General features: G+C 37.1%; 1 protein-coding gene across 1 annotated transcript; it reads right to left on the bottom strand.

Moving 5' to 3' along the window:
* Window positions 1-23,986: 23,986 nt before the first annotated feature.
* Window positions 23,987-24,900, bottom strand: LOC115627698 (serine protease SP24D-like). The gene has a single exon (XM_030523441.1). The coding sequence runs from the start codon at window positions 24,898-24,900 to the stop codon at window positions 24,127-24,129; it is 774 nt and encodes a 257-aa protein (XP_030379301.1). The 3' UTR covers window positions 23,987-24,126.
* Between the last annotated feature and the right edge of the window lie 47,189 nt (window positions 24,901-72,089).

Here is a 72,089-nt window from a genome sequence, read left to right as displayed (position 1 = left end):
TAAAATATCGAAGATTTTTGTTTTAATTAAGAAAAATATGTTGATAAGGTGACTTATTTCGCAGGCCTTACAATGATGCGTTAAAATGTTCTACAAATTGTTTTCTGGTGCTGATATGAACGCACGATCTATTCGTTCTGTTGACAGAACATCCTTTTTGCTGTTGCTGTTGTTATTATTACCCACACATATGTATGCAGTGGCATAAAGCAGCAAGCGGCATGCGGCAGGCGGCAAGCGGCAGGTCGGCATTTCATGATACTCGTACGCTCACCTCGTCTCTGATTTTTATCACTTTAATGAAGTTTCACGCTGTTCATCGTTGCTGTTGCTGCTGCAGGAATTTTGTTAAAACTTTTTCGTCAATAGCGTCAGAGGAGTATGCCCCGAACCCGAACCCATAGCCGAACCGATTCGACTACTAGCCCCACCTCATGCAACCCGTTGACCAGGCAGCGTTATGGTAGCGACGGTGGTTATGGCAGCTTTGGCGGCGGAGCCATTGATGCACGTCTTACCAGTCTATTACTCGTCCTATCAGCACTTTTTCCACTTTCGTCGCATTTTGTTTTCCTTTTCCCCGCCTTTAGTTAACAGTTAAGTTTATTGACTTCGCTCAACTTGTCGCCGTTATAATGTCAGCAAATTGTTAAAATGCTTTGTTAGGAATTTCAAACAATTTTTAGCAACAAAAGCAGCGACAGTGCCGATGACGATGACGATGGTGATGGTGATGGCGATGGCGATGATGATGAGGATGGTAATAATTCTGTTGGCCATGATGAAGGCTGTGGTGTTGATGACGTTGGCAGTGCAGTCAGCCTTTTGTATTCTACACACACACATAAGGCAGCCAAGTGGCTTCCCCTGCTCCCCAAGTCGTCACAATATTAATGCGACGATCTCCTTTGCCCTTTTTGCTGCAGCCCAAAAATATGCTGCGGCGACTGTCGTTGTTGCTTTTATTGTTGCTGTTGCCGCTGGCAAATTACACACACACACACACACACACACCCAGGAGCAGGAGCAACAACAAAAAGCCAAATGACCCAACAACATTTAAGCGTTTGAACTTGGAGTCATAAAATATTTGTTAAGCATTTTGTGCTCAATTTTCTTTGGCTATTTTTCGCTGCAGGTCAACAGGCGCGCAAACAATAACAGTACCAGCACCAGCAGCAGCAACAGCAGCAGCAGCAACAAAACAAACACACAAAACTGCTTGCCAAACAAAAAAGTTCCAGCAGTCCCGTCCCGCTCCACTATGTACGTGTGGTGTGTGTTTGTATGTGTGTGTGTGTGTTTTTTTTGTAGTTGTTGTTGTAGCTCTGCCAAAATAATAACCAATTCGTAAGCATATTATGTAATTTTTTCAGCTTGTTGATTTTTTTCTGATGGTATTTTTTCGTTGTTGTACTTTTTTTTAATCTTTTTTACTTTGCGCCGGCAAGCAAATCGCATTTTAACAAAATTAAAACACATTAGTGGCGCGCTTTTTGTTACCGCATCATCCTATCTCACCTTACCACAGCCCCGACCACCCGCCTTCGTCCCGCCCCAGCGCACAGAGCTTAGTTCCTACTTAAGCTGTTTGGCTGGGTTTGTTATGTGAGTATGTGTGTGTGTGTGTGTGTGTGTGTTGTGGGCGTTTATTAGTATTTGTACTTGAATTTTTACATTCATTTCCGCTGCAACCTCGACACGACTACGTCCCCATAGTTCCTGCTGTTTGCTGCCTCCATTCTATCACCCTACCATCCCACCATCCCACCATCCTGACATCCTGCCATCTTTCGCTTTAAGTTTTTCATTTGCGCTCTACCAAAATTGTTGTCAGCAAAATAATACCAGAAATGACGAGCAAACAAATTATGTTTTTGTGTACTTACCGCCCAGGCTGAGCAGACTCGGCACAGGGGGGGTGGAAGAGGGCCAGCAAACGTAGAGATGAACCACAGGACGCACCCACTGGCAAGGTCCCCATGTTGCTGCTGTTGTTTTAAATTAAATAAAGGCCAAGCAAATCAAAGTACAATGGACGAATGGACGCACCATGCTGGACTTGCTGGGCCACCCCTTAGAATCAAGGCGAAGAAAATGGTTGGGAAACACGAAAGTGTCGTATAGGGTATTAACAAACAAAACTCCCCTTTTGGTGAGAGTGTATGCACTTGCAAGAAGAAGAGAGGGCGACGGTTGTGACGGAAAAGTCTTGAATATATTGACAGGATCTTGCCAGTCCTGTCAATTTATTTACTTTATATAAATGATTAAAATCCATAAAACAAAACACATAGTGCATATACAAATATTTAAGCGAAATATTTGGTGTAAATTGTTCATTTCCGCTTTACGTACAAGTATATAAGCCCGGCTCAATAGAATCCTTCAAATTGTATTTATTTCGTGTGTGCATGAGCTATCCATATGTTTTCATTGCAAAAATATTACAAAATATTTCGTTAAACGTACACACACATGACCGCTATAACTAATTACATACTTGTATACTCTGTACATGAAACTCTCTGCTCAAGCGCTGCCCGCAGATGTTGCTGTTGCAGCTGCTTTGGTTGAACTTTGTGCTGCATACATGCTTACATAGACACGAATAGACACGCATAGACAAGCATACACATACATGTAAATGTGCAATTATACACCATTTACGTGAGTTCGTATACCAAAAAAGGTAGAATCGATCTAATTTTTTTAATTTTATTTTTTGTTATTTTTTAAATTTCTTTAGTTATTCTGCACATATGTACAGAGTATTCCAAAGTCGGGACACCCGACTTTAGCATATCCACTTGTTTTTTTTACTAGAGACAGATGCTTTATGAGATTACTTTGAACATACTCTTATTGGCGATCCCGGTTGGGCTTACAACGATAGCATCGAACACCATCATCAACTGCTTAGAAATATATTCTACTTTGCTTTTTATTTTGAAAAAGGGTCTTCCGAAGCATAGTTTCACCGGGTACTCTATGATAATTACAATAAATACAAGTTTGGGGGGAAATTAGCTGCTGAGGCTCCCTGCTGCTGACTACATTGTCATTCTTTTTTCCACTACCCACCATTTTTGTTGCAGGAAAATGTAAAAACTTCATTCCGATTGGAAGCTGTCAATGAAGAGCATCAGAATGACCGACTCATTTCTATGTACATCTGCATATGGAACAAATATTTTGTAATATAGGTGTATATTCCTGAACCACAGAACTTCTTGATGGACCATTGTACATAGCAGCTGTTGCACGTAGCACGTTGCAGATAACACGTGGCTGGGGTAATGGTTGGCTAAGGACTTTTTTAGTATTTTATTTATTTATTTATGTCAACAAACATTACCTGTCGACATAGGAAATATATGAAAATTAGAACAACCCTCGTATAGCTAGAAAAGCCTAAGAAGGAGAAATCTAATCAAGTGTTTGTGTACTTGTACATATGTGTGTGTGCATTACATAAATATGTCAAAGCAGCAACAAATACAGCTGTGGGCAGACCTTGGGCCTGGTTATATGGCTATAACTTTCTTTCTAATCAACCTATCATAATGAAACTTGGTATTCGGATATATAATCACTAACTCGATGTGACTACCAAAATTCTAAGAATTACGGGAGTTATAGAAAATAACGAACAGGGGGGGAGTGGGGGGTGCATCAGAAAAAATGAACAAACTCTCGGGCTTAGGAGAATCTGGATAAGAAGTTTGGTTATTCTAGCTCTTATACTTTCTGAGATCCTTCCATTCATACAGACAGACGGACACACGGTAAGACGGACATGGCATTATCAACTTGGCTTGTCATCCTGATCAAGAATATATATACTTTGTGGGGTCTGCCACGCCTCCTTCTGTGTGTTCGGTGTACACTCGCACAAAACTAATATACCCTTTTACCCTTTGGGTACAGGGTATAAAAAGTGAGAAAAAAAGAAAAATTGGAATCTCAGATCCGATGGGGGTACACAAAGTACACACATGTGTGGTGCCCACTTGGCCACGCCCACACCAACGAGACCCATAACAAGGTCTATAAAAATCACTTAGGAAGCCAATAAACCATGAGCTGCATTTTTAGTTATCAACCAAGCAGGCAAACAACAGCAGGGGGCTTACATAAAGCGGGACGAAGAATGGGGAAAGTCCAGCCCTGCTATAAGGTAACTTTATAAATTTGTTATGACAAATATTGAGAACCCAAAAGGGTGCGGCTCACTAAATGGGGGCTCTGGTTTGGTCGACAATGACTGTGTTTCTAAACATCCACAGAAATATGAAGATGGACAGCTCGATCCCATACCAATCGGTCATCTCACACGTTTTTTCTATTTTTTATTTTGTTGACTTTCCCAAAATGTAGCTGCCTATTTTATTTTTCTTTACCTGCACTTAACTAATAATAATACGATCGCCTAATCGCAGTCACTCTTTAGTTGGATCTGCAGCTCGTTTCGTTCATTCGTTCTGTATGCATTTGCAAGTTGTAGCTGGATAAAAAAAACAGGATCATAATCTTAAATATTTGCTATTTTTTAAGTTTACTCTGAATATATATATATATATATATATATATATATATATATATATATATATATATATATATATATATCTATATATATATATATACTATATATATCTATATATATCTATATATATATATATATATCTATATATATATATATATGATCGGATTCGATTCGACTGGATCATATCCTCTGGTTGCTATTATTTAAAGTATTCCGTATTATCATCATTTCTTTCAATTTCAATTAATGTATTTATACATACTCGTATGTAACAGGCCGAAGGAAGCATTTCCAAACACATAAATTGCATATAGTTTCGAGTAACATGACGTCATAAATCAATGTAATTAGATTTTGTTCGTCCATTTGTTTTGTTATCCGTTTGTCTGGATGATGTCCTCGATTTCGGAAGCGACTGAGCCCACTACGACCTCTTGGTCCCACCGCTAAACAACATGAGCTTATTTTATTTAGACTGCTCTATTAATTCTTCAAATACTCTTCACAATGCTAACAAGTAAACAAATAAGATTTGCGAACGTAATGCTAAGCTAAGAACTTATCAAATGTGAAAAGATAAGCAATTTGAAGTCAGTACCAGTATGTCCTAAAAAGAAACATGTAGAGAAGCTAAAGTAGGCTGTCCCGACTTTAAAATACTCTGTACATATGTGTAGATTAATTATGCGTGTATGTGTGTGTTTGTGTGCGTCTGTTGTGGGTTCTGCTTGGTCATATATACATATATAGCTATAAATTCCTGTAAAATCGGCCTATCAATATGAAACTTGGCATACGGACTCATAATCACCAACTTTTTCCGAATTTAAATGAAGAATATGCAGAAATACGAAGGAACATATAAGTAACTCCACTTGTTACACTAGGAAGTAATTAACAATAAATAAATAAATATAGAAAATTGGTGATTGCTGGGGAGAGGGGGGGAGGGAGAGAAATTCTAAAGTACACATTTTCTGCGTATTTACATAAGGCATCTGGGCCTAGTTCTTATAGTCTCCGAGACATAGGCGATCCCCAATCTTTTCAAATTCACAATTTGATAGACAGTCGAGATTAGCAAGCACACATTAAAACGATCTACTGCAAGGTGTTCAAATATCTTAAAAAGCACCCTCTTCCTTTGGATTTTTAACTCAAACTGTAGGTACGGTATTTGATTTTTTTTTTTTAGCAGGAAAATTGACTTATTTCTGAACGTACATAATCAAATGAATTGTAACTAATCAGAAATAAAATCATGCGCACACATTTAATAAATTAAACATGCGATTTTCAAAACTGACACAGAATGTTCGAAGTATTTTTCAAAGCACAGCTCTACAGACATAACCACAGCGTTCTCTTATTCTCTTTTTTTATTTCAATACCTATATTTTATTTGATTTCGTTCAATAATACTATGTAGATAGCTCTGCATACTCTATCTCATAAGTGAAAACAAGTCGATCACCAATGATCTGTTTTTATGATTTGCTTGAAATCGTTATTGGTACTCTGGCTGGAATCGAAATGGAACACGTCTGTTTAGTCTCCACAAGCATCATTGTGTTTCAAACCGTTTCCAGAGTTTCCTCTCCAGCTAGTCGTCTGATTTTGACAACCTAAGCGCGGCACCACTAGTTCATTCCCCTCCCCTTCACCCCGCCCACCCGTTAGCCATGGCTAACAAAGCATTGCTGGTCCGTGGAATGCTGCCTCAAGCGTTGGTGCTGGATCCTGCTTGTCACTTTTCTATATTCCGTTTCATTTCTCATTGTTGTTGGTGTTTTGGCTGTTGTGGGCATATTTGTACTGCGGTGTCAGCGATGCCGCCGCTGTTGCATTCGCAGAAGCTGCGATTTGGTGCAAACAGTGCACTGCACTGCACTGTGTGCGGAAAAGAGAGGAAATGAGAGGGAGTCCGGGACAACCAGAAAAGCACAGAGCGAGAAGGCGCAAGTTCAAAAAAAAAAAAAAAACCATGGCATTGTTTACTTTTTGTTTGGTTTTATGCTAAAGCTTTGTTTCTGTTGTTATTGTTGTTGTTGTTGTTGTTATGCATGCCACCGACATCGGTGCTGTTGCTTGGTACTGTTTTTGCCACTTCGGCCATTTTGGGCAACGTCCAGGATTCTGGACTAAAGCAAAAACCAAACAACTTAACAACCGCCGATGCTGACTGCGCTGCCGTCTGCGATGCCAGCGATGGCCCCGTTGCGACGCCTGCGCTGCGGTCAGATAAGCACCACACAATGTAGTCACGCACACACACCCATACCTGTGCATGTTTGTATCTGTGTGTGTGTGTGTGTGTGTGTGTGTGTGTGTGTGTGTGTGTGTGTGTGTGTGTGTGTGTGTGTGTGTGTATCTGAATATGTCATTTTTGTAATATGGAGCATGCCGCTGAAATTATTCTTTTTCCTACGAGTACCTGTGAGTTGGGGTCGACTCTTGACGCCGCAAACTATGACTTGGCGTGTCGATCTTAGACCCAAAAAGTTGCTGAAAGCCCGCATCTCCACTTGTCAGCCGTACTTATTTAACAAAATATGCATAACAAAAAAATCACAGAACAGCGAAATGTCAGAGATTGCGTTTTTGTGCCGCAGCTACATTTTTCTGTTTGTCTTGTGTACGAGTTTGTCGTCTATTCCTCAAACAAAGTAGCTCATGCCTTAGCTTATATTCATAAGAAATAATTGTACAAGACATTATTATCTAAAGATGGGTTCGTTTTTTCGTATGCTCAGACTTCATAAATAATATGCCATATATGTATTATTAAATAGAAATATAAATACGAAGGAAAACGATATGGGAGAACATTTATTTCGACTGGCTTTTATCCCAGACAGATTAGCGCTGTATTCAAGCAATGTGGTGTACAAAATAGAAATTAAAACAGTCCTAAACATAAATCTTCACGAGACGACAATGCACCTTTGTTAATAAGAACAAAGCTTGGAGAACATTTGTTTAGACTGGCCTTTAAGCTACGAAGATTTGAACTGGTTTTAGACCACGTGGTGTACAAAATAGAAAATGAAGACCCCACAAAGTATATATACAAGTATTCTTGATCAGTATGACAAGACGAGTCGATTTGAAAATGTCCGCCTGTCCATCTGTCTGTATAAGAGCTAGAATAAACGAACATGATATTCAGATACTCCTAAGCCCGAGAAAGAACAAGTTTGTTAATTTTTACCGATGCACCCCAATTAAAGTCTCACTAAGAGAACTCAATTAATTTAATTAAAAGGAATTTTTTGATCAACATCTTGACGAAAAATCAGTCAAGAGACAAACTACTTGTTGTTGTTCTTCTAAAATCACAGCAACTATAGCTACAACAATAGTATAACACAACAAAATTATCATAATGTCACTGCGCTGCGGTTTATTTCATACTTGTAGTTCTTAAGTCAATTTCACAAGCACGAAGAAAGTTTAAATTGCAATCGTAGCCACTGACTAGCGTTTTTATAAGGTTGTCTTTGGACTAAGGATAAGTTCCAAATGTATACTTTAATTAAGTTAAAAGAGGAGCTTGATATATGTGCGATCGATTGCGACGAAAGGCGAATAAAAATATTATTTTAAAAAAAATTGTACAAAAATGTACATTTTAGCTTATAAAAAATAAAATAAAAAAAATAATTCACATTCAATGTAAGTGGATTATTTCTTGTTCAGAAAGTGAATCCGAGTTCTTGACAGGGTTGACTTGACGTAGAAATGTTTTTTTTTTGTCGGTTGTATTGTAAAATTGGAGAAAATAACTCACTCTCCTACGTATTGAGACAGGTCTGATATATTGAGAATTGAAATTAAACTGAAAAATGGCACAACTGCTAGCTGTCACACATCGAACACTGGCACCTACACTTTTTGCCTAATTTTATGTGACTCTGGGACACCCACTCACACACACATACATACATACACATACTATATATATATACACATACATATATGTACATCTAATAAAACAACGTTTCTAATTTGCATCAGTAGCAGCAGTCGATGGCGGTGTGGGTTGTGGATGTGTGCGTCTGGGTGTGGATGTGGATGTGGGTGTGGGTGTCCGTCCGCCAGAGAAGAGAGCCGCTTGCAGATTTTTGTGTTAATGCCACACAACAACGCCGATGATACATACTGTACTATGCCAAATACATATGTACATATGTATGTATATACATATATCCATGATATGGCGGCACTGGCGGCATTTGCTCTGCCACCTGGCTTGCTTTCGTATGTTGGCGCGCAATTCATTTGTCATGCATTTATGCAATTTACCGTTGTCGTGGTGTGTGGCACTCGCACTCGCACTCCCAATCCCGATCCCATTTCCAATCCCACTTCCAATCTGAGGCCAAAGGCAACAGCAACAGCAACGCCAAGCCCACCCACACAATCGTCCGCATGCCAGCAAATTTATTGAATTTTTGACTTGAAGCATTTTACCATTAAACTCAAAAAATGTCGCACGACGGGCGGCAAGGGGTGAGCAGCGAGCGGTGAGCGGCGGGCGGTGAGCGGCGAGCGGCGAGCGGTGCAGTAGTGAGTAGCGCTCCAGCTTTAGTTTCAGCTCTGCAGCTCGTTTGGCCTTTCTGGCATATAAATTGCTGCCTGCTGTACGCCTGTTTGTTGTTGTTGCTGTTGTCGCTGCTCTTGTTGCTGTCTACCATTTAGGCGCAATTCGATGTTGTTTTTGTTTTTTGTTTGAGCCGAAGCTCTCCCTCGCCTCGACTTGTTGGCCAACTGTCTGTGCTGGCCATGTCGCCAGTGCTTGTTGTGTGCATGCGTGTGTGCCTGTGCGTATCTGTCCGTCCGTCTTTCCGCCCGTCCTTTCCGTCCGTCCGTCCGTCCGTCCGTGCGTGTGCGTACTCGTATGTACAACGGAAATGAATTGAAATTTTAAAGCCCACAGCTGCGACCGCTTCCTGCGGCAAAAGTAGCACTGACACTTCAATGCGCCGACATACAGACATATAGACATACAGACATACATACATCCGTAAACACATGTGTGTACGTGTATGCCTATATATGCCGTATCTATGTACGTCACCTACCTACCTACATACACCTACATACCATGTACACATATGCATACTACAAATACGTATCTACATATGTACGCCAGCATACAGAGAGAAAAATATTATTTTTGTCCCATCGAAACTCGACTTTAGATCTAGATATCAAATCTGATTGTTGTTAAGAATTCATAAATACGGTATATACTATATATGAATTATATAAAGCACGTTTTATCTGAATGCCCACAATCTAATAGCTACTAGTACAGACAGATTTATTTCCCAACCCCCGGCCCATCCACTTGTATTTTTTGGCCATCTAAAGACAACTATAAAATACTTGTAAAGTTCCTTAAAGAATCAAATCTAATTCATAAATTATAGTTCTATTACATTTCCACAATATCTTCATTAATTCATCCATCAACTTTTGTATGTACAACTAATTCCTTATAATAAATCATATTATTTTTAAATAAAAATGATTTATATATAAATATACGTATATATTGCTTTGTCAACCCATACAAAACAAGTCCCAAACTATCAAACTTGTCCTCCAATAATGGCTTTTTAGTTCATCTTATTCGCATATACATAGTATAACTCATTTTCCAAGAGGAATGTTGAATCATTTTCATTGTAGCTTAGAGGTTATACTATATTTGAATTACGTACTACAAGTATGTTGAGATGTAGGTCTTGAGGTATCCAGTCAATTGTATTTATTTGCTACAACGTTTGTGATAGTCGACAGTCGAGCAGCGAAGCATAAATTTAAAAAAAGAAGATAATTTATATTTAATGATGTACTTAGTGAATAGTTGTTGTAGTTTGAAAATTGTGCGCAGTAGTGACTAAATTCTTTTGCGCAAAAAGGAGTACTCCTACTGCGTAAACAAATCCAGACGTAGGAAACATTTTTTACTTTGGGACAACCGTATATACCCTTTTTAGGTAAAGGGTATAATAATTTCAAGTAAGATATTCTATAATTTAAAATAATTTTTTGAACCCTTCGAATGTCTATGATGCATATCTTCAACATACCGCTCAAACTCAATTATTTTGCAATGAATGCGCGAAAGTTTCTATTTGATGTCTACACATTTTATTTTAAGTGTATTTGATTCGGTGAATTGAAATTATGATCACTTTTGGCGCCAATTTCGTGATTCGTGGGATGCAACAAATTAGACGATTTATGTATTAAATTTTTTCAATATATAAAGTACAACCAAAATTGCGATAAATGTGAGGTCGCATTATGCTCTAATAAAATAAATATATATTTTTTTAATTGTCACTTACAGACATTTTTTGACCCCAGAAACAACAATAATTTAGAAATGAAATACATCGCTTTTTTGTAACAAGTATTTTTTATTTTGCCTTTTCTATCTCTTGGAAAAAATCGCATTGAAATTAAAATGTCATACAAAGGGTTAAAAAACATAATATTGTATCAAAATAAATTATAATATTATATATAACGTTCGTAGAGACTGATGATCATGTACAATCTTAATAGAATAATTTCATATCGATAATACCAAAAACAACAGTTTCTGCAACAGAATGTGGATAGGCTATTGACTTACTTATGTGTGGGAAAGGGGGCTGTATCCTGGAAAAACTCATTCCTGTGCTACTTAGGAGTATATGCATTTTGTCGGTTTCTGGTATTACACTTTTCGAGATCCTTGCCTTCATACAGACGCACAGACTAACAACGAACAGAGGTCCTTCCACGCCACCTACTGGCACTTGTCGCAATAAACTAGTACACCCATTTAGCCTTTGGGTACATACTTTTGAACAAATATTTCTTTTATACAAAAACATTTAGTAGATCCTGCATCATTTGTTCCCTTGTTGTAAGCACTTCAAAAAGAAGTGAGTCGTCGGGCTTAAAATGAATCTGGGCCAAGGGTACTTATAGCGGAGCTAACTGAAACTTTTGTCATAAGCTTCTATATTCAGTAAGATGACAATATTTCAAAATCGTCAAAATCGGACGACTATATCATACAGCTCCCATATAAATTACCGATTCAGAATGAAGTCTGAGAACAATTTTTTTTTTTTTTTTTTTTTTTTTTTGTAAATTATAGAAATTTAGTTTCTTTCCATTTGTCGAGGCTGCACATCGTATAGCTGATCAAATTTGATCTAGATCGCACCTATATCATATAGCTCCTACAGAAACAACTCATTAAGAAATCCAAGGGTCGGCTTTGCATGAAATCGCCAGAGATATACAATTTGTTTTTTTGTTTTATATTAATAAATTTTGGTACATACGAGTCTGATATGTATGTATATACACGTACAATATAACAAAGAAATAGCTGCGAATCTAGAAACATAAACTAATATTAAAACAAAAGTTCCATACTGAGAACTGAGTGGAACGCGACTAAAACTTACTACATATCACTTTTATATCATAACCACAACAAGTTATAATATCTTAGGCATAAGTTAATATCACCCTTTCCCTTTAATGTACTTTCGTGTTTGAAAAATGCAAACTCAACCCGTCGCAATGCTCTCCTTTTTGAAGCTATTCCTAAAGAATACAGATGGAATGGAGCAAAAACAACTTCTTTTTTATGAGATAGTGATGATATATTTGGTGGCAAACTTTTCCTTCCTAATTTTTATTTTTTATTTTTGGCCTGTATAGTAAATAGAATCGACCACTGCGAGAGTGTGTCTCTTTGGGAACATGGTATGATAAGCCGAATTTTAGCTTCCAACAACAAATAACTCCCATAATTAAATTATTTTAAAATCAACCACTATTGAATGATCTCTATTGTAATTATCTTAAAATATCTGGAGTCAATAATTAAACCCTTTGACGGTTACGATAATAACTTACAAAATTTCTTATTTACACCGCCATTTAAGAAGAATTTATTTTATTTACGAATTTTATTTTTAAGTTTTTAGACCTAACGAACTCTATTCAAAAACAATGCATTTTTTTAATAATTTCATTCAGACTACATGTCCGACGGACATTTAAATCAAAAATACTTGTACAAATAAAGATAGTCTGTTCGAAGGATTCTTTGGAAAGGACCACGCTTACAAAAAGTAAATGTAAAGTTGTAGTAGTCTATAAATCAAAATAAGGACCAACTAAGTATGCCATAAAAACCTATTCATGAAGTCTTCAGTACGACTTTTTATACTCTATACCCGTAGGGTAAGAAGAGTATACTAGGATTTTGCAAAGTATGTAACATGTAGAAGCATAAAGTATATAGTATATATATTCTTAGACCAAGCTATCCAGGAACTAAATAGACCTAAAACTTGGTGTAACTAATTGGCGACCGAAGGCTCAAGACAGAACACGCTGGCGAGGACTACTCGACGCGGGCAAAACCGACATCCGATTGTAATGGCCACGAAATTAGATATATATTCTTAATCAGCATGACGAGAATCGGTCTAGATATGTATGTACGTGCGTCTGTCTGTCGGAAACGGTTGAGCGCACATTAACCACACTTGGTATGTAGACGCTCCTAGTTTATACAAGTTTATTGAACAGAATTTCGTCAATGTTGTTCACATTTCAAATATTACATAGGCCGAAATTTGAACACGTAATGCATCTACTTTTGTCTTAACTTTCATTCAAATCCAACAATTTAAAAAAAAAATTTGGCAAACCATATTTTAACCAAAAAATTTATTTTTGAAAAACTATTCCTTTGTTGGATGAAAAAAACATCCGGTTCCACTTCTCAATATTCATAATGATTTTAAAAGCCTTTAAATATTGCTAAATTGCTAAATTTGACATGCCTTTCACATTAAAAATAAGGATTACTTATTCGTACTCGGTCATACATACATAGCTATCATAGAAACGATGTGTTTATTTCTAAATATATTGGAACTGAATTTTAAAAAAAAAGTTTTTCTCCTTATTGGATACAGTTTGTGAACAACTGAATGTTATATAGTTTCGATGCAGAAAAAAACCTTCGTAGACAGTTTATAAGTGTCTTCGAATAAAATAATGGAACAAGGAGAGCAAAATGAATGGCTTAGCAAATTTAGATGAAATATCCAATCTGAAAAATCTACTACCCGGTAATGGAATGGGATGGAAAAGTATATATAAATATCAGCCAGCACGGCTAGGTATCCTGAGACATTGCTTTTTATCTGAGTGTAAATATAGCTTATATGTATATATGTAAGTGTGCATGGACATATACAAACAAACGTATTTGTTGGGGCATTTATATGGCCATGTGCTGGCACAAGCATTTACATATCCATACACATATAAAAATTGTATACATGTGCGTAAGTTTATATCATTGATACACTTGGGCGCGTTCTTATGCCGCAGCCTCACGCTTTCAACCACCCACACCTCCACTCACACCTCCACTCACACCTACACCTACACCCAACCCCGTAGCCCCACCTCCACACCAAAAGCAACTTACACACGTTACACTCTGACAAGCCAGCATTTAAAGTTGAACACACAATTCTTTTTACTTAACATTTTTATATGTGTATTTATATGCAATGGTTTTCAGCACACACAGACACACAGGCACACACACTCACACACTCACACACGCATACACAATACATACAATCACAATCATTGATATCAAATGATGCCACATCAGCAACAAGAGCAGCAGAAGCCAGCAGCAACATGGCGAACAACAACAAGCACAAGGTGCGAGTGGGAAATATGTTATGCCTGCCCGACCCCTCTTCCCTGCCCGAACAACTTTCCATTGGTGCGCCCATGCATGTTTATTATTTCCTCCCGAAACTTGCGCAATTTATGGCAGGAACTTTTTTGTTGACTTTATTTTAAGGAGATGCTACTCCCGCTGCTCTTATTCATCACATTCGAAATTACAATTCTGGCTACCGCGTTCAATTAATTTTTATCGAACGCTACTCCAATACTTTCGAATATGCGGGGGCATATTTGAAAATATGAAAAATTAGTTTTCTAAATAGATTCCGCCTAACTCAACACACTTCTCCAACCTATTCCCCGTTCTGCTCCTCAAAATAGTTTATAGACATGATGAAATATTTTCAAAAATTCCTTCATTTTAAAAGCTACATATACCAAACTTTGAATACGTAATCTATATACTTTTATTTTGAATTTAATTCCAATCGGTTTGGGACCTGGCTACCATCAGCATGATTTCAAAATTACTTGTAGTTCTGTAGAGTGGTCTCATATCTAATAAATGTGAATCTGCCGATTCCGCTGCAAAAAAAAAAAAAATTCTATCGGTCAATGCTAAGAAAACTTTTTAGCGAATCAATTATACAGTACAACACCCACAAGGTGCAGCATAGTTGTTTCCTCATTTGATTACAAATTTTTGTCCGCAATAAAAACAAAATGCAGTCCCTAAAAAAATATGGCATATGCAACATCTGAGGGATCTCTGCTATATTTCTTTATTCGAATCGGCGGTCGTCCAGTACAATTTTTGGGATTTTGGCGATGGTGCTTACAGTTTTTGGGCGTCCCGGAAGCCTCTCCCCTTCCAAGCTTCCATTTTTACAAAAGCATGGATTCCGACTTCGTGAATCAATTGTTGAACGATAGCTATAATAACGTTGAAATGGCTAAAGTAATCCCATTCCCGAAGTTTGGTTAATGTAGAAGGTCATCTTCATGGCTCGGCTAGAAACATTTCGGACTGCCCTCGTATGTAGTTATTTATGTATGAACATGTGAGTGAAAATTTTACAAGCAATCTCCCACAAAAAGCGGTTGTTATTGCTGGAGCAAGAGGAAGAACAAATCGCAGCTGCAACTTGGCGGTGTACTAAGGAAGTCGAATTGTGTGGCTAATAATTTGGCCTGAATTAGCAAGTACTGGTCAAGAATTATATATACCCGTAAATGATCGCAATAATTTGTTTATGAATTCGGCGAATTGCGTGCGAGTATTGACGAAATTATACAAAACAAGGGAGAACGTTACAGTCGAGCAAGCCCGACAGTGTAATACCCTGTACCCAGGTAAACTTCCGTCACTGAGTTATATGCGCCCATAGCAGCAGCAAAAAGAGGAAGAAGAAGAGCGAACTTGTTACTGCAGTTTATGGGGGTTGTACTGGCGAGAATTTGTTTCCCTAATAACTTTTCTTAGAATTGACCGAATTGAATAAAATTTTATACAACAGTAGACAACAGGGGGGGGGGGGGGGGGATTTAAAAAAAAATAAAATAAACTCGTCCTTACTCGGACCTAGGATAATCTGGATACCAACTTTTATATTTTCTGAAATCCTCGCGTTCATCCAGACCGACAGACGGACGGACGGACATGTCTAGATCGATTTCTCTCGTCATGCTGATCAAGAATATATATACTTTATGGGGTCGGAGATGCTTCCTTCTGTATGTTACATACTTTGCACAAACCTAATATACCCTTTTTACCCTACGGGTACAGGGTATAAAAATGAGCTCGAGTTGGCTTAGCAGATTTGGCAATCAAGGACAGACGGACGAAGGAACACGACTAGATTGATGTGTATTGTAATGCTGATTAAGAATATACTTTAAATACATCTGCTGTTGCAATCACTAGGCACATCTGAACACCTTTCTTTAATCTTCTCTTATGGAAAAGAAAGCGAACCTATACTCGTTTTTGTATTAGTATGTAAGTACAAGTAATAGCAATTTTGTTATTTCAATTCATTTAGTTAGTTACTGTTTCTATGGTTTTAAAAGCGAACAAAGTGTACAAAAAATTGTAGAAAGAAATTTTTTTTTCATTTCTTTCGTGCATTGACGCTACTTTCTTAAAAATGGTACTCAAATTTATTTTACTATTAATTATTAGATTGTACTGATGTTTGACGGCCTTCGAGAAGAAAGTATTTCGGCCATGACTAAAATGTTTCCTTTAAGTCCGCCTGTCTGTATATTTTTATCTGTTTCAATCACAGTCAATCATCACATTATTAGAGCTATCGCTCTAAAGGCTTCTTTTTGACAAGCTCGAACAAGATCTGAACTCGTTGCAGTCCAATCGCTACGCGTTTAACCCTTTTAACCCTTCCTAGTGATAAAGACTGGGCTATTGTTTGCCTGAGTGGAGTTACCTTTGATGCTTGCTTGATGTGTTGAAGGTATAAGAGTTAAGCGTTAAAGTGGTTGTAAACAGTTTTTAGAACATTTTAAAAGTTTTATTTACCCAGGACTTTGCTGTCATGGCGTGTGAGGTTTCGAACAACACTTTTTGTAAAATATTTTAGCTAAAAATTTAGAAAACTCTACCAGAGTAAGCCATCCGCATGATTGAATGATGAATTGAATTGAGTGATGAATTGACTTCCCATTGCGGCTTGCTGCTATCCGACGTACAGTCTAACCCCTGCCGATAATCCCTATGAATATGTTGCCGCCTGCTTTGTTCATGGCCTGTTGGGCAATCATCACCAAAAAAAATAAATATAAGCTGCACTATCCACAAATAACCACGTTGTTTAAATTACATTGTTAAACATGAAAAATATTCACGTACATACAGAAGAATGAAAAGTCGCAACAAATTATCAAATCGAAAAAAAACTAAAACCAAAAACAATTAAACTGGAAGAATAATTAAAAAGAAAAATTATAAAATAAGAATAATTTACGCCGTTCTAAGGCGACGTTTTTAACTAAAATTAAATTGTTTGCTAAAGTAAGGCAGTACTTGAGTTTCTTCTTCTTGCAATTACACCGACTTAGCGCAGGCAGCGACGCTTTCGATGCTGAAAGTTATCGAAATTCTTTATACTGTCTATCGACAACAGCTTTAAAACTGTGCTTTCAAGATGGTGATTTGATTTAATTGTGATTTGTGTGTGTGGGTTTTTTTTAAGACACGCAATTGCTAAAAAACAAAATAAATGAATTCTTAGTAGTACTTAATTAATAGTAATAGATCAGTTATGAAATGCAAGAACATTTATACCCTACTAGCAGATCTTGCCCGTCTTTGTTGAGGCGAATGCATAGAAAATTTAAATAATAAAATTTTATAATTTATTGAGATCAATTAGAACAAATCAAAATTTGTGTGAAAAACAATAGATTATCCACCGTTTGTGGCTTAAGAAAGCATCAGCTCGGGCCATCGATATTTTTCATGCTCTACTATTTGCTATGTCTGTGAGTGTGTGTATGTGATTTCCCCAGCTGTTTGATATTTGCACTCTTTTCTATTTATTGTTGCTGCATTTGTAAAGTGAAAAACATATTTCTATATTCCGGAAATCCTTGAATGCCAATTTGAGATATAGATATCGTTATGATGATTACGGACCCCAAATTCGAAATCGATCGGACAACATTTATAACACAAACTTTACATTTGAAAAATAGTGAAGAAATATTAAAACCCCAATAATTCAAGTGCCAAGAAAAAAATACCGAGTAAACAGTTTTTTTTTGTGTTCCTTCATAGATTATAAAATCCAAATTTAAAGATGATCGGTGAAAAAATGAAGAATTTTCAAAAAAACTTTGAAGCTAGTTTTTCCCCCTTTGGAGGTCAAATTTTCCAAAATCCTTTCTTAATGCGCACCAAAACCAAAGTTCAGCTTTCTAGCTCTTCCCGCTTGGGCTGTGGGCTGTTGACGCGGTTTCATTTTGGGCCCCAATATATTTTTACAGGAAAACTCACATATTTCAGTACCCAAGAAAACAAGTATACAAACCAAGTTTGAAGTTAATCAGATGCAAATTGTAGATTTTTCATACAAACGTTGTTTCCTCCTTTGGAGCTAGCATTTTCCAAAACCTCTTCTTAGTGGGCACCTAGCTTCCTAGCTTTTACCGATTGGGCTGTGCGAACAAACGGTTTTATATACATATACTTGTATACAGATATATAATATTTTGTATGAACAACAACCTTTTTGCCTCTAAAAATACTGAAGTGCATGGTTAAAGTGTTATTATCGGCAGATGGTGTTGCATTTCTCATGCGAACTAATTTAAATATACTTTCTATATAGTAGCTTTCGTGCAGAAGCAGTTAAATTTTTAGCTCATTTAGAGGGCGGTTGAAAAAAGAGAAAAAAGAAAAAATATTCAAATGAAAATCTTTGTGATGACAAGGAATGGGTCTTTCCAATTTATTTCCTCAAATCACATTTGCGTGCGTAATATGCGGTTGATATTCCGTGTTCCCTAACGAAACCAATTCAACATGCTTCACAAAATCCACAGCTCGCGTTCTTGAACTTTTTAGACTAGAAGTGTGCCACAAATTTATCCTAATAGAGAGCTGCGCATGTTGGCAGGCACAAATTCATTTGTAAGCAGGCGAACACACACACACATAACCATACATTCATACAAACATATGAATTTATATATATATATATATATGTTTGGTAAATGCAAATCTAAAATATGCGTGCTGCAGCAAAAACTCAACGCAAACCATAACTAGCTCCCCAATTGGCCTCAAAAATGGCTACAAATTTTTCAATGCGGCAAAAATGTTGTGCGCAATTGTTGTTGCAACAATGCTTTTGTTGGCAAGCCTGCTTTTTGTCATTATTATTTTCTATTTTAATTATTTACATAAAAATGCTGGTAAAATGATTGATGACATTGGCAGCCAAGGCAGCCGACGACGATGACGATGGCGATGACGACAATGTGCATTAAGCATACGCCATGTAGTACAGGCTTTACAAAATCATTTTAGTCGTCTACATCTGTGTGTGTGTGTGTTGCGGCCTTTTCGACGTGATCACGATTTTATTTTATTTATTTATGTTTTGTTATTATAAATTGTAAATGAATGAACGAAAAAAAGGAATACACAAGTAAACCGAACAAAAAGTTGTAAATAAATAAAAGAGCAAAATGACGCACAGAACACTGACAAAATGCAACAGCAATGCGGTCAACAGGAAGGAACAGAGGATGTGGAGCAAGAGAATAGGACACAAAGGCGCAGCTAACATTGAAATTGTCTCTGCAGCACAAAAAAAAAAGAAAAAAAAGCAAAACAAATAAAGAAGGGGGCAATAGCGGGGCCAAAGCACGTTCCGCCCATTGTTTATTGTATTTCATGCAGAGCGCAGCGATAAAAATTTTTGCTACTAAAGTATAAATTATGCCAATAACTTTGAATTGGTAAAAAAGCCTTGTAATATATGTATGTACGTACTCGTATAAATACACATACACATGTAAACTTATGTGACAGCAGAGCGGCAACAAAAGCAACCAATACATCAGCAGCTAAGCTCAAAAATGTGATGCAATGTGACAAACGGCCGAGCTATTAGAAATGGGAGCCGTGAATGGATCACGATCCGCTGAATACGCTGTGATTCCGTGCTCGTCCATATAAAGTACTACATATATACGAGTACGAGTATGTTAAGTGCAGCTTCACATGATATACGAGTATGGTATTCGAGTATGTCAGAAACAAAATGGTAGGTTCTTATTTAAAAACCCAAAATTGGTTTTCTCATATGAGTTTCAAATGAATAGATGAAGTAACGATTCCTTTTCTCTTTGGCAATCGGAAGTAGTTTTGAACTAATGTGTAATATGAAAAAAAAAAAAACTAACATTGTAAGTGATATTTTCTGATAAAGTCACATTTACGTTATTTTCTATAAAGTACAAATCGTCTTAGGGCATTTCATATTCGTTAACCATCGACCATAACTAGGATAACATGCGATAGTTATATTTTGAAAAATTTAGGTGCAGCTTAGCTGGCATATATTTTGAATTTCGTTGGCTTTGAATTGGCTCACAATTGAATGCCGTGTACCTAAAAGGTACAAGAATATAATGCACTAAAACAACCAACAAGAAGTTTGTTCAAGAGCCGTTTTTTTAGGTATGCATGAAAATGACTTTTTTTATTCAAACTTTTCTACTCAAAAATGTTTATATACGAGTATACACAAGTATGTATAGGAGGTCAACATAAATCAAGCCGGTATTAGACCTCCCCCTGGTCAGCAGTTTCTTAGAATGTTCCAGTAGACATTGGCGAGTTACGTCATTAGCAATTTGATGTGACCGTCAAAATGCAATGGCGCCACAGGATAAACTGCATTTAGCATCAAGAAAGACATTGAGGAAGCCGTTTAAAGGATTTCATCCATTCCCAATGGACGAGTAACCGGTCTCGCTTTACCAATCATCATGCTTGCGTGCTTGATAGGAACATATTGTAAAAGCTTAGAAGCGATCGGTCTACTTGTTATAGCCTGTACCCAAAGGGTGAAAGGCTATACTAGTTTTGTGCGCATGTATGTAACACACAGAAGGAGGCGTGGCAGACCCCACAAAGTATATATATTCTTGATCAGCATGACAAGCCGAGTCGATATAGCCATGTCCGTCTGTCCGTCTGTCTGTCTGTCTGTATGAACGCAAGGATCTCCGAAAGTATAAGAGCTAGAATAACCAAACTGGGTATACAGATTCTCCTGAGACCGAGAAAGGACGAGTTTGTTCATTTTTTCTGATCCACCCCCCACTCCCCCCCTATTAACGATTTTCTATAACTCCCGTAATTCTTGGAATTTTGAACTGAAATTTGGTAGACACATCCAGTTAGTAATTGTATATCCGTATACCAAGTTTCATTATGATAGAATGATCGGAAAGAAAGTTATAGCCATATAACCAGGCCCAATGCACACATACATACATATGTACAAGTACACAAACACGCATAAGGCAGGATTCTGATGTAAATGTAAATGTATCTATGCATGCATGGAATATTTTATATTTATTTTTGGTTAATTAATTAAATTAATTTAGTTAAATTAAATTAATTAATTAATTTAATTAAATTAATTTAATTACTTTTTTGTGGGGTGGTACAGGGTATTTAAGAGTTGAGCCTGCTCGACTTTAGCATTCCTTTCTTGTTTTTAGATTTTCGAAATTGGCATATACCTCCAGTTGGTGATTATGAGTTCGTATGCCAAGATTCATTATGATAGGTCAATTCTGAAGAAAGTTATAGCCATAAGTAAAATCGCTGCTCATGCGCTGCCTGCAGCTCTGTCGGCAGCGATGCCCGCAGCTGTTGTTGTTGTTGGTGCTTTGGTTCAACTTTGTGCTGCATACATACATATTAACACGCATAGGTACGTGATGTAAATGTATGCTGTTAAAACTGAACATAAACATGTATTCTAATTTAATTGAATTAATTAATTCATTCATTCATTATTTTTAATAATTTAATGTTTTTAAAATTTTTTTTTTTTAATTTTTCTTTTTTGTGGAGAGTACAGGCTATTTTACTGTCGGGCTTGCTCGACTGTAGCGTTCTATCTTGTTTTAATTGTTAAAAAGGACAGACATACTATACTTACAAACAAGCAGATATACAGGCTTTAATGTTCATATCAGTTTTAATACGAGTCACAAATAATTGATGATTAATAGAATATCGTATTTAAATCAAATACAAGTATAAACAACATTAACTTATCCTGTCCTGTGCTCAGTAAAACGAAGCACAGGACAAAAAAGATCGAATGGATCATTAAAGAAACCCAGCCAAAGCACATTGATAGTAAGGTGTTTGAGGAATACAAAGAATAAAAGGAAACATTTACTATATAAGAACATAGAGGTGTGTAAACCTAAGTGTGTGGGTGTGTGTTGTATCTGTCTCGCCCGTCGCTTGTTGTTGTTCTCTGCGCACTTTTTATGGGTCTTTGGGGGTCAATAAATATCGACGGCCGACTTGCTTGCTAACTCCAGCTTAACAGTTCTTATATCCATCTTGTTATGGTTTATTTATACATATTTAGTGTGCTTTTGTCGTCAAAGCTCATCAATGATGCAAAAGTTAACATCGACATAGGAAAAAACGGTTTCCACTGGAAACTTTCCAGTGTATGAAAATAAATATAGCTGCGGAGTTCCCAAACATATTCGCATACTAATAAATTTAAAAATTGTGAAACAAAAATTTGCTGACGTTTGCTATATTTTATTACGATTTAAATTTCCTTGCACAATTTTGCTTCTACTTGTATTCGTTTCTTCTTCTCTCTCTATACCCCTTTATTTCTAATGCTACTAATATGATTATTGATATATATCGGTGTACGTTGGACCTTTACAACTTAAAGATATTCCCTTATGGAATTTTCTTCTATTTTAATCGATCCGATAAATTGAATACAAGATTTGTTGTCTTGATTTTAGAATTCCAAACTTGTCTCTTGTGCCGAAACAAAAATGATTTAATTCCGCGCATAATTTACACAGTTTATGAACTCTATAGTAACTTAATAATAATTTGCTCATAATAAATTCCACTCCCACAATATCTGCTGACACTATGGCTGCCATCTTCCCGATTTTTCAACGATCATGCAGACTTTGCGTCTTACTTTTACCTTTCCAATGGTAATAAGATACTTCGATCGTTCAATAGCGACTATTTCACAAAGGCGATTGCAAAGGCGCCGATCGCTCTGGGCTCTATCGATGTCATTAGCCTTCAGTTAAACTTTATAAATCAGCTTGTACCGGACTAAAAAGCAAAGCTCATCGTGCGGATAATAATATTTAAATATTTTTTAATAATTAAACCAGCACCTTTAATTAATTTAAGCAATACTTGAGACATAACAAATTTGTTCAGGAAAATTTTTTTTAATTGTTATGTCTCTTTGTAATGTAAATAATTTGTTTCGCTAATAACTTTTCTTAGAATTAACCGATTTTTGAAATGTTGCCGGTATTGACGAAATTCTGTAGCTGGGGAAGGAGGGAAAATTCCAAAAAATAAAATACACTCGTCCCCTATCGGACATAGGAGAATCTGGCTACCAACTTTGGTTATTCTAGCTTTTATAGTTTCTGAGATTCTTGCGTTCATCCAGACAGACAGAGGGACGGACAGACGGACGGACATGTCTAGATCGATTTATCTCGTCATGCTGATTCAGAATATATATACTTTATGGGGTCGGAGATGCTTCCTCCTGCATGTTACATACTTTGCACAAACCTAATATACCCTTTTTACCCTACGGGTACAGGGTATAAAAATATAAAAAATTATAAGTGGGCTTTATTCCATGGTTTTCGGAGTCTTTCAACAATTTCTCTCTTGTCCATTTTTTTCTGCCATATAACCATTATTCTATTCTAGTTGTTTTGCAGACAAAACGCATCGACAGTTTGTATAAAGATATGCGAATCAGATTACATATAACAGGGTATGTAGAGTATGTCCATAACTATTGAGGAATAAAATATTAAGTTTAGATGCAACGAAGAGTACGTAAATTCGCCGTAGACAAAGAAATTGTATAGTCTTTTAGTTAAAATGCTGGATTTTGGCAAACAAAATTATAATTGTAGAAAAAAAGTTGTTTTTTTTTTAACTTAAGTAAAGCTAAACTAAATGCTTTTCAAACACACTGTAAGACATCGTGGGTTTCAGAAAGATATGAATTAAGTATGTGAATTGTCTTTTAAACACCAGAGTGCTGTTTAATCCAGTCGCGGAAATAGTAAACACGTGCATAGCCATCTGGATAGATATTGCCACAGCCTCCATAAACAAAACCAGCAATGCCGACTACTTCGCCATTGTAGAGAGCAGGTCCGCCAGAGTCCCCATTGCAGGCACCATTATCTGCCGGGTGCAATAGGCATAGAATTCCAGGCTTGCCCCAACCGATGCGGTTTTCGCACTCCTCAAGCGACGCCGAGGTCAGTGTGTTCCATTGTAAGTAACGCGGCAGATCGCCTCCAGCCTTAATACGACCCCATCCCGAAATGATGATATCAGCATTGGCAGGCGTATACACAGAAGCCAATCTTACTGGCTGGAGAGTTTCCGTATAGATGAAGGGCTCGTCCACACGCAAGAGAGCAACATCATTCAAGAAATTGCCGTAGTCCTCATGAACAATAATCTCCACAACATTGACAAGGACTCCGCCCGCAAGGCGATCATTGGTGCCAGCTCGAATGCTAAACCGCTCCTTGGGATATGTATAGTACTCGTTGTTCTCATCAAAGCTACCCACACAGTGGGCAGCCGTCAAAACCCACTCGCGACCGATAATCGAACCTCCACAGCTATGCGAACCACCGTTACGCAACGATATCTGATGCGGAAATTGCGCGTATGTCGCATCTTCGCCGCCAACGACGCGTCCAGTGATCCCGTTTGGAGCCCCGAGCGCGCAGGCCAACAATGAGGCAATAGCCAGAGAAAGAACTAATCGGTGTCGCTGCATCATGTATAGCTCGAGTTTTTTCGCACTGAGGCGCACTCTCGATGCTCGCTAGCTTTTATATTCGCGTTCTAAGTCGCGTTTATTTATGATGCCCTTATAATCGAACTGAAGCGCACAACCGATAGGAGTGTAGTTTGCGATCTAATCTAATCGCAGGTCTTAGTTCTGAATTTATGTGTGGCTTGATCAGTGTGGTCGTCGCAAGTCTATATCTAATCACAAAACATGAATGAAATGCTACGCTTGTGCGCGAACTACTCTTGAAAACCCCTGCATTCACTGCACTATTGTTATTATTTAATCATTTTATTTGGCAACAACAATTCCAAAAATTACAGCACCTATGCGAAATTATTAATATCCGTGTATATATCCGTGTAAGAGGTGCACAAAAAAATAATATATTTTCTTTTCTTTTCTTCGACTGAGTAGAATGCGATTACCAAATTTGGTTACTCCAGCTCTTCTGCGTTCCGAGATCGTTGAGGTCGGACAAACGCCTCATCATACTGATCAAGAATATACGTTTATAACTGGTGCGGTCTGCCACGCCTTCTTCTAGTTGCGACATACATCCCCACCAAACTAGTATACCCTTTGGTAAAGAGTATGAGCAACATTGACACACTTTTGCATGCCATCCCAGATATCGTTTTCAAATTGTCATTCATTATTGATGTTAATGCCAACTGCAAATCAGTCAAAACAACGACAGTCATTCAGCTAAATAAATAAAATCTATTTTTAGTGACAAATTAAAAACGTAGCCTTTATCAACTATCTATCGTTGAGGGTTTTCCCAAAAAGAAATCTTCAAATGAAATTTCAAAAATAATTTCCACGCATTTTAATGACATAGTTTATTAGATTTCGTGTAAAAGCTATCCTAAATGGAAAAAAAAAAACTAAATAGCAGACTTTTTTGTTCCCCAACTTAATCTGGTGAAATTATAGCCGATTGTGCATATTGATAATAAAATATTTGAAAATATTCCCCTGCTAATACAAGATTTACGAGTTTATGCGCAATATTCGCGGAACCGCGTGGTATGACGGTTCAATGTCTTTGATGAAGCCGAGTTCCTGTTTTTCTCTGTCTAACCATCTATCTGTCTGAATGAGCATAAGAGTCTCGAAAAGTACGATAAATAGGGAACTCGAAACGCTGCCCATGCTTTGCTAGCAGCTGATGTGGTTGTTAATGCCTTGATTTAACTCCTGGGTGCCTAGGTTGCCCTTATATTACAAGAAGAATAAACGCTCCCTTTTTTGCTTCCTTGCTGCGCGTTTTACTACGACGAACGACGACATATAACAAATTTTTATACTCTGTACATGAAATGTACAAGAGTATATTAGGTTTGCGGGAGCTGAAAAATGTAACAGGCAGAAGGAGGCGTGGCAGACCCCACAAAGTATATATATTCTTGATCAGCGTGACAAGACGAGTCGATCTAGCCCTGTCTGTCTGTCTGTCCGTCTGTCCGTCCGTATGAACACCTGGATCTCAGAGACTATAAGAGATAGAGACACCAAATTTTGCACAAAGATGCGTTATGTGTGTATTCTATACGAGTTTTATTTTTTTGATTTTCCCCCCCACTTCCCCCCTATGGGGGTTTTCCCGATTTTCCATTCGTATAATCGCCTATATCTCGGAGACTATAAGACCTAGGAACACCAAATTAGTCCAAGGTGCCTTGTGTGAATACGCAGAAAATGTATATTTTGGAATTTCCCTCCCTCCTCCCTCTCCACCGCAAATGCGATTTTCTCTAACTCCCGTAATTCTTGGAATTTCGAACTAAAATTTTGGAAATACCCCCAGTTAGTAATTATGTGTTCGTATGCCAAGTTTCACTATGATAGACCGATTTGCCAAGAAGTTATAGCCATAAATATATTTGCTGCTGCAGCGCTGCTCAAGCGCTGCTCAAGCGCTGCTCAAGCGCTGCCCGCGGCTGTTGTTGATGTTGCTGTTTGGTTGACTGCGAAAATGCTTACACAGACACGAATTGATGCGCATAGGCATACATACACTCACACAGACGCAATTGCTATGTAAATGTGCAATTATACACCCTTTACGTGAGTTCGAATACCGAGAGGTAAAATCGATCAAATTTTTTTTATTTTTTTTTTTTATTTTTATTTTCTATGATTATTGTAAACATATGTACAGAGTATTTCAAAGTCGGGACACCCGACTTTAGCTTTTTTACTTGTTTGATTGGTTGCTATGGTTGAAAAGGTCTAGGAGTTCATAAGGACGATCTGGTCAAAAGGCTATCAGAATTCCAAATATATTCGTTTTGTAGATTGGCAGCCACGGCTTAAGCTTTTCAGAATCCATCAAACTTAGTGTATTGCGGACTATATGTATATCCTATATCCATACTCTTAAGCACAGTATTACAGTACAATTATGTCCCATATGCCAAAACTTGGCTTATATTATATTATTTCGACATGGGGTTTTTGGCACTCATTCTTTCAGTTTAGATTATACTTATATATTTTTTATTTACAATTATTAATAAAGTGCTTAGTTCCAACTATGGTGATTACACGAGTACACATGCTTTATATATGGTAATCGATCGACACCGCAGTTATGTTTACAATTTAATCATTAACTACTAACAAATTGCAACTAGAGCTACAGCTTCTGTTATTTATATTTTATAGACATATAAATAATAAAAGATAATGAAAAAACTATCTATGTTGCCCTACCATAAAATAAATTTGACTTTCCCCATATCATGGAATTCATTATCGCAAGCCTTGTGTTCTGCTGGCTTCTGATTGTATTCATCACGTGGATAATTATCAATACGCTTTTGTTATCAGATTTTCGTCGTCCCCAATTAATTGTGCGTCCGTCCGTCCCACCATCAGCGACGAGCTAGGGAGCCAGGGATCCAGTGAGCCAGCGAGCCTCTTGCAGTGTGCAATTAAGTGCAGCACACTTCTAGGCTTCGCAGCGAACGAATCAACGAAGCGACAACTGACGCTCAATTCGATCCTTTGTTGTTGGCAGTTGCTGCTGTTGGTGTCTGCTGGTATTGTCATTGTTATTGCTTTGCCTAATTGTTTGCATTTAATTAACATTGCTGGCATTGAACGACGCGCATAAAAGTCGAGCGAGAATTGTAAGCAATAGTCGAGATACCCACTATTTGATGACTAGCTGTGGGTGTGCGGTGGGGGGTGGGGTGGGGAACTGGACGGGAACGAGGACTGAAGTCCCATTATCATCATCATCCATTGGAGCAATCAGCTCACGGCTGATGATGATTTGCTTGCGCGCACGCTTCGTCGGGAACAAAGCGCCAAAGTAAATAAATAAACAATAGAGCAAACACAAAAACAATGTAGAGTGCAGGACACACCTGCCAAACAGAAACAAAAACAACAACAACAAGAAACAGAAACAGTGTAGGAAGAAGGCAGCGGAGAAGCTGAAAGCCGGCGAAACGGTAAGTGGTTAACGGTAAACTCCGCAAATGGCAAGCTGTGAAAGGATTCATGATAAATCTATTAGCCAAGCGACGTGTAATGCTTTGTATGCCCGTTGCTCTGTGTGTGTGTGTGTGTAAGTGAGTGTGTGTGTGTGTGTGTGTGTGTGTAATTGTCTGAATGTTTGAGTGGCTATGCAACGACGACGCTATCAGTCGTCCCGACACTTGACGTCCGACGCCGACCACTGCAATCTGAAGACACAATTATAGTAGACGGACGCTAACTGCCGATCTGACGCCGGCCGGACAGCGGCCAGGAGTCACACAGGAGTCAAGTGCAGAGCCCACGCCGCTGTTCTCTCCGCCCACTCTTTGCTCCTGCTCAGCAGAAGCAACTTTTTAATTTAATCAAAACGAGACGCTTCGCTACGAATGCAAAGACTAGCCGCCAACAAGGCAAAAGAATAGCGACAAAGAAGACAGCAAACGCAGCGCCCCAGGAATAAACAAGCGGGAATGTGACAAGCGGGCATGTCTGCACTTAAATACCCTACATGCCTTGCTTCCCAGAAGCAGAAAGAAAAAAAATAGTAATAACCAAGCCGTAGTACTAAAAATATGTTTAATAACTTTCTTTTAGCGTTAACGAATTATAAATATAGATAGACAGTTCGGAAGTCCCAATACAATAAACTAAGTACGAGCATACTTTATGCAAATAGTTTCCTAATCTTTACATAATGTCTTTCAAATAGTTTCTTACTCTGCGTCTAACTTCGAACACTACTTAATTAGGATAGAATAAATGCTCCTTCGTGCCGGCATTCTTTCAAACATCCCTTATTATTCTCAGGGTGCCATACAGGCGTCTTAAAACTAGATTTAAATATTAAAGTTTGCCTGTGACTATTCGGTATATACTTGTATGTATATAGTACATACATCTTATAGTGAGTAATTACATATATAAATCTTACGCTTATAAAACACATGGACAGCGTCTAATTTATGTAGCGGTGGGTTCAGCCTTACGGTTTCAAATGCTGGATCCGCAACCTTTTCTGTGACGAAACCAATAGCATGGTAACAGGCGAACATAAATGAACAGCAAGTAGACCAGCTGGCGTAATTGAAATTATTAATTTAAATTAAAATCAATCGGAAATGTAAGCCATTTTGATTTTCTTCCATTGGCCACATTTCATAACACATTGCTGCACGGTCCTACCGGTAAACTAAGTCCTAAACTTCTTATGGTTTTCGGGTTTGCCAGAAATATATTTAGTGAGAAATAGGACTGCGTTGTCAGAGGCTTTTGGATCTATCTATTTTTAAGCGGGTTTTATAGCTATTTATAGCGGTGTTTCTAACCATTTTTAGCGGTCTATTTATTTTTAATTGGTTTCCTAGCGATTTTCTGGCGGATTTTTGGCGGAATTTCTATCTTTTCTCTTACTACCTAATTTGTTTTTATAGCCTGTACCCAAAGGGTAAAAAGCTATACTAGTTCTTGCTATTTTGTAGCATTTTCACTTCTATTGCGTGCCACCCTGGCAAACACATTTTTTTTTAAGTCCTGCCACTCATCTAGATAGACAGGTGTACAAACATAGCTGAATAGATTTATCTTGTCTCAATAAACATACGTATATGTACATACAAATACTTTATGGGATTGGTTTAGTATTTCAGTTTCCAAGTAAGCAAATTTCCAAGATTACAATGCGGTTTATCTATCATTCTTAGCTTACGAATGAATTAAAAATTTGAAAATATCAAGTCCATTAATTTAGCAGCATTTTCCCAAAATATCATGAGTTTTAACCCTGTACCCTTAGGGTAAAAAGGGTATATTAGGTTTGTGCAAATTATTTAACAGGCAGAAGTACATACATATATTCTTGATCAGTATGATGATGTCCGTCCGTCTGGATGAGCGCCTGGATTTCGGAAACGGTTGAGCGCACATGAACCAAACGTGGTATGTAGACGCTCCTAGTCCCTAGGCTACACGTGTTTATTTTATTTCTTTGAATTAAAAATGATTCTTAGAACGTGGAATTTTTGTTTAATCAGGTATTGCAAATTTGATATTTATTACCATACTAGACATACTAGATGCCTATTAAAATCAAATGCAGCACATCATATAGCTATCATATGTTTGGTAGGTAAAGCAAATTTGATTTCAGTTAAAGGATTGTGTACATGGTCTGTCTATGTACTTGTGTGGTTTTATATACTTATATTGGATCCATAACTAACGATGTTATATCATTTGTAGGTTATGTCAGTAGCCCCAAACGTGGAAAAAGTAAACAGTTAATTGTAAGCGCATTATTGCTATCAAACAAAATGTATATTTTATTTAATATATATATTTTATTTTATTTATTTTTTTCAATAACAAACTATTGAGGAAGGCGGTGAAGAGTAGTTTTTTATCAAACCAAATATATATATTTTATTTAATGTATATATTTTATTTATTTCATCAAGAAGAAGAAATTAAAATACCCAAATAATAAAAGGTGAAGAGTTACTGAAAATAATAAAAATAAATTTATAGATTTAAAAAGCCCGCAAGAAATGCAGAAACGGTAATAATTTCTAAACTTTATGGCGATTCCCCACCAATCTTAGACAATTTTTATACCCTGTACCCGTAGGGTAAAAAGGGTATATTAGGTTTGTGCAAAGTATGTAACATACAGAAGGAAGCATCTCCGACCCCATAAAGTATATATATTCTTGATCAGCATGACAAGAGAAATCGATCTAGACATGTCCGTCCGTCTGTCCGTCCGTCTGGATGAACGCGAGGATCTCAGAAACTATAAAAGCTAGAATACCCAAAGTTCGCATCCAGATTCTCCTAGGTCCGAGAAAGGACGAGTTTATGTTTTTTTTTGCCAAGAAGTTATAGCCATAAATATATTTGCTGCTGCAGCGCTGCTCAAGCGCTGCTCAAGCGCTGCTCAAGCGCTGCCCGCGGCTGTTGTTGATGTTGCTGTTTGGTTGACTGCGAAAATGCTTACACAGACACGAATTGATGCGCATAGGCATACATACACTCACACAGACGCAATTGCTATGTAAATGTGCAATTATACACCCTTTACGTGAGTTCGAATACCGAGAGGTAAAATCGATCAAATTTTTTTTATTTTTTTTTTTTATTTTTATTTTCTATGATTATTGTAAACATATGTACAGAGTATTTCAAAGTCGGGACACCCGACTTTAGCTTTTTTACTTGTTTGATTGGTTGCTATGGTTGAAAAGGTCTAGGAGTTCATAAGGACGATCTGGTCAAAAGGCTATCAGAATTCCAAATATATTCGTTTTGTAGATTGGCAGCCACGGCTTAAGCTTTTCAGAATCCATCAAACTTAGTGTATTGCGGACTATATGTATATCCTATATCCATACTCTTAAGCACAGTATTACAGTACAATTATGTCCCATATGCCAAAACTTGGCTTATATTATATTATTTCGACATGGGGTTTTTGGCACTCATTCTTTCAGTTTAGATTATACTTATATATTTTTTATTTACAATTATTAATAAAGTGCTTAGTTCCAACTATGGTGATTACACGAGTACACATGCTTTATATATGGTAATCGATCGACACCGCAGTTATGTTTACAATTTAATCATTAACTACTAACAAATTGCAACTAGAGCTACAGCTTCTGTTATTTATATTTTATAGACATATAAATAATAAAAGATAATGAAAAAACTATCTATGTTGCCCTACCATAAAATAAATTTGACTTTCCCCATATCATGGAATTCATTATCGCAAGCCTTGTGTTCTGCTGGCTTCTGATTGTATTCATCACGTGGATAATTATCAATACGCTTTTGTTATCAGATTTTCGTCGTCCCCAATTAATTGTGCGTCCGTCCGTCCCACCATCAGCGACGAGCTAGGGAGCCAGGGATCCAGTGAGCCAGCGAGCCTCTTGCAGTGTGCAATTAAGTGCAGCACACTTCTAGGCTTCGCAGCGAACGAATCAACGAAGCGACAACTGACGCTCAATTCGATCCTTTGTTGTTGGCAGTTGCTGCTGTTGGTGTCTGCTGGTATTGTCATTGTTATTGCTTTGCCTAATTGTTTGCATTTAATTAACATTGCTGGCATTGAACGACGCGCATAAAAGTCGAGCGAGAATTGTAAGCAATAGTCGAGATACCCACTATTTGATGACTAGCTGTGGGTGTGCGGTGGGGGGTGGGGTGGGGAACTGGACGGGAACGAGGACTGAAGTCCCATTATCATCATCATCCATTGGAGCAATCAGCTCACGGCTGATGATGATTTGCTTGCGCGCACGCTTCGTCGGGAACAAAGCGCCAAAGTAAATAAATAAACAATAGAGCAAACACAAAAACAATGTAGAGTGCAGGACACACCTGCCAAACAGAAACAAAAACAACAACAACAAGAAACAGAAACAGTGTAGGAAGAAGGCAGCGGAGAAGCTGAAAGCCGGCGAAACGGTAAGTGGTTAACGGTAAACTCCGCAAATGGCAAGCTGTGAAAGGATTCATGATAAATCTATTAGCCAAGCGACGTGTAATGCTTTGTATGCCCGTTGCTCTGTGTGTGTGTGTGTGTAAGTGAGTGTGTGTGTGTGTGTGTGTGTGTGTAATTGTCTGAATGTTTGAGTGGCTATGCAACGACGACGCTATCAGTCGTCCCGACACTTGACGTCCGACGCCGACCACTGCAATCTGAAGACACAATTATAGTAGACGGACGCTAACTGCCGATCTGACGCCGGCCGGACAGCGGCCAGGAGTCACACAGGAGTCAAGTGCAGAGCCCACGCCGCTGTTCTCTCCGCCCACTCTTTGCTCCTGCTCAGCAGAAGCAACTTTTTAATTTAATCAAAACGAGACGCTTCGCTACGAATGCAAAGACTAGCCGCCAACAAGGCAAAAGAATAGCGACAAAGAAGACAGCAAACGCAGCGCCCCAGGAATAAACAAGCGGGAATGTGACAAGCGGGCATGTCTGCACTTAAATACCCTACATGCCTTGCTTCCCAGAAGCAGAAAGAAAAAAAATAGTAATAACCAAGCCGTAGTACTAAAAATATGTTTAATAACTTTCTTTTAGCGTTAACGAATTATAAATATAGATAGACAGTTCGGAAGTCCCAATACAATAAACTAAGTACGAGCATACTTTATGCAAATAGTTTCCTAATCTTTACATAATGTCTTTCAAATAGTTTCTTACTCTGCGTCTAACTTCGAACACTACTTAATTAGGATAGAATAAATGCTCCTTCGTGCCGGCATTCTTTCAAACATCCCTTATTATTCTCAGGGTGCCATACAGGCGTCTTAAAACTAGATTTAAATATTAAAGTTTGCCTGTGACTATTCGGTATATACTTGTATGTATATAGTACATACATCTTATAGTGAGTAATTACATATATAAATCTTACGCTTATAAAACACATGGACAGCGTCTAATTTATGTAGCGGTGGGTTCAGCCTTACGGTTTCAAATGCTGGATCCGCAACCTTTTCTGTGACGAAACCAATAGCATGGTAACAGGCGAACATAAATGAACAGCAAGTAGACCAGCTGGCGTAATTGAAATTATTAATTTAAATTAAAATCAATCGGAAATGTAAGCCATTTTGATTTTCTTCCATTGGCCACATTTCATAACACATTGCTGCACGGTCCTACCGGTAAACTAAGTCCTAAACTTCTTATGGTTTTCGGGTTTGCCAGAAATATATTTAGTGAGAAATAGGACTGCGTTGTCAGAGGCTTTTGGATCTATCTATTTTTAAGCGGGTTTTATAGCTATTTATAGCGGTGTTTCTAACCATTTTTAGCGGTCTATTTATTTTTAATTGGTTTCCTAGCGATTTTCTGGCGGATTTTTGGCGGAATTTCTATCTTTTCTCTTACTACCTAATTTGTTTTTATAGCCTGTACCCAAAGGGTAAAAAGCTATACTAGTTCTTGCTATTTTGTAGCATTTTCACTTCTATTGCGTGCCACCCTGGCAAACACATTTTTTTTTAAGTCCTGCCACTCATCTAGATAGACAGGTGTACAAACATAGCTGAATAGATTTATCTTGTCTCAATAAACATACGTATATGTACATACAAATACTTTATGGGATTGGTTTAGTATTTCAGTTTCCAAGTAAGCAAATTTCCAAGATTACAATGCGGTTTATCTATCATTCTTAGCTTACGAATGAATTAAAAATTTGAAAATATCAAGTCCATTAATTTAGCAGCATTTTCCCAAAATATCATGAGTTTTAACCCTGTACCCTTAGGGTAAAAAGGGTATATTAGGTTTGTGCAAATTATTTAACAGGCAGAAGTACATACATATATTCTTGATCAGTATGATGATGTCCGTCCGTCTGGATGAGCGCCTGGATTTCGGAAACGGTTGAGCGCACATGAACCAAACGTGGTATGTAGACGCTCCTAGTCCCTAGGCTACACGTGTTTATTTTATTTCTTTGAATTAAAAATGATTCTTAGAACGTGGAATTTTTGTTTAATCAGGTATTGCAAATTTGATATTTATTACCATACTAGACATACTAGATGCCTATTAAAATCAAATGCAGCACATCATATAGCTATCATATGTTTGGTAGGTAAAGCAAATTTGATTTCAGTTAAAGGATTGTGTACATGGTCTGTCTATGTACTTGTGTGGTTTTATATACTTATATTGGATCCATAACTAACGATGTTATATCATTTGTAGGTTATGTCAGTAGCCCCAAACGTGGAAAAAGTAAACAGTTAATTGTAAGCGCATTATTGCTATCAAACAAAATGTATATTTTATTTAATATATATATTTTATTTTATTTATTTTTTTCAATAACAAACTATTGAGGAAGGCGGTGAAGAGTAGTTTTTTATCAAACCAAATATATATATTTTATTTAATGTATATATTTTATTTATTTCATCAAGAAGAAGAAATTAAAATACCCAAATAATAAAAGGTGAAGAGTTACTGAAAATAATAAAAATAAATTTATAGATTTAAAAAGCCCGCAAGAAATGCAGAAACGGTAATAATTTCTAAACTTTATGGCGATTCCCCACCAATCTTAGACAATTTTTATACCCTGTACCCGTAGGGTAAAAAGGGTATATTAGGTTTGTGCAAAGTATGTAACATACAGAAGGAAGCATCTCCGACCCCATAAAGTATATATATTCTTGATCAGCATGACAAGAGAAATCGATCTAGACATGTCCGTCCGTCTGTCCGTCCGTCTGGATGAACGCGAGGATCTCAGAAACTATAAAAGCTAGAATACCCAAAGTTCGCATCCAGATTCTCCTAGGTCCGAGAAAGGACGAGTTTATGTTTTTTTTTAATTCCCCCCCCCCCCCCCCCCCTTCCCCCGCTACAGAATTTCGTCAATAGCGTACACATTTCAAATGCTACCTAAACCAAACTTTGCACACATAATTAATATATAATTGTCTACTGTTGTTCAAAATTTTATTCAATTCGATCAGTTCTAAAAAAAGTTATTAGCAAAGCAAATTCTCGCCAGTACAACCCCCCCAAATTGCAGCAACAAGTTCGCTCTTCTTCTTCCTCTTTTTGCTGCTGCTATGGGCGCATATAACTCAGTGACGGAAGTTTACCTGGGTACAGGGTATTACACTGTCGGGCTTGCTCGACTGTAGCGTTCTCTTTTGTTTCAGATTAAATTTGTACGCATATTATATTAAATTACTATATAGTGCGATTTCGGATATTGCCTTTTTATTTAAAGTTACATATTTTGTTGCATTATTTCCATTTGTTTTAACTTTAATATATTGCAATAAAATAAGGTGATCGTTGAAAGGGGAATAGATGGAGGGATAGAGGGTACAACTAGTATTCTATTCTTGTAGCATTTGTGAAATCTGAAACAAAACTTTGCCAAACTGCACACCAGAATCCATATGACCATTTCGAGTAGAGCGCGAAAAGAAAGCGACGGGCGGCAAAGGATAAACGGAGGCACTTGGTAAAACAGTTGCAAAGTTTATATCAAGGTTCGCACTTAATTATTGACAGTGGCAGACTGGTAGCCAGGCGGTGAAATGATTGGATGGCTGGCGGTGTATGGGTGTGGATATATGTATGTAGGTAGAAGTAGAAGGGCTTGTGGTGAGTTTGCACTGAGATTCTAGTGGAAAGAAAAACAAAGAAGAGATTGTTAAATGGCATGCAAGCAGGAGCCAGGAGCAGAAGACGAAAACCGAGCGGCAGCGTCGACCAGGTCGACCTGACATTTAAATTATGCGCAGCGTGCGGTTAGAGGCGCCGCAGGTTGCTCAATCAAGCGTTTTTAATGGCAACAATAATGGATGTTGATGAGAGGCAGGGGGGGAATGGAGGTGGAAGCTGCGGGAATCGCTGGTGGAAATGCTGGTGTGTGGAAAGTGAGGGTCTGGACCTTGGCAACCGCGCAACTGCAATTTGCCGCTGGTCAGCAGCCACACCAAAGCCACACGCGCCAACAAAGTACCCCCCAACCATTACACCTCAATCAACATCAATAATGAAAACGCATTAAGTGACGCATTAAAGCATGACTAACATTAAAGCTTCGACTTCTTTAAGCTTTAACTCCCGGCAATATGCAAACGAAGAGTAAGTATACATCCTCTCCATTGCTGCTACTGCTACGAGCTCCTGATTCTGATGCTGCCGCCGCTTGTGGTTTATCTTTCATCTTTTGGCAAAGTGTTTCACAACTATTTCACCGCACTTGAGTCCTGGCCATGGAGTAGTGTTGTGTAGTGAGAGGCTGTGGTGGGCAGTGGTCGGCGGTGGTCGGCGGTGGTGAGAGACTCATTCAGGCAGATACTCGCACACTGGAAGCGAAAATCTTTCGAGCTACTCGCTATGCACGTTATCGAATTAAATGAATATAGTAATGTGAGTGAGCAGCCCACACCCATGCCCAAACCCTAACCAAAGCCCATACCGAACACTGGGTGTTTCAATGTGCAAATTTATGTGCCCGACGGCGACAGCGACAGCGACGACAGCTGTTGGCGACTGCAGGCGCAGGGCGATGGCAGAAACAATTTTGGCAGCCAGGCACGTGAATTGAGTCCAAAAATTTTGCGCACTTTTGCAATGATAGCGCAGAGAAACAACAGTGGGCCAGACAGAGGAGGGAGGAGTCAGAAGGGAGCACTGTAAGGACCAATAGATAGAAAGGCAGGCGGCCAGGTAGCCATATAGTCAAGTAGCTATGTACATGCATCAGTGACACATGGCCATGTGCATTGTACAAATATATACTCATACACGTACTATGTGTACGAGTATATGAGTATATACCTATGTACACGGCTGTCGAAACTGGTACAAAAGGAGCCAAAAGGAGTTGCACCCAGCATTTAGGCCTCACCGGCTAATTAACAGACGCTGAACGCCTACTCTGAAGTATGGAGCGAATTCGAAAATGAGGACCCAGCACTCACCAACTGCAGCTTCAAAAGTAAAAGGGTAGAAGCAAATCCCATATATATTTTTATTGTGACAAAAGCCTTTATTCAACTTAAAAGCGATATCAAATCGGAGAATAATAAATTACGCAACGAGCTAAAGACTATAAATCACACTTGCCCGAGATATTCTGAAATGAAGGAAAATCAAATGATGGAATTGTTTTTTCCTTCAGTAGCATGGTCTGGTTTTGTAGGAATGCCCTAACTGCGTAACAGCAAGAACTCCCAGTAATCACTAACAGCTAATAATGAAATATTGATCGAAGAGTGTACACAGTAGTTACTAATAATTAACAGTGATCAATAATCGATAGTAACCGATAACAGACAAGAATGAATTAATTGCGGTCGATCTCAGCGATAGAAGAAAGACGTTAAATGAAAATTGAATTTAACGAGAAATTATAAAATAATGTGAATTGTAATAAACATAATTCACTCAACAGTATATATGACGAGACAAATTACTCCTCCCACAGTCTTAGAGCTTGCACATTAAGAATACATATTAACATTCCGTTTAGTTGAGCATTACGCGCATGACTATAGAGGGTTCAAGGGTCAGTGAAAGGAATATAGCAAAGAATAATAGCTAGAATTGATGCTGCCTGAACGATAGAAACCAAGCTTTAAGTACTTCGTAGGACTATAAGGAACATTAGCATAAGATGAAAATTAAATCATTTCTAAGATCTGGCTTCAATAGTTTATTGTTGCCCATATTTGAACAGATTGTTAATTATATATAAATTATATCTTAGGAATAAATACAGAAATAAGTAGAATAGGTAGAAACAAAATTTAAATTGCTTTCTAGACTCCAAACTTAGTTACGTAAGACTAACAGTAACAGATTTGTTAAAGGGAGCAAGCGAGTCAAAGCAAAGTTATGACGAATTCGGCCTGCAAAAGCTGTAGAAGATAGGCTTTAACAAATAAGCTGATCGCATGAATAGCAAGGCGACATATTTTTAAAGCAGAATGAGTATGAAAGAGACCGAATGACATTTTAGCACAAAGTCTTCAGGGCGCCACAAATATCAGACCAGTATATACATATACTATATTTGCAAGGATTAAGGAGACAACGTGTACTTAGCCAAATAAAAAGCCACTACTTATTGCCGGCTATTGCCATTGAGTTGTTTGCTGCTTTTTTAAGCTGTGCGCAAATAATTAAAAGCTGATGGTCATTGGAGCAACACACAAAAAGTGTTGCATACTTTTGAGCTGCTCACGCATGCACTCAGACATACGCACACTTGCACAAATATGGCAGAATCGTCTCATACAATGTGCTGCCACTTGCATGGGCTGCTGCCAAAAAGTTATTGAACTGTTGCCATTATGCTTCGATTCATTGATGCATCGGTGCCTTCTCGCATTCCTCCTTGCGTTATGAGCTGCACGAACAACAACAAACCTTCTGAGGCGAACACCGTTATTACATTTGATAGCCAATTACAACGGCTATATTCTTATCGCTCTTTTGCCACATTGTTCATGCTGCAAGCAGCTTCATGCTGACTGAACAACTGAGTAGAACTCAACTGAACCGAACAGAGCCGAACCGAGCTGGACAGACATTGCCCTGGGTTTTTGATAGTTCGATGCCTATGCCGACATTGGTGTCGATGTCAATGTTGGTCTCTGTCTCAGTGTCTGTCTCTCTGTCTGTCTCTCTGTCTGTGTCCGTGTCCGTGTCGGTGGCCAGTCAGTGGGTCGTTCATTTGGCCGCGACATTGCCAAAAAGTCGGCACATGTCGCGCAGTGCCACTGACAACGACAGCTGCGATAACAGACCGTCTGGAGCGTCCACGTTCACGTCCACATCCCCATCGACGTCAGCGTCCTCGTGCCTCCTATCGTCGCCAGCGCCCACAACCTCCACATCGTCTTTGCTATTGTCGCTACTGTCTGCCACGTGCAGCTGGCATGCGCTCTGGCTTGTGATTTAGTTGGTCGCCAAGTCAACGACACCGACGTCAGCTGGCAATTGAAATTAACTTTGCACCGCTATAGTATCTATATAATGCTTTGTGAGAGCTAGCTTAAAAGTAATGAATGGGTTGACTATTTACAAAATACAAGTTGATTGCGCACCAAATTCGGGACAAGGTTTTAATAACATCACCAACACATCCATTTGTAATTTAATCTACAGCCAAGGGCGTACGCAACTTTTTCCAAAAGGGGGGTCAAAAAAGTGTAAATTTAGGATGAATAATGCACGATGCACTTAAATAATAATTTATGCATATGATCAATGAAAAATCCAAGAAATCCAACTCAGTTCAATTTCAAAGTGAAATAGAGCGCCATAATAATTGGAACAAACTTCCAACATACAATATATTGATTTATTACTATAAAACTATCATATAAATATTTTAGTACTAGGAAAATCCAAATGTAATTTAGAATATTATCTCTTTATTTATTATTATTTTCTTTCTCTTTTCAAATTGTATACATGGTTGCACGACTTCATTCCATTTAGCATGATTCCAAATAACTTATGATCAATGTCTTTTTTTAAACGGTTTTTTTTACACGACTTTTTCTGGAACCAATCGCGAGTGAGTTCTTAAAATTTCTAGTGCTTTGACATATAAGTTGCTCCAATTGTTTCACTAGGAAGTAATTACCAAAAAATAAACGAATAAATTATAATGCCTGACTTTATATTGCGAAACTTAATCTCTTGTCTACAGTATTATACATTTGAAACAGATACTTGTAAATACACTTAAGAAGCTATGTGGCTTTATTTTTGTGCAAAAATTACTTAGGAGCAATAGCAAGCCCGATGGACCCTAGAGACCACTGGGAGATGGACAGCTATGCTAATTCCCGAGGCGAGCACTTGGAGTAACAGAAAGTTCCGAGATGTAAACTTTTACATTACGCAAATGCTGTCTGGCCACGGATACTTCCACAAGTACCTAAATAAATTAAGAATTTACGGCGATACTTCTTGCAAACAAAAACGATGTTGAACATACCTCAGTAAAAGAATTATATGTGACAAACTATTTTTGCTCTATTCTGTGTATTATTTTACGGCACTTTATTTTTGAGAATGCGGTCTGTTTTGGTTATCTGTTCTTATGTATACACAGCTATCATTTTCTTGTTGGAATGCATGAAAGCGGTTTCAAAAATGTTGAAATTGTTAAAAAACTCAATCGTCATAATTCGAATGGATGTACAACAACACCATGCAGTGGACTGAAAACTGGTATTGACACCCGATGCAAACGTCAAATCGAGCGACTTGCAGCCGTAGATTTAATGAGCAGTGGACAGATAAAGGCTCAATTGGGGCTCAATATAATTAGGAGTAGAATTATTATATTATTATTATTATATATTATATATTATCCAGTTATAGAGTGGCCAGCAATGAGTCCGGACCTTAATTCAATTGAAGATATCAGGGGTATTCTATCAGCTGAGGTGTTCAAGAATTGACGGCAGCTTGAGACAACAAAAGAGGTTAAATGGGCAATAGAGCCAAAATTTGATAAATAAAAATTGACCTATCCCACTTAAAATCACATTAAAAAAATCTCCATACCATTTCGCTAAAGTTTGGTAATAAAGGATAGTGGGAAGCTTATTGGTTATTTATTTCACTTAAATATATCGAATTTAATTAATTTAAGTTAATTAATCCAATAAGTTGAGCATATCATATAATTCTTTATAATGAAGTAAAAGTGAACTTTCATTCATATATACAAAAATATCGAAATACGATTTCTGTAACTTTTTTCTTATTTTTTGTTTTCCATTACTATAAGAAATAAAACTGCAAGCCGAACATTTTTTTACTTGCACGAGTACATTTTTAAAGTTACTAAAATATGAGACACTTACCTATAATTATTTTACTAAGGTATGTACAATATTTAAGTGTGTTAATTGGAAGAAGCAGAGTTTTTTGGAAAAAGTTGCCTGTGTAACATGCGCCAATATTGTTGGTATCATGCCTTGAGAACAAAAATAACCCTATATGTCGAAGAGGTCCTAAGACGAAAGAAGTCGACCTTGATGCGAGGCAGGCAGTAAACTCCGAAACTCCACTATTACTTTGCTTGAAAGAATCAAATATAATATCACCTCATACAATACTATTCTATATTTCAAAAAAAAGAAAGGAAATCCATTATGACCTGTTATTTATATCTAGTATCCACCATAACTTAACTAATTTTAGCTCTATTTAGACATGTTACTTAGCTGTAGCTTTGTGGTTTTCGATTTCATTTTAAAAGTTTTAGTTTGAAGCCACTCTAGTACTCATTGATAACTTAATTAAATCATTTACGTCTTTACACCTACGCCTTTCGGTCGAAAAGTAATTCCCCTATGTGGATTAAACAGTGATCCCAACCGTTGCTCTCCATCGTATGATAGCAGGCTTTTGCTTCTTAGCAATCCGTAGGGATGCTTTCCTAGGCCGACAACATGGAATTTGGATTTATTTTCATTTCTCTTATTTAGATGTTTTTGTGGATATGTGTTCAAATTATAATGATATTTCTCGCTTACTCTCCACAGAATTCACTCTCAAGTAGAGAGTATAAAAGTGTTCTGTTCTCTGTTAAAATCGAAGACCACATTTTTATGTGAATCCGACCGGCAATTAAATTTTACACCACCAGACTTGTAATGTTGTTACTCTGCCGCGGGTATGCTCGCCGGCCAGGGTTTGCTGAAATAATAATAAATTAGGCACCCCAAAGTGCCAAGGTGTCCACCAAATAAAAAGGGGCGGTACGCCAAGTGAATCCGTTCCACGTGGGCTTTTTTAATTGTTCGAAATTTTACAAAAGAGGGGGGTGCGCTTCAGTGCGCGTTCGTTTAAACCTAGAGCTTTCTTATCTCCATTGTTGACGATAATGAATATAATATAATTAAAATATTGGTAGCTCGAGCAGTACCTGTTAATTGAGGACCTCCAAGATGGCTTTATTTTTCGCAGTGTTGTCAAAGTGTTGTGTGGCATAAATGCTAACATAGTTATTTGGATTGCTATCAAGCTGATCTACAAGATAAGCTATAAGACTATAAGCTATACAACTAAGTACAAGTATATCATAGCATGTTGCTTTATAAACTTGAAGATATATACATAGCTCTATTATAAAGGGGCGCGCTGCGCTTGGATTTCAAACTTTAGAAAGTTATGCTTTCTTTAGAGATTTCATATCACAATGAATTTTGACATAAGGACAAATAAGCACAAATGGCTATAGGTTATAGGTTATGACTATATTTAAGCCAGATTTCTGCTTTTCCCGATAATTGTGTCAACAAACAAAAGTCAGAATCACAGTGCTAGCCATTGTATGTCGCCAGTCAAGAATCCATTAAATGGAACAATGCTTGGGCTTCGTCAAATTAATCGCACATACTACTACTATATATATGTAGAGACCGACCAATATGGAGACAGGGGCAGATCAACTGATGGACGCACATCATTTCACTTTCTCATGTGCGCGATGTGTGGGAGTGGGTGTTGGGAACGGGAATTTAATTTCCATTTCTTGCAGGTCTAATGGATTTTCCTTGTAGTTGCTTGTCAAATGCAATTCATTCAGGCCTCATTGGCAGCAGACAGGCGCTGCACTTTTCAGCAGTTGTTGTTATTGCAGTTCTCAGCATTTAAGGCACGACCGCAGCCCTCTGGCCCTTGCCCAGAAATAATTTATTGCCAACTTATAAAATTGTTTATATGCATAGAATCATTCACACTTTTCAGCACACAAACACAGACACATACTTATGTTGTCTCCATGTACGCTCAAGTAGACACATCAAGTTTTGTCGAATTTTATTGTTAAATTAATTAATTCTATATAAAAAAAACATATGCAATTTATGGCCACCATAAATTTCATTTGCCAAACATACTCGTACAAACATACTATACATGCCTGTGAATAATTTATGTTTTACTTTTAAATGCGCTCAAGATTGCACTGCACGAGTATGTGCGAGTATTGAGGTGTGGCAGATGTATAATATAGTAGCTATATGCTTGGAAGCAGTTGCAGTTGCCCAAAACCAGAGGCTTGGACAGCGCAGTGCTTACTCAAAATTTATGTTCATGGCCAACAAAAAGTGCACCTCTGTCTACGAAAAACGCAAAGCAACATGAAATCAACTGCAATTCGAAAACCCTAATTTGTTATGTAGACTTGTCTTGTCCAAAAGCAATTGTAAATCATTTTTATTTTATTTTATTAAATCAACAAAATGGGCTGTTGATTCAAATTACAATAATATATACAAGTATATATAATAATAGTACGTTACAATATTAGCTTAAAACCTACGAAATACAAAAATGTCTTTATAGACCTAACAAAAATAGTAATTGGAGGAGAAAACGAAATTCTAATGCAGAGTTAATTAAAATAATTAAGGAACAAAAAGAGGTAAAGGAAAATCTCCATTACATACATTCCTTTCATTTTATATAGCTGCCAATCACTCTTAGTCGGATACCTATCTCAAGAAAATCAGACATTTCGAGTTTTATCGAAATCGGTTGATTGAAAAATGCGCTGACACGACTATAACGCTATACTTGTTATTTCACTGAAAATCCAATCTTTGTCCATCATATACTTTAAAAAAAAAAACATCGGGCAGCCGATACAATGCATTGACAGTGAAATACCCAAAACAAAAGGAAGAAGAAGACCGAATCCGCGGTTACAGTTTGGGGAATTCTACAAAAATCCGCTGCTTTCAATTGGGGGCATACTCGTAGCACAAATATTGGGGTAAGAACAGCAAATTTCTTAGCACAAACTGATTCGAATACAACATAAAATAAATATGGAAAATATAAATAATATATTAATAAAATGGGGAATATAATATATATAATATATATATTGTCGAAAGATTAGAAGAGTCTGCATACCAAGTTTGTTTTATGTGCGCTCAGCCATTCCATTTGCATCGTCAAGCGATCAAGAAAATATATAATGTATACTGTCGGAGATAGTTCTGTTTTCCAAACACGATGTTCCGATATATGCAATAATAGAAGTGTTGCAAGTCTTTCTGCCAGCCTTGAATCAATTGAATATCTAAAGGCAAGGGCAATATTAAGCACTTCAAGCAGGCAATCAGAAATGCTCTTCTAATAAGATAAGTCGCTTTTTTTCAAGGGGTGATGTAAAATATTTTTTTTATTCTTTGCTAAATTACAATAACTAACATTAAGGTGTTAAACAAATAAAAATAAATAAATACAATCAACTTAATTACGTTGGGGTTATTAATCAATAGATATGTCTGTTGGGGAGATCAAAAGGGTGCATCCTTAGCCTCCTCGGAATCATTAAAGAAAGAAATAAACATTGTTCATATCCCGAACCACAATTAAAAACACACTATCACACAGTCGAGGAGGGACTGCTCTGACAGAAGTATTAAGTTGTATATACTCGTATGCTTGTGTATCAAAAAATTATAGATCGTGGAAGTAGGTGCAAAATATCGCTCGAGAAGAATCAAAACCATCTTGCCTATACTAGTGGATCACAAAATTGCTGATCAAATTTCAAGGTCAGAAGCGATGGAATTTACCCACGTTCCTCAGCATGCAACTAAATCGAAATCAAACGAATACTACGTCGCCTAGTTTTTTGGACTCTTGCGAGGGCTGCTTCAAGAGCATATATGCCTTTGTAAATGCATACCGGACATGGTATCTCAACGATCATATTTAAATATGCAAGACCATTTTTAATACGGCTCACACGGATTCCAAATACAAAACAAGATAGAACGCTACAGTCGAGCAAGCCCGACAGTAAAAAAACCTGTACTCTCCACAAAAACGAAAAATTAAAAAAAAAAAAAATTTTTTTTTAAATTAAATTTTTATAAAAGAAATGAATGAATTAATTAATTAAAATTAATTCATTAAATTAAATTAGAATACATGTTTATGTTCAGTTTTAACAGCATACATTTACATCACGTACCTATGAGTGTTTATATGCGTGTATGTATGCAGCACAAAGTTGAACCAAATCAGCAACAACAACAACAGCTGCGGGCAGCGCTGCCGACAGAGCTGCAGGCAGCGCATGAGCAGCGATTTTACTTATGGCTATAACTTTCTTCAGAATTGACCTATCATGATGAAATTTGGCACACGGACACATTAGTACTAACTGGATGTACCTACCAAAATTGATTTTAAAATTCCGAGAATTACGGAAGTTATAAGAAAAAATACGAATTGCGGTGGAGTGGGGGGGGGGGGGGGGTGTATCAGAAAAAATAAATAAACTCGTTCTGCCTAGGCCTTATAGGAACCTTGATACCAATTTTGGTTATCCTAGCTCTTGTACTTACTGAGATCCTTGCGCTCATACAGACAGACGGACAGACGGTCAGACGGACAGACGGACATGGCTATACCGACTCGTCTTCTCATCCTGATCAAGAATATATATACTTTGTGGGGTCTGCCACGCCTCCTTCTGTGTGTTACATACATGCGCACAAAACTAGTATAGCCTTTCACCCTTTGGGTACAGGCTAAAAAAATATATTTATACTCTGTACATAAAATTCTTGTACATTTTATGTATATTAGGTTTGCGGGAGCTGAAAATGTAACAGGCAGAAGGAGGCGTGTCAGACCCCACAAAGTATATATATTCTTGATCAGCACGACGAGACGAGTTGATCTAGCCCTGACTGTCTGTCAGTCTGTCCGTATGAACACCTGCATATCAGAGACTATAAGAGGTAGAGACACCAAATTTTGCACAAAGATGCGTTATGTGTGTACGCTGTGCAAGATTGTTTTATTTTTTTCATTCCCCCCCCCCCCCTCCCCCCACTTCCCCTCTATGGGCGTTTTCCCGATTTTCCATTCGTATTATAGCCTATATCTCGGAGTCTATAATACCTACGGACACCAAATTTTAGTCTAAGATGCCTTATGAGAATACGCAGAAAATGTGTATTGTAGAATTTCCTTTTCTCCCCCCTCTCCCCCGCAATTCGTAACTCCCGTAATTCTTGGAATTTCGAACATGGCTAATACCTCCATTTAATTATAAGTCCAAATGCCAAGTTTTATCAGGATAGGCTAGATAGATTTAACAGGAAGTTATAGCCATATATGTACATAAGACCAAGTAGTGCCGGAGCTGTTGTTGTTGTTACTGCTTTGCTCAGACACACGATACATACACAGACACACACAAATACACGCATAATTATTCAACACATATGTACAGAGTATTTCAAAGTCGGGATACCCGACTTTAGCTTCTCTACTTGTTTTGATTTACTTTTATACATTTTAAAGGCGTCCTCACATTCCGTACGCTTCTGTATAATCGAAGTACCTTATTGCTTGCACGAATACAGAATGCTACCACAACTGATTATTCAATTCAAACAAATGGCATGTGCAAGCAGAATTTATGAAGCCGCATATACGATTATTTTAAGCAAATATAATTAATGTACTATATATATACACTGATAAAAAAAACACGTAAATTTAAATATTTACACACTTCAATTTCAACTTGAATATTAAATTCAAAGTGTGACGATATTAAACCACAAATGATGGATGTGGACGTGGGTTTTATTTTTTATAATTATAAAATAATGCTCTCCTCTACTGTATTTAATTCTTTTCAATAACGACATTTCCACATTGCATATTTTATATGCATATATATTTTGTATAGAAACATTTTTAGTGGAAAGTAATTTTCAAATTCATTTGATTATTAATTCGTATCAATTAATTTACCTTGAGAATTCTAGTCAATTAAAGTTTAATATATTTAGAATATATTAAAAATCGACTTCAAAAAACAACAAATTAAAGTTGAGAAAAATATTAAAATTTATTATGGAATATAATAAATTTAAATATTTGTTACTTGAAGTGGGTTCATATTTTAATTAAATATGGTCCAGCATTAAATAGTTCATGACACACTTTAATGACGAAGATTTACACTTTGTTTTAAATATTACTCATATTTAAATCAGTAATCGAATATGTTTTTATTTAAATTTACAATATTTATATTTGACTTGAATATGAAATAGTAAAACATTAAATTAAACTTGTTTTTTATCAGTGTAGTACTTATATGAATAAGCAACACAATGTGTTTCCATAACTTGGGGGCATGCTAAATAAACTTCTTTAGAGTGTTCGTTTATTTTTGTATAACACCCTATTTATCCTAAGCTACCATATGTACATATTTGGAGAGCTTTTAATACGTATAAGGATCGCTTCCATCAACAGATGTTTAATAAATTTTTTACTCCAATGCTACCGGAATTCAAAAAGATATCAAGGATTGTTTGAGGCTTTCAGCACATTTGGATTATAAGTACTATTGGGTTGGACAACAAATTGATTAGATGGCATCATGTAATCTAGTAATCTAATCAATGCATGTTCAATAAATTTTTTACTCTGATGCTGCCGGAATTCAAAAAGATATCAAGGATTATTTGAGGCTCTCACCCAATTTGGATTAGAAGTACTATTGGGTTGGACAACACATTGATTAGATGGCATCAGGTAATCTAGCGTACAGGTGCCCCCTGCAGACCAGACCACACTAGATCAGACCAAAGAGCCAACAATTGTTCCCCTTTTCAATTCAATTTGCCAACATTGCATGGCGGTGCAAGTAAATAAGCAAAATGCTGCCCACAATGGCATCGCAAATGGGAACAGTAGAAATAGTCAACCAAATTGTAGCCACTAAGCGAAATTGCGTAGCCTTACTGCTACTGCCACTGCCACTGCTGCTACTCGTACTGCTGCAGTTGCAGTTGCCACAACTCAGGCGTCGCTTGGTGGCCTGTGAGCTGTGGGCGGTCGTGGCGTTCGTGATGATGTTGCTCTTCCTTTTACTGTTGCACTATATGCGGTTGAGTCAGTCATGTTTTTTGGGCACGCTGCTGCTGCTGCTGCTGTAGCTGCTGTTATTGTTGCATGTCATAAATGATGCTGCTAAAGAGTCGAGCATAATCCGCTTTTGTGTGCATATCACAATCAAATTCTCTGCTCCTGCCACAGGCTCCCCTGCTGCTGCCACACACATTTCAAGCTCGAACAACATACCGCACGCACGCACGAACAGGCGAGCGGCATCGAAGCCAGCCCGCCCAGCAGCTGAAGCAGCAACAGCAACAGCAACACCAGTCATCGGCAACCGCGCAGCAGCTACCGCACAAAACAAATAAAAAAAAAAAAGAGAAGACACTCTTCCATTTTTGCACAACACAGAAAAAAACAACTTGAAAAACCGGCAAAGTCAACATTTTGAGCCCCTAACGTGTCGTCCTTTTTTATGTATTTAGTTTTTCAATTATATGCAAAGTTTTTATGTAAAGCTTAAAAACTAGTTTAAAGTTTAATGTTGGCCGCATGTCGTCCTTAATTCGTTTAAACTTTAAAGTATACGTATCTGCATTTAAAAAGGAAGCAACAAGGGAGATCGAGATACAATAATTTTTCAAAAATTTATTTTTGATCGATGCACCCGACGACCACAGAAATATATTAGCCTAATTGATCAGCAACGGCAAAAAAACAGTCCCATCATCGTAGGCTGTCTTGAATATTTCCAATAGGGATCGCAAAATTGAAGCCAATAATAATTTTATTTATTTATTTATTTCAGACAAAGAACTATCTAAATAATTATAATAAATATTCTTCTATACTAATATTATAAAGAGGAAAGATTTGATTGTTTGTATGTTTATTTTAATTGAATAGACTCCGAAACTACTGTATAGGATTTTTTCATGATTTAAAGTTTTCTTTCAACAAAGGATATATTATATTTACAAAGGAGAAAGGGATCCCAACTAAAACGCCAATAACGTAGCCCAAGCTATAAGACACAGCCCATTACCCACAGAAATTTCTAAATTCCCTGAAAGCTTTTGGACTGCCGCCACATGAATTGAAGTTATAAATCGGAGACCCAATCATGCTTTTGAGAAATTAAAGCCCTCCCAGCAAGAACAATGGGACGAAGCTGCAGTTTAAGGAATTGCAGGACAATCTTAGTATAACAACCATTACCAACCATTACAACCTAACTCATATACCGATGAGCAGGATCCGATGATCCAACTGATCTGCCATTCCTATTTAAATGTCTTCAATTTCTGGCAAAAGAAAACTTTCGCTATTAACAAGGCCAATCCTTCGAAGTAGTAGGGATCGACGTGAGAAAAACTGTATGCTGGCCAATCGCAGGTCGGAGCTCCTTAAAAACAATTTATTTTGCTGCCACTAAATAAACAACATCAAATATAAAGAGTAGCTTAAATTCAAAGAGGAATAACAACAAAATATAAACAAAAAACAAATCATTAAAATAATAATATCCAAGCTATGTTTAAAATTTTACTCTTTTTTAGTAACTCCTAGCAAAAAGAAGGTGTACACATAAAATTTAATATTTTTGAAATTGTTGTAAAATACCTGAGCGAACCAAGGGCAGGACGCTAGAGAAAACGAAAAAAACAATAAAAAATTAAAATAAAAAAATTCTTTTAAAAATGTAGAAATTTTAAGCTGTTTTAAATGATTTTTTATGAGCTTCGGGAATACTTGATCTAATCAAATTGGCAGAGCTCTTAGGGCCAAAGAGATGGCTTAATTGATTGTAATTGTTACAAAGAAATCGAAACAAACTGTGCAAAGCATAGTTGGTCCTACAGTGAGTTAAACTTAATGGTGTAAAAGATCTTGCAAGTTAGCAATAAATAATTTATTTATAAAAATAACAGCTAAGAAAATCCAACGATTAGCAATTGGGGGATGATCTAACCGTTTTAGTCGGTGGTAAAGGGTCAGTTCTACACCGTGCAAGACCAATATTCTAAGGCCGTATACAAAATAAATATATAGGACCAATTATTGACAAACGCCAACTTTGATAACCGAGTCCAAAAAAAAGGTCTGCAAGATTTTGAACTACAGGCACAATTATGATACATACGTATACACTATATATGATATTTTTATGTATTATCATTTGAAATATACCATCTAAAACAATCAAATAATACCAATATACACACATAAGAAGAGCCAATACATAACATAGTTTTTAAGCATTTCGCCCTCAAAATAGCAGCTATAGATGTAAGAATAGACCCATCGACTTGCCTAGCCTTGCAACCCGAGGTTTGCCATCCATTACTCAGTATATCAGAGAAAACGCAATTAGGGCTTTTTAACGATATGGAATGGCTCGTTAAGAAGAGGCAGATCGGCAGCACGGAGTTCACTATTCCAATAACAATTTATAATATTGTATTAAAATACTGCATGCACATACATATTTGCAGATTAAACAAAACTACCATAACTCAAAACACAAAATTATGAATTAGAAGACAGTATTTTGAAAATAGAGTTTTTCAAATTGCAATCGACTTATTCGAAATTCCATAATACAAAATTCTATTACTTAACTTATAAATTAACTTAATTAACTCCCTTAACCCACTGAGATTTTTTATACCCTGTACCCAAAGGGTACAAGGGTATATTAGTTTAGTGCGAGTGCACATGGAACACACAGAAGGAGGCTTGGTAGACCCCACAAAGTATATATATTCTTGATCAGCATGACAAGCCGAGTCGATATAGCCATGTCCGTCTGTCCGTCTGTCCGTCTGTCCGTCTGTCCGTCTGTCTGTCCGTCTGTCTGTCCGTCTGTCTGTCTGTATGAACGCAAGGATCTCCGAAAGTATAAGAGCTAGAATAACCAAACTTGGTATACAGATTCTCCTGAGACCGAGAAAGGACGAGTTTGTTCATTTTTTCTGATCCACCCCCCCACTCCCCCCCTATTAATGATTTTCTATAACTCCCGTAATTCTTGGAATTTTGAACTAAAATTTGGTAGTCACATTAGGTTAGTAATTATATAACCGTATACCAAGTCTCATTATGATAGAATGATCGGAAAGAAAGTTATAGCCATATAACCAGGCTCAATGCACACATACATACATATGTACAAGTACACAAACACGCATAGACACGATTCTGATGTAATTGTAAATGTATGTATGCATGCATGGAATATTTTATATTTAATTAGTTAATATTTAGTTAATTAATTAAATTAATTTAGTTAATTAATTTAATTAAATTAATTAATTAATTTAATTACTTTTTTGTGGGGTGGTACAGGGTATTTAAGAGTTGAGCCTGCTCGACTTTAGCATTCCTTTCTTGTTTTGTTAAGGGTCCACTAATCCGCCTGCCTCTCAGTTGGATGTTCAAAGCGTCGCCAGCGGTTCAAGCTTAATTGAAAATCTGTCTGTATGTTTGTCCTTTGTAGATTGCTACAAGCAGATCGCCTTTCCGATCGCAAATACATTTTGAAGTCGAATATTTATACAAATTAGTTTTTTTGGAAATGCGACCCACAATATTTTCCAAATGATAAACGACCATGGAAGACCAAACTTTGGCAGGAATCAGTCGTCAAGGGAGTGGAAGGCTAGTCGCTGACCTTGGTTAGCAAATCGGAAACAGAGTTAAGAGTTAACAATGGAGGGAAGAAAGCCAGCAACTACCAGTTCCTTATTTAATTAAGATTTCTGATCACGGTTAGCCAATACTTAAAAGCGTTAGACAGGGTTTGTTCTACTCTGCCCAAGGCTTGACATTCAAGAAGCGATAGAAGCAAGTGAGAAGTGAAAATAGGTAGCAGTGCACGAATGTAGGGAAATACTTGTATAATATTCAAATCCATCAAAATAAAAAGTTAACTCTTCAAACATACCCTAAATTTTGAGAACAAATTATACATTTGTGGTGAATATATGGAAAGCATTTCCTAAGATATTTGTAACGCTTAGCAGACGTAGCAGATTTTATGCTATATATACCGCCCTTCTGCAAACTAGTCCTAGTGTATAAGCAATACATAAAGGATTCTTAGTCCTGCAAGTAACACTATTGCCAAAACCGGACGTACTGGGCATTCAGAAGCCGGATTCGGGAGACTTTTCCACTCATTTGTTTCTCAAGGTGTATGTTGCAGACCAAAGACCAATGAAAAGGAAGTTACAAACAACATGGCGCAGCAACAAGAACATCAAACGGTTTAAGAATTGGGACGAAGCGTACATCCATACATACTTGAATATTTACACACACACGAGCTTACACTCCCCATATTCCTACACTAAGCAAAATTTGTACAACGCAAGAAGACCGATTAGAAACTTATTTGATTTGTTGTTGAAATTGTTAACTCGCAAACGATGATTCAATGGATCTGCTAAGTTGTGCCTTTAAATGGGTTTCACAATTTCATTCTAATTATTAAAATATTTATAAATAACAAGTTTTTGGTGGCTTTGATAGCTGTACGACATAGCGAAAGGATTAAGGATGTCTTTACAAAAAAAAAGAAAGAATGTATTTCAGTATATATACACATTTGGCTTGTAATAAAAAAAAAACTAATTCATTTTATGAAAATACTTTGCATATATGAATAGGATACGATCGTAATGCCAAGATTGATTTGAAAACTGTCAATGCTCATACAGACGGACATATGTAAGTACTTGTATATATGGCGTCTAATCTCTTAATGCTGATCATATACATACAATTATAGTATGTATGTATGCCTGACACGCAACCTTCCGTCTATTTAACACCTTTAACGTTCAGGGTTTCTAGACTATACACCCTTTTATTCTTCGACTTTTGATTTATGCCTTTCACCAATCGTACTGGATTTTAGAAAGAAATGCTGCATTTTTTTCTGAGTGTATCTCACACACATATGGGCATGCATATGCATGCACAGTAGCCGCAACGCAAGGCACCGCTATGGCAGGATAGGCGGTGCTGCAATGGGCGGTGGTGCATAAAGTCGGGGTTTAAATCTAAGCCCAAGTGAAGAATACAAACATAGACAGCAAAACGAAAACGAAAAGAAGAAAAAAGGGGGAAAAAAGTGCGCACACACACACAAATTAAAAATGTAGATTTCTATTGCAACAGTCGGAAGTGCTTGAAAAGTTGTTGTTGTAGTTGCTTTTGTTGCTGTTGTTGTTGTTGGTGCTGCTGCAACCACTGCTACTGTGGTTATTGCCAACGCTGCTGCTGCCGCCGCCGCTGCCTTTCCTGCTGCTACTCTGCTGCTTCGTTCAGTGTTTTTCTATTATTTTCTATTTGTTGTTGCTGTTGTTGTTGTTTTGTTGTTTTTTTTTTTTAAATAGCATCAAAATTGCAAAGAAAAGCCAGCAAACAGTCAGTAAAATATTGTAGCTGGCAGCTGCGCTTTGGTTGGCTTGTGTTGGGCCAGGGTGGTGACGTGGGATGGCGATGGGGAGGGGGCGGGGGCGGGGTGTGTATGAGCGGCCGGGTTTTGGGGCTAGTTGCATGAAAGTCGAGCGTAACAAAACAATGAAAACATTGTCATCACAATCATCGCCATGCGGTGTTTTCTTGTCATTTGTTTTCCGAAAGTCTGCAAAAGCATAAAAGAAAAGGCAACAGCTACAGCAACAACAACAACAACAACAACAACACTACAAAACGGCAAAACAACAAACACAAAAAATGCGAGCTTGAACGCCACGGCACACCAGTGGCTCTCCCTCTTCATTTCCCCCGCTCCACTCCATTCGACTCCACTCCATTCCAGTCACTTGCTGCTGCTCGTACTTCTTCCCTCTAACATTTTTAAAACGACTTTGGCTTTTATTTTGGATCTCAGCAGCAGCCCAAACAACAACAGCAACAGCAACAGCACATATTTGCATTGTCTTTGATGTTGTTGCTGCCTCTGTGGATGCATGCGTATCTGTGCCACGTCTAATGTTTCGAGCGTCAACAGCAGCAGGAACAGCAGGAGCCACGTCCAGGACACGATAGCAGACAATTAACCAACTATCAGTCATTTTCTGCATTCAACACTTTTTCAACTCCACACACAATCTCTGGCAGCTGGCTGCTAGGTGCGATGCTGCTCAGGATTTGGTGTGCGCTGTTTTTATAAAATAAAATAAAAAAGTCATCATCTAAAGCAGTCTTCAATTATTTATTAGAACTACAACCAAACTATTACCATTCTGGGCCCCAAAGGGCAGCCCGTGCATTCTAATTGCTATAATGGTATTACAAAATAACAAACCCAATATTTATAGCCTTGCGTCCCAATTCTAAGCACTAGATTGAACAACAAAGAGCACCCAGAGAATACACACATACTACAAGTATGAAAAAGCTGAAGACTAACTGATCGATTTTTCAGATCAGCTCCAGATCACTCACTGGCATACATTTGACAACTCTGTCCAGGCCCTACACTTGCTTATCAACAGATAGAAGCGACCCACAACACATAACAGATGTATCGTTCACAATTCCAAGCAGAACCAATCGGCAATCTGAAACTCCTGAAAAGCTTTAGCGTTTCGCCAACAAGCTCAAAATATAAGTATATTAAGGAAAGCACTTTCGAGTGTCACATACTTGTATATAGAGACGATAGTACCGTTACACGGTTAGTCAGGCAAAAAGATTGAATTATATTTGCTACCCACTTACCAGATGTCTCATAATCAAATCCAGAAAGCAACTGTGTTATGCTCCCTGCATCATATACCATTGGAGTTCGAAACAGACGCCTGGCCGCGTAAAATAAAAGGCCTGGATATTTGGAGAGTCTACATGCCAAGTTTTGTGAATGTGGGTTCAACTGTCTCCGAAATCCAAGCGTTCATCCAGCCAGACGATCTATCGATTTATCTCTTCATACTGGTTAAGAATATACTTATACGTACTTAATGGGGTCAGAAGAAGCCCTCTTCTATGCCTGTTACATACTTTGGACAAACCTAATGTACACTTTTTACCTGGATTCTCTATCTCCCATACTAGACTCTGCTCAAACTCTGAACAGATACTTTCCGCACCATTCGCAAAAGTTGGTGATAATGATGCTACCAAAGCCTCATACTACAGACCAATCAGTCTATTATGCTGCGTTTTAAAAGCAAGGTTCATTAAAAATGGGCAGAATATGCGATGAAACATATTGGAAAGTATATACATAGATACTTACTCGCTAGATAGATACGAGTAAATAGCTACTTAATGCTAAACCCGCATTTATTTCCTTTCAGCTAGCCTGTTTGATGAATTATCAATGAGCAACTCCATCGCATATTGTGCCAGTGCGCATGTCCTGCTCACTGCAATACTTTTCACAAGCCCTGCTCAAAAGCTTATTGTAATCCTCCTTGACCTGAGAGATAAAACCAGTTCCCTGGCACGAGCCTGGGCCCAGAGAAAATCCCTGCTGGGGGGATGAGTTGGCAAATCAAAAATATTAAATAAACTCCTGTTGCCTAGCGACTTGGAGAGTCTACATACAAAGTTTGGTTAATGTGCGCTTAGCTGTTTCCGGAATCCAGGCGATCATACAGTCGGACGGACATGTCCAAATCGACTTCTTTAGTCATGCTCATTAGGAGTTTACATAGACATGCCTGCTTCTGCCAGTTGTATGCTTTATACGGTAGATTTCATTTAAAAAGGAAAAATCGAAGATAGAGTAATAAGATAGAGTAAAATAAGGAAATCTTTAATGTTACTTTATTTGAACCAACGATTAACATTTTTATTCCATTCTATTCTTAGTTGGCACACCACTTTTGTTTTGAGAAACCAGTTATCTTTGCCAAGATTATATAATTTTAGGAACTGGGTTACCTAAATGGAGTGCTCGGAAATAAGTAATTAATAAAATGATTGTAACTGGACCGCAAACTCCTCTTTGTATTACTAATAATAATTGGTAAGTCTATCAAATAACATAATTCAAAGCCCTTGAACGCTGAAGAATGTTCTTTTTCTCCCCGAATTGAACGTCTTTTTTTCTAAATACAAAATACGAGTCAGCCCACATCGTTTTTTAATTGTTTCGACGAAGAAACACCCTATTGAATAAAATTGTAGAAGGACCATTAAGGACTAATCAGATAGGCTGTGCACGCGTGGTTGTGTTGGGGGGTATTATCACTAGTGGAATTATAGCGGTTTGGATTGCCTGGCAGGCTTGAATTCGTTAAGTGTCTGTCCTCTCCTGTCCTGTCACTGCACCAGTCCCCACCAACGGCTGTTTAAGATGCAGATAATGCTAATTAATTGTATTGATTAGCTCATTATATCATTAGCTCACAAAATAAGCGCAGCGCACAACGGTTTCCGAGTTGCCCAAAGCGCTTGCTGGCTACGTAGTAGTCGAAGGCAACGCCGAGGTTGTTGTCACCAAACATCGTTCGAGTTGTCGTTGTTGTTGTTGTTGTAGTCTCAGCAAGTGCAACAACAATGCAATCCTTTATTGAGTAAAGCGTATGTGTGTGTGTGTGTGTGTGTGTGTGTGTGTGTGCAGCACATAAACTTGTCTAAGTTGCCCCCAGGCCATAACAATTGTCTTGGCTTCTGTCGCAAACACACACACACATACACACACACACACACATACACACACATATACCCACATAGCGACAACCGCGCCATGTAATATGCAGGCAAGTCAGTCAATTACTTGACTCTAGGTTCCTGAAATTGTAAATGTATTTGTAGTTGGCACAAACATAGGAGTACTATGCATTTTCAGATTTCAAATTATTACCCTAATTTAAGTATATATATTCGCATATGTATATAAATCCGCTTATCCTGACTGGCTGACTGGCTGACTGACTGCCTGATTGCTGATTAACGCATAGCCTAACCGGTGAGAGCTAGGAGCAAGGAATTCGGACTCAAGTGTCCTTTCACAGTCTAGGTGAGCGATAAGTTGTTTTGGGTTTGGAAAGTTCGTACTCCAAAAAAGGGGAAACGGGTTGCAATGTTAGTATAAAAAATCTGTATTTTTTCATCCATCGAATTTCAACTTGGGCTTTATAATCTATGAAGGAAATTATGAAATTTATATTAAAGCATAGAAGAAATAAAAATAAATTATATACAATATTATACCTATATACATACATCTTATTTATATATTGTGCAAGTATTTTGCAAAATTGTAGAGATTTAAATTTTAGAAATTACTTGACTGATTGTCACTATCATACTTATATACTGATACATAAGTAAAAATATGGTATTTATTACACTATGTTTCGGCACGTACCAATGTAATTTGCTATTCGGAAATTCCTATAGTAATTCGGAAGAGAAAGCCTCGAAATAGTGGAGAATACATGCTAATAATGTTCATGTTTTTTGCAAATAATTAATTATTGAAGGAAATTTATTTATTTATTAACTTATAGATATGATATATAGATTTTTTATCATGCACATGAAAGGCAAAAGAGGGGAAAATTAAGCATCAAATCCGAATAAAACCAGTACTTGCCATATATTTATAAACGTATTTAACTCAATAAATAGATGCATGCGGAAACGGACAAACTTCTTAAATCGATAAATAATCTAAACAAATCAATCTTCATTTTAAGTCAACTTTTGATGTACGAGTAGTATGTATATAAGTTTCTCAAAAGAAATCACAATTAGTGATTGTTTTTTATGACAAACGCCGATCCTAAGCACCCTGCTGAATCAATTTTAGGATCAAACAGAGAATGCACAAATCAGAGAAAAGTAGAGAAAAAATTATTCCTATGATGAACCGATTTGGATCAAATTTGAATAAAGAGTAGAAAATATATAAGAGTACATATATATTTTGTGGATGTGACAACAAATCAATTAAACGCTGCTACTCGACTTCACAAGTCCAGTTTGTCAATTACTAGATAATGTGTAAATCGGTTCAACTAAATCGGCGATGCTACTTCACGACTCTCTGACGACTGCTCTCGCTCTCCTTCTCGTTGTTGCCAGTGCTGCCAACCACTGTCACTTACAGATGCCTGAGACTCCAGACCATCTCAGATATAATATATCTGGGCAAAGTACAAAAACAACTATAGTTATACTTTTAGAATGAACTACTTATGATAGAATAGGGTAAAAAAAGTTCATGCTGCATTCCATTGCTTGCCAATATGCGGAAGGACATCGATTTGTTTCGACATACTGACTAAAAATATATACGATATGTATATCTCCCCTCTGCACAAAACTAATAGAAGTACAATTTTTGAAAAACAATATAACTCATTGTAAAAAAAGCTCGAAGGAATTTAAAAAAAAAAAACCAGAACACAAATAAGTTGTTTGTTATAATTTTTATTTTATTTAATTATTTATTTTGTAATCTCTATCCTAGCGTACAAGTAGTAGGTTACTTTTAAACTAGTACGCTGTTCATTAAATATTTAGATCGATTTCACTTAACGCTTCATATTATCTAATGTTGTTTAAATACATTTGTAATTTAATGTTAAATTTTTATTTGTTCTATTTTAATTTTAACTCTTGGCGTTTTAAAGTTTAAATTTATTTATATATTTTAAATTTTTGCCTCCTTTGTATTATTGTTATTACCAGTTTATATGCATGAGTTGCCTATTAAATGTAAATATATTAGTATTGTTCATCTTGGGTTACTTTCATTTAGTTATTCTCGTTCCAAAGACGAACAGCGAATATAAAGAAGTGCCTCTCTGAACATAATCTAAGTATAATCTATACCTTACTCTAGATTAGTTATTCTTCAGAGAGTAAATGAGATTTAGTGTGGTTTTTTTGCATGAAAATTAGACTTAGACCCAGGTTTAATTCAAAAGTTAAGGGTCAGGTTGAAAAATTTGTTCTTCTTCTTTTAATGTGAAAGACATATCGTGCAATGCTGTTAAAGGCTATTTTTAATTTTGTCTGGCTTACGGCATCACAGTTACAAAAGCTTCAACTCCAAAAATATGAATAAGAATTGGGTTTGGCTGGGAGGAAATACTGTGTACTTAAGAGCCTTTTTCAGCCTTTTTTTCGAATTCTGATAACATTGAAGCGAAGAATACCTTGTCTATAACTATTATTTTGTTCGTTCTGGAACCAATAGTGGGCGCACACTGTGCTCGTATTTAAGCATGTTTGAATAACTGGAAAGGGAATCGTTTGAATATCCATCACAGTACTTCTAATAGCTGTACTTAGTATCTATATTTGTTGTACATATGGCTACTACTTATGTACTACTCATATTAAATAATTCAGACTGAAATTAATAAATAAATCAAACGCAGCACAATTTGGAAAAATCACTTAGAGCCTAAGATAACTTCATAGGCACGTGTATGTATGTATGTATGTAAGTGTGTATATGGCTATAATTAACATGCAACTACCAACTTTTTACTTTTGCACGGGCACCCATGTGTGGTGGGGTGGCCATAAACTTTTGGCCAAGTTTTCAGACAGGCTGCAACCATCGACGTCAGCAGCATCGTTAAGGCGTATCCATCAAAATATCTATCAGAGGCAGAGCAGCAAACGCCGTCAGAATAATTCATTTATATTAATACATCCTGTGCACACACACACACACACACATGTCAACAAGTATGGCCAAGTGTGTGTTGCAGTTGCAGTTGTCGACGTTGAAGTCGAGTTGGAGTTGCAGGCAACGCGACAACTGAAAGTTTGAATTGCTGCACAGTCATCAGTGTTGTTGTTGCTGCTGTTGTTGGTGTTGCTGTTGAAGTTGGAGCCAGTCAAGCAGAGATGTGCCGCACCTTGGACTGGTGCTCCTGCAGCTTCCGTTGCTGCTTCATATGTTAGCGCAAATAATCGCCGTCATCAACAACACCGACGATGAGGACTCATGTCCTCTTCCCCCGCCCGCCCTCCTCTTCCTTAGCGCTGACGCCATTAGCACTGTGTTTTGGAGTAGTTGCTATTGCTCCTGTTCCTGCTCCTGCTGCCATGTCATCAGTACAGAACGAGACGAGGACGCAGGACGCAGGACGCAACAACGACAAACTTTAAATTGTTGCGTCATTACAATCCGAGCAGAGTGGTGGGGGCAGAATGGAGCAGATGGCTTAGAGCTGTGGCCTCTGTTGGCCAGAAAGGAGTATGGAGTGTGCGCGAGAGCAACAGGAAGCACGCGTGTGAACATTTGAGCCTAGCCCAGGAGAGCACCAGAAGCACTTGCCCACATCCTTCTTCTGCTCATCATGCTCCTCGTTACTTGCATGATTGATGTTGACTTTAAAGTTAAGTTGTGTCACTCAAATGCTCAGATCTTCACAGACAAACACACATAACTGATACAAGGTGTAGGGGCTACTGATGCGAGTCAATTTTCGCCAACTCCTTAAGAAACACACAGCGTCTGTCACATACTCGTATTTCTATTCTAAAATACCCTAAAAACTTACAATCTGCTACCTTTTTATTGCAAAAACAAAAACAACTTTTTTCACAAACGACTTAATATGAGAAATTTTTAATTAAAATTAAGTAAACCGATAAACAAAAAATATAAAAGAAGACACAAACTTGTCACTTCTGTCCCACTTTCACAAACGACTTCATATGCGAGTTTTTTAATTAAAATTAGGTAAAACCATAAACCAAAAATATAAAAGAAAACACAAACTTGTCAAGTATGCTTATTCTAGCTTTTTACACTTTCCGACTTGGCCATATCCCGAGTGGATATGTCTTGTCAAACTGATTGTTCCTACAGAACACGGTAGGCGCAAAGTTCCAAAATGTTATTGGCGGACTGGCCTCTCAAAAACCTGCACTAACACTTAAAATGTATTTTTATTTATTTATTTATATGCCTTATGCTCGCGTTACAAGTATCAGATTACTTTTAAGTTATTACGCTAGTAATTATGTACATATGTATTTATTTATTTAGTTTTATTTGATATTACACGTTACAATTACAATTATTTATATGTTGTGCGAAAAGATTAATCTTATAAATTAATGCACTAGTTACAGAAATTAAACTTCCTAAGATAAAATTAAAAGTGATTGGATTAGCCTACTTTACCTGTTTTTATTAGTTATATTTTTACTACATGTGTTACATAAATTTGAAGTTTTTTTTTTGTTGTTTCATTATCATTATAGCTAGTACATAATACATTTATTTTGCTCTTTTTTCGTCTTTTTTTATTTTGTATTTTTTGTTGTTTTAAATTATTAATTTTGTTTTATAATTTTTGTTGTTTTTGCATGTATGCGTCCGACTTATATAAGTGTAAGAATTATAATATAGGTTACGCCGATTTAGATGTACTATTGCATGTGTGCTTGAGTCTTAAGTCTAAAGTGCTTTTCGATGGTGTGGTCTTTAGGTAATGCAGTAGTTCCACAGCCAAATTCATTCAAAACTAATATACAGTCTTACCCTTTAGGTACAGGGTATACAAATAAGAGATATTTTAAAAGCTTTAGTGTTGTAGTTTGCTTCGAATCCATCTTTGCTGGGTCGTTCGTAATGAAATCCTTCCCCACTGCTCGTTGAAGAACTCATTCCCATTATATATCACGGCATTTCTTAAATTTTTCCTCAAATGATCACAAATGGAAATAAATAAATAAGTGAAGGCAATTCCAAATCAATCAATTCACGCATTGTGTTTTAGGTCGCTATGCTGAAAAAAAACAACACCGCATTTTATATTTATTTTCGGGGAGTGCTACAAAAAAATATTTGTTAAAAAGGAAAACTGTAATACTACTACTATGTAATGATTCATTTTGAAAAATGTTACTTTGTTATTATGTTATGTACCCAAAGGGTACAAGGGTATATTAGTTTTGTGCGAGTGTACATGGAACACACAGAAGGAGGCGTGGCAGACCCCACAAAGCATATATATTCTTGACAAACCGAGTCGATATAGCCATGTCCATCTGTCTGTCCAAACTGGTATACAGATTCTCCTGAGCCCGAGAAAGGACGAGTTTGTTCATTTTTCCCGATACAACCCCCCACTCCCCCCCTATTCGTGATTTTCTATAACTCCCGTAACTGGAATTTTGAACTAAAATTAGGTAGAAACGTCCAGTTAGTGATTATATACATATCCGTATACATAGTTTCATTGTGATAGGGTGATTCGAAAAAAAATGTATAGCCATATAACCAGGCCCAATGCACACATACTTTAAAAAAAAAAAAAACAGAACAAATGGTTTTTTCGGCAAAAATTAATTTATTTTATTCAAAATAGTCTCCTTCTGCTTCAATACAGCTTTTTGCACGATCCAAAAGTATGTCGAACGACATGCTGCATAACGCTTTCCTTTCATGGGCAAATGCATTTTTCCGAAAAGGTAGAAGTCGAGCGGTGCCATATCAGGTGAATACGGCGAGTCAATGGTTAATTGTTAAAATGTGATTTTTGGTCAAATAATCGGTCACAAGCGTCGATCGATGAGAGCAATTTTTGGTCGTCAGTCAATTTGTGCGGAACAAACCGTGGAAACACCTTTCGTAAGCCCAAATGTTAGGTCAAAATGCGATAAATCGATGTTTTGGATATGTTCAATTCCATTTCCATCAATTTCAATTATGATTTCGGCTGATTTTTGATGAATTCCCGCACAGTTTCAATGGAATTTTCGGTGATCACGAATTTTGATTGGCCCACATGTTGATCGTCATTTATGTCCTCACGACCACTTTGAAAACGTTGAAACCACTCGTGCACTCTGCTACGGGATATGCAATCATCGCCATAAACTTGTTGCATCAATTGAAACGTTTCGGTAAAAGTTTACCAATTTTAAAACAAAATTTAATGTTGGCTCTTTGTTCGAAGCTCATTTTCGCACCGATAACACAAACATACTGACACTTAAAACGCAATAACTTCACTTCCAATCGATGAAATGTCACTGGACAATCGATAAAGATAGCAGATTCTAACGCACCAGTCGACATATAGATAGCGCCACCAGGGGGCGCTAGATTCAAAAAGTCCTGTTTACTTTGGAACGAGTTGAACCTGCTCGAATTTAGCATTCCTTTCTTGTGTTTAATTTTAAGCATCGAACGGCAACATTAAAGGTTTTCGGAAAAGGTGTTTTCATACAAAAAATACTGTTCGTGTGGAGGCGATGATTCCTGTCGCATTCCGTTGTCATACACGTTTTCATTTTTGTAATCCTTTTTTTTGCAATTAGCTGGAATTCAAATTTAAATCAATACATGACCACACAAATATGTACATACAATATGTACATATGTATGTGTATAGTACGTGAAAGCTTTTGTTGCCACAGTACATGCTACAGATGCACTGTGGAGGGGGGCGAGGGGGGCCTTATTGAACACTGCATAGCCAATTGTCCAATGGCAGTAATGGACCTTGCAACTTGTACGTGTTTCAACGAAATGCTCTCAAAAGAGTGTCGGATGGGCAGGGCAGGGGAGGGCTGGGGCAGGCAAGCACATCCCCGAGAAGTCGCAACAAGCAAAGATGTTGCACAATGCGGCGACGCGGCAGCGAGACAGCGCGAAGCGGCGTCCTGAGCCGAGGCTAATGTGATTTCGTTTGTTCAATTTGTGAATTGCATGCAGACACACAGACACACGCACACATGGGAACACGGACATATGCATAAATACGTGCATGCATGTGCATTTTCACCAGGCTTTTCTTCCTTTTTTATTCTGTTTCTGTCTTTTCTTTTGCCGTTTCTGATGCTCATTGTCGAGCAACAATTCAACGTACAACAGCAGCAGCAACAGTAACCACGACGCACCGTGGGACCAACTGACTTTTTTCGTTGCAAAAATCATATCTCCTGAACGGATAAAGTAATTTATTTGAAAGATAAATTCTGAAACTTTTAAACAAAAGTTGAATGTTGTTGCCGGAGCCTTTTTTGCCCAAAGAAATTGCCAAGTTTTTTATTTTTAACATCGAAAAAAATAAACATTTCAGGATAAATTTCGTATGATTTGATCTCATTTTTGATTTTTTCAATTGAATATTACATAAATTCCAATCCTTGCATGCACCTTATTTATTTTTTATACCCTGTACCCGTAGGGTAAAAAGGGTATATTAGGTTTGTGCAAAGTATGTAACATACAGAAGGAAGCATCTCCGACCCCATAAAGTATATATATTCTGAATCAGCATGACGAGAGAAATCGATCTAGACATGTCCGTCCGTCTGTCCGTCCGTCTGTCCGTCTGGATGAACGCGAGGATCTCAGAAACTATAAAAGCTAGAATAACCAAAGTTGGCATCCAGATTCTCCTAGGTCCGAGAAAGGACGAGTTTATTTTATTTTTTGGAATTTTCCCCCCCTTCCCCCGCTACAGAATTTCGTCAATAGCGTCCACATTTCAAATGCTACCTAAACCAAACTTTGCACACATATTTAATATATAATTGTCTACTGTTGTATAAAATTTTATAAGAAAAGTTATTAGCAAAACAAATTCTCGCCAGTACAACCCCCTCAAACTGCAGCAACAAGTTCGCTCTTCTTCTTCCTCTTTTTGCTGCTGCTATGGGCGCATATAACTCAGTGACGGAAGTTTACCTGGGTACAGGGTATTACACTGTCGGGCTTGCTCGACTGTAGCGTTCTCTCTTGTTGTTCCTGGAGTCGTGGAATTCCTCTAACATAAATCCAATTAATAGGCACAGATATTATATGAAAATTTGACCATGAGTGCAAATTCTATCAATCGTGGAAGTAAGCATCTTTTTACAACGCGAGCATTTCTTAAATAACAGGTCTGAAGTCTTTCGATGTATAGTCTCAATATTAAAGTATCATCCAAATGTTCAATGTCATTTTGAGTTTTAATCTAGACTTTACAACTAATCAGAGTATGCATACATGCAAATTTCACAATAACAGTTTTCAACCACCCACCTTTAATGTCAAGCAATATTGGACTTATACATACTATATGTATCTATAATTAGAGATTTATCAGAAACAGTAGATATCGACCGAAAATAGCTAACATATAATGGTCGAATCTTTGGCAAATCTGCAATTAATAATTAATCTGGAACTACAGGGTGCGCCATCATTTATGTCGGTATGTAAATATTGAATAACTTTGTCATTAGTGAACCGATTGACTTGAGTAAACCTCAGTTCAAGAAATTGTACAGAACCAAATTAAATAAAAATATCTCATACTTGAAAATCGGTTGTTTATTTTCAAAGATATTATATTATTATATATATAATTTTACGCATAATTTTTGTTACACAATGTGAGATTTCGGCCAAATAGTTCCGATTTCTAATTTACTATTATTTTTATTTTTATTACCAAAAGCGTTCATGAAATTTTTGATTTTCGGCCCAAGGCCCCATAGTGCGACGCGACGTTTTCAACAATACTGTCAGCAACATGATTACCTTTATAAAGAACCTTACACACACACACACACACACACACAAATACACACACACACATGTGCATATATATACAGAAACTTCCAGACAGATGTGCCGCCGACTTGACTTTTTCGCCGCATAGAGACGCGTCTCGCGCTGCCTCAAAATGCAATTGCAACTTTGGCCAACTTTGTATATTTGTATGCACATGCGGGGGTCGGATGAAGGGTTGTTAGTCTGCAACGGCTATGATCGACTAAGTTCGATCACCCTTACCGAAAATTCCAACAAATTAATTCCGCACTCAGCTGCAACTTGTTCGATCCTGTTGACCATTCCAGCTGTGTTTGTTTAGGATTTTTGATTGTTTGCCTTTACCTTTGTGTTCTTAAAGAGAGCATTCTGCTGGCAGCTGCAATGCAAGCCCTAGTTTTGCTCGATCTGTTGAACGCGTTGCGCCGCCGGTTATTGGAGTTGCCGAAAACTCTTCGAAAATGTTTAGTTAATAATAATCTGAACTATTATTATTATTATATTGGTAAACATTTTGTGAATTTAAGTTTTAAGTTAAGTTAAGTTGTGTTTCAAGTGTTCATAATGTGTGTTTATTAATGCGAAAATTGCGCGCAAATTACGTGCTGTATGTACGTTTATGTATGTATGTATGCCTGTATGGACGTATGTACATACAGTATGTGTTCGTGATTAAAAATGAATTGCGCAGTGCATTATTATACTCTGGACATAAAATGTACAAGAGTATATTAGGCTTGCGCGAGCTGAAAAATGTAACAGGCAGAAGGAGGCGTGGCAGACCCCACAAAGAATATATATTCTAGATCAGCATGACGAGATGAGTCGATCTAGCCCTGTCTGTCTGTCCGTCCGTATGAACACCTGGATCTCAGAGACTATAAGAGATAGAGACACCAAATTTTGCACAAAGATGCTTTATGTAAGTACGCTATACGAGTTTGTTTTATTTTTTTGATTTCCCCCCCCCCCCCCACTTCCCCCCTATGGGGGTTTTCCTGACTTTCCATTCGTATAATCGCTTATATCTCGGAGACTATAAGACCTAGGAACACCAAATACCTCCAGTTGGTTATTATGTGTCCGTATGCCAAGTTTCACTGTGATAGACCGATTTAACAAGAAGTTATAGCCATAAATATATTTGCTGCTGCAGCGCTGCCCGCGGCTGTGGATACTGGTGCTTTGGTTGACTGCACACATGTTTACACAGACACGAATAGATGCGCATAGGCATACATATACTCACACAGACGCAATTGCTATGTAAATGTGCAATTATATACCCTTTACGTGAGTTCGAATACCAAAAGTTGTAAAATCAATCAAATTTTTTTTTTTGTTAATTCTCTTACTTTATTTCATTTCTATAATTATTGTAAGCATATGTACAGAGTATTTCAAAGTCCGGACACCCGACTTTAGCTTTTTTACTTGTTTTTTTTAGTTCTCTTACTTTTTATAGCCTGTACCCAAAGGGTGAAAGGCTATACTAGTTTTGTGCGCATGTATGTAACACACAGAAGGAGGCGTGGCAGACCCCACAAAGTATATATATTCTTGATCAGGATGAGAAGCCGAGTCGATATAGCTTTGTCCGTCCGTCCGTCTGTCCGTATGAACGCAAGGATCTCAGAAAGTATAAGAGCTAGAATAACCAAACTTGGTTTCCATATTCTCCTAAGACCGAGAAAGTACGAGTTTGAGTTTTTTTTCGATGCACCCCCCCACTCCCCCGCAATTCGTGTTTTTTCTTATAACTTCCGTAATTCTCTTTTGGTATGTACATCCAGTTAGTACTAATGTGTCCGTATGCCAAATTTCATCATGATAGGTCAATTCTGAAGAAAGTTATAGCCATAAGTAAAATCGCTGCTCATGCTCTGCCTGCAGCTCTGTCGGCAGCGCTGCCCGCAGCTGTTGTTGTTGTTGCTGCTTTGGTTCAACTTTGTGCTGCATACATACACGCATATAAACACGCATAGGTACGTGATGTAAATGTATGCTGTTAAAACTGAACATAAACATGTATTCTAATTTAATTTAATTAATTAATTCATTTTTTTTTTTAAATTTTATATTTTTTTTAATTTTTTTTAAATTTTTTTTTTTTAAATTTTTTCTTTTTTGTGGAGAGTACAGGCTATTTTACTGTCGGGCTTGCTCGACTGTAGCGTTCTATCTTGTTTTTGTTTTGTTATTTAAGTGGTAATAATTGTGATTTAAATAATTAAAGGTTGCCAATTTTGAAACGTATGTATGTAAATGTAAGTACGCACTAATTCATATAGCTTTATTATAAATATTCATACTTGTTAAATTACCATTTTTCCGCGTGCTTTAACATTCCATGTACATATGTAAATGCATTTCTCTCACAGTTGGCCTGTTAGCAGACAAAATGTCACCACATCATAACAGAGGTAAACAATAAGAAAACTCAATTTAAGGAACTTGCCGTATGTTTCCTATAACAGACTTTGCTACATTTGTGTTAAAAGTCAGTTGTATGAACAATAATTAATAATTTGCACGATTGCATTTAATAATAATACTCTTAAACCATTTTATGTGTGAGTGAGAATTCGGCTCGTCTTAAATTTTCTTCTGCTCCTCTGGTCATCGCATTGCAGCCTTCCTTACATATGTATGTATGTATGTAAGTACTTGAATATTAAAAGCATGGACATTTATAATGAACCAAAAATCAGGACTTTTTGTCTTGTCTTCTTTGTTGTTGTTCCTCTTTATTAACGCGGTTGTTCGCTGAGTGCGCGAATCAATATAAGTAATATCCATGAAAATTCTTTATATGCACATGTATGTGTATAAAATACAAACATTTTTGTGCTCATTTATATGTACATACATATATACTATACATACTATGCACTTATGTAAACATATATGGATGTGAGTAATGGGCGAGTGTATACGCCCATTATGGATAATTTACAATTTGCACAATTTAATGAATATAACGCTGGAAGCCACGAAATCTATGGAAGCAACTGCAGCCACTTGCTCGTCTCAACAATTAATGCTAGTAATATGCTTCACATTAAATGCACATTAAAGAAGAAATAATACATTAAGCTATCTACATACATACTTACACATATACATACAAATGTACCTTTAAATGGCTTCTTTAAGACAGCCAATATTCATTAATGTTTAATTAAGAAAAGGTCTGAACCGAGGTGTGAAATCACTTATGTATGTTCATGCCGAAAAAAGTGGCCTTTGAATACAATGGGTTTTAAAAAAAAAAACTAGAAAGGAATGCTAAAGTCGAGCAGGCTCAACTCTCAAATACCCTGTACCACCCCACAAAAAAGAAATTAAATTAATTAATTAAATACAATTTATTAACTAAATTAATTAACTAAATTAAATATTCCATGCATGCATACGTACATTTACATCAGAATCGTGCCTTATGCGTGTTTGTGTACTTGTACATATGTATGTATGTGTGCATTGGGCCTGGTTATATGGCTATAACTTTCTTTCTGATCAACCTATCATAATGTTATATGGATATATACGGATATATAATTACTAACTGGATGTGTCTACCAAATTTTAGTTTAAAACTCCAAGAATTACGGGAGTTATAGAAAATCGTTAATAGGGGGGAAGTGGGGGGTGGATCCGAAAAGAATGAACAAACTTGTCCTTTCTCGGGCTCAGGAGAATCTGTATACCAAGTTTGGTTATTCTAGCTCTTATACTTTCGGAGATCCTTGCGTTCATACAGACAGACAGACGGACGGACAGACGGACATGCCTATATCAATTCGGCTTGTCATGCTGATCAAGAATATATATACTTTGTGGGGTCTACCAAGCCTCCTTCTGTGTGTTCCATGTGCACTCGCACAAAACTAATATACCCTTGTACCCTTTGGGTACAGGGTATAAAAAGACACCATTTGTGAGCTAACAAGCAACACAATGTTTCTCGATGTCCTTAAAAATACACAACGAATTGCGACCAAGGTTTCTTCTACTGTTTTATGTCTGCCGCACGTACCTGTTAGGTGTTTATCCTGAACTATAAATCATGTTCAAAGCAAGAAGAGCAAATATCTTATCACATAGAAAAATTGAATAAAAAGAAACGACAGGATACATAAAATACCGCACCATAAACACAATATATAAGACTCGATACATACCCGTAAAGCTTGGTTTCAAAATCATGATAAACAAAACCATTTCTAGTAAAACGGATTTTCCTGTGAATGCCATATAAAACAAGATAGAACGCTACAGTCGAGCAAGCCCGACAGTACTCTCCACAAAAAGAAAAAATTAAAAAAAAAAAATTAAATTATTAAAAAAAATGAATGAATTAATTAATTAAAATAATTAATTAAATTAAATTAGAATACATGTTTTTGTTCAGTTTAAACAGCATACATTTACATCACGTACCTATGAGTGTTTATATGCGTGTATGTATGCAGCACAAAGTTGAACAAAAGCAGCAACAACAACAACAGCTGCGGGCAGCACTGCCGACAGAGCTGCAGGCAGCGCATGAGCAGCGATTTTACTTATGGCTATAACTTTCTTCAGAATTGACCTATCATGATGAAATTTGGCACACGGACACATTAGTACTAACCCACCAAAATTGATTTTAAAATTCCGATTTACGAAAGTTATAAGAAAAAATACGAATTGCGGGGGAGTGGGGGGTGTAACAGAAAAAATAAACAAACTCGTTCTGCCTAGGGCTTATAGGAACCTTGATACCAATTTTGGTTATCCTAGCTCTTGTAATTACTGAGATCCTTGCGCTCATACAGACAGACGGACAGACGGACATGGCTATATTGACTCGTCTTCTCATCCTCATCAAGAATATATATACTTTGTGGGGTCTGCCACGCCTCCTTCTGGGTTACATACATGCGCACAAAACTAGTATAGCCTTTCACCCTTTGGGTACAGGCTATAATAATGACGATCTATACAAAAATTCTAGGCACAATGTTTCGATTTCTTAGCTGTTGTGGTTGCGAATTCCCTGATGGACATTCCCCCGGTCATTCGATAAGCATATGTTTGTGATACTCATAAACACACCATTTCATGAATTTAGGACACAATTTTATATTTTGTTTAAATTAACTAGGTACAGTAAAAATTTTCGTAATGGACACGCTTTTTTATACGGACACTACCTTAAGCGAACACTTTCTAAAACATTAGATTTGATGTACTTTTTAGAGAAAGTTCGCCTCACTAAATTGAACACGGACACTATTTTTCTGAAACTATTTTCATCCTGAAAACCGACTTGAGAATTCTAGTCAATTAAAATTTAATATATTTCTAGTATATTTAAATAGACTACAAAACACTTCGAATTAAAGTTCAGAAAAATTATAATTATAATTTACTATGGAATATAGTAAATTTAACTATTTGTTTTTTAAGTGTGTGCATATTAATATTTAATATGATTCAACATTAAATTGAATATGACACTTTAATAACGAAGTTAAACACTTTGTTTTGAATATTATTCATTTTAAAATCACTAATTGAATATGTTTTTAGTAAAATTTACGATGTTTATATTTGATTTGAATATGAAACATGAATATGAACATTAAATTTAATATGAAAATATTCATCCGTACTATGCAACTTTTTTATCAGTGTATGTACTTTGTACTTACATATGTAAATTCATAACTGAATCATTATATTGAAAATGAAGTCAGTTGATTTTAATAATTG

The sequence above is a fragment of the Scaptodrosophila lebanonensis genome, unplaced genomic scaffold (genome assembly GCF_003285725.1).
Source record: "Scaptodrosophila lebanonensis strain 11010-0011.00,11010-0021.00 unplaced genomic scaffold, SlebRS2 tig00000096-arrow-pilon, whole genome shotgun sequence".
NCBI classification, from domain to species: domain Eukaryota; kingdom Metazoa; phylum Arthropoda; class Insecta; order Diptera; family Drosophilidae; genus Scaptodrosophila; species Scaptodrosophila lebanonensis.
This window is presented reverse-complemented; position numbering and strand designations above follow the sequence as displayed.

Bases quoted from the DNA above. Each gene is read 5' to 3' on its own strand.
- LOC115627698 (XM_030523441.1), bottom strand. From the start codon at position 24,900: ATGCAGCGACACCGATTAGTTCTTTCTCTGGCTATTGCCTCATTGTTG.